Here is a 70,225-nt window from a genome sequence, read left to right as displayed (position 1 = left end):
CCGGTGTTTGAGTCACCTGACCCTGGACTGTGTCGTTCTCCCGTTGAACCCGCAGCAGAAGGCACCCACAATCTCATTAGGAGCAGTCCCCAAACTTTTTCTGTTGGCAAGGTCACTGCAGATAATCCTTCTCTAGGGCTGTGCCTGGGACCCCCCGCCATCAAGGAGGAGCCCAATGATCAGACAATGGGGGGCTCATGTCTTCAAATGGGGCTGGAGCCAAAGGCCTCTCCATTGGAGCCCCTAAAGTCTGTCACCGTTCACTACCCTAAGGCTGAATCTCCCATTCCGCCCTGGACAGGAGCAGGTCCAAAACTTGAGAGTGGCGCAACCGATGCCATTGAAAAGAGGAGTCCTCCGCGGTACTCAGAGGATGCCTTCCTCAAGGGTCCTGTAGACCCTGAGCCAGCTGAGGACCTCCCAGATGCCCCACCGGAACTGAAAAGCAGTCCTCCAATATCTATGGCGGCTTTGAAGGAGGAACCGTGTTGGAGCCCGAAAAGTTTGTCCAGCGAGGACGAAGACGGCATCAGCTCCCCTTCTTCAAACTCGTCAAGGCCACTCAAAGTCCGCATCAAGACTGTGAAGACGCAGTCGGGGAGCATCACGCGAACGGTCACCAGGGTCTCCTCGGATTCAGATACCGCTGCGTCAATGCAGGTAACCGAGGCATCGTCTCAGGAGCCGGCATCTGAATCCCCCCAGGAGAAAGTCACAGACACAAAGGCAGACGTCGCGCAGGCACCTTCACAGGACAAATATGACGTTTCCAGCCCAACCAGGGCGGAAGCATCTCAAGTGGTGAAAGTGCAGCTCGGTAACGGGGTGAAACTGAAGGGCTCCGTTCTGCCCATCTCCACCATTCAGAACGCCAGCAGTGTAATGCTGATGGCGGCCAGCGTGGCCCAGCAGAAAGCGGTCGTCGTGCCTTCCAAGGCCAGCAAGGTTGTGACCAAGAACATTATTCACTTGGTGCAGCAGCCGCTGGCCAACGCTTCCCCTCTGAGTAATTTCAGTGCGGGCAACCAGGTGTCGCCCTGCTCTTCCATCACCACCACAGCCAGCCCGCAGCGCAATGCCACCGTCGTGATGGTGCAGTCCCAGAAGGCATCTCCTGCGGTCGCCGGCACGGTCATCTCCAGGACGCAATCCAGTCTCGTGGAAACCTTTAACAAAATCCTGAACAGCAAGAATCTGCTGCCGACGTACAAGCCCAACCTCAGCCCCCCGGCAGAGTCCAGTCTCAGCCTCCCGGTGTTTGGCTTCCGCTGCCTGGAGTGTGGCGACTCTTTTGCTCTGGAGAAGAGCTTGGCCAGACACTATGACCGGAGGAGCATGAGGATAGAGGTGACCTGTAACCACTGCACCAAGCGCCTGGTGTTTTTCAACAAATGCAGCTTGCTTCTTCATGCGCGGAAGCACAAGGATAACGGCCTGGTAATGCAATGCTCGCATCTGGTCATGAGGCCCATCGCCCTGGAGCAGATGATCGGACAGCCTGATGTTACACCTTTGGTTTCGGTCACCGTCGTGACCCCAGGGAAAGCTGCCACCCCAAGCCCCTCGCGAGATGCAGCAAGCGGGGACGTCCTGCCGGGCGGCTCTGACCAGTCCATCTACTCCACGTTTAGGTGTTTGGAGTGCAAGGAGCAGTGTAAGAACAAGGCAGGGCTGGCCGTGCACTTCCAGCAGCCGGGGTCGGGCGCCGCATCAGGCAGCACGGTGAGTGGAGTCTTCTGCCAACGTGTTCTGTCCGTGTTCTTTCCGTGTGCGTGTGTGCTAACTGCTCTTGTACCGGCAGAGCATGCTACGGAAATCTAGATGTTGCGCCACAAAACCTTGGCGTGATTGTTGCCGTGTTTTGCAGGTTTGCTCTCTCTGCCCCATGATCATGCCCAACCGCTGCAGCTTTGAAGCTCACCAGCGAATGCACAAGCAGAGCCCGCCTCACGTGTGCCCCGAGTGCGGCGGCAACTTCCGCATCGAAAACTTCCAGACTCACCTGAAAGACACCTGTCTGCACTTCTCCCGCAGGATCGGATACAAGTATGGCCTGTGCATGTTTCTATTGGATACGCTGGCGTTTTGGGTTTGCTTTCGCTTCTTCTTCTTCTTATTATTATTCTTTTGGGGAGGTCTGAGATGACTTGCTTGGAAGTCGAGTCTGTTATACGAGCTCTCGGCACACAAGCAATATTGCTGTAGCGAAGGATAAGCGGCGGCGTGCAGCTGCAGGGTTATGCTGCGGCCTAAACATGCGACTCTCCTTCCAGGTGCCAGAGCTGCGCGGTGGTTTTTGGTGGGGTGAATTCCATCAAGTCTCACATCCAGACATCCCACTGCGAGGTCTTTCACAAGTGCCCCATCTGTCCCATGGCATTTAAATCGGCGCCCAGCGCGCATGCCCACATATATACCCAGCACCCAGGATTCAGCAGCCAGCAGGCCAAGTAAGTGTCACGCTTTGAGTGTAAGCGGAGTGACCCCGACCTGAGCGTTTCCGTGATGCGAAGACGTCTTTCCCCTGTTATTTCCCGATGTATCTTTTCATCAGGATGATTTATAAATGTGCGATGTGCGACACAGTCTTCACCCACAAGCCTCTTCTCTGCTCCCACCTGGACCACTCGCATTTCGACCAGCAGTTGGGCAATCAGAGGGTCAGCGTGTTTAAGTGCCCAGAGTGTCCGCTTTTGTTCGCCCAGAAACGGACCATGTTGGAACATCTGAAGGTAACGTTTTTGGATGTAGTGCCTGATGTGGCTCTGCACGTATTCCCTGCTGGGGTCTCGCGCTGTTTTTTGGCCTTGTGTGGAGCTCACTTTCTCTATTGCAGACCACCCATAACAGTCATGTGAAGGAGGACCCTCCTCAGACCCCGGAGCCCCTCACACCTAAACCAGAACCTATGGAGATCCCTGTGACCAAGCAGCCAGAGCCTGAGTTTGAACCGGAGCAGGAGGTTGAGGAGTCGTCGTCGTCTGACCCACCAAGCTCTCCTGAGGTGCGTAAGAAAGGAAAGCCCAAAGAGGCCCGAAAGCCCGAGGGGCCGCGGCAAAGGAGCAACTGCTGGACCTGTGGGATTTGCCACTCGTGGTTCCCTGAGAGGGATGAGTACGTTGTTCATATGAAAAAGGAGCATGGGAAGGTGAGTGAGGCAAAGGGACACAGTGTGTGTGATGGGGGTTCTGGGGTTAATACCGTATATGCTGAAGGGCACAACGAATATAACAGTGTGTAAGCATAGGCTGCGTGCGCTCCTTGGTTGATGCTTGGATGGAGCGGGGCAGTAGGGGTGTGTGTTCCCCCCGGGTTATGTCTGTGAGGAGCGGGGCAGTAGGGTGCGTGCGCTCCCCGGGTTATGTCTATGAGGAGCGGGGCAGTAGGGTGCGGGCCACCCCCCGGGTTATGTCTGTGAGGAGCGGGGCAGTAGGGTGCGGGCCCCCCCCCCCGGGTTATGTCTGTGAGGAGCGGGGCAGTAGGGTGTGGATCCACCTACCCCCCCCCCGTTATGTCTGTGAGGAGCGGGGCAGTAGGGTGCGTGGGGAGAGCGCGTTCCCTGCTGTTTTGTGTCTCTGACCGTCTCTCTCTCTTCAGTCGGTGAAGAAGTTTCCGTGCCGTCTCTGTGAACGCTCCTTTTGCTCGGCTCCCAGTCTGCGGAGGCACGTTCGTGTGAATCATGAGGGCATTAAGCGGGTTTATCCGTGCCGGTTAGTAACTCGCGGCCAGAATGTCTGCATGCTCTGCCTTAATCGGTTCCCGGTAGCTGTGAATCTATAATGCCTCTTACCCCATAGTTACGGACTAACCTGCGCTCTGGCACCATGCCTCATCTCATGCCTTTCTGTCTGAGTCTTAGGGGCAGGCGGGCCACGCTGTACCCAGGGCGGGCGGGCCACGCTGTACCCAGGGCGGGCGGGCCACGCTGTACCCAGGGCGGGCGGGCCACGCTGTACCCAGGGCGGGCGGGCCACGCTGTACCCAGGGCGGGCGGGCCACGCTGTACCCAGGGCGGGCGGGCCACGCATTCCTGGCTATGGCCTGGCCTGGCCTGGCTATCGTGCTTTCGAAAAAACTCGTAGCTGAGTTGAGGTGACATTGATGTCCTCGGTGGAAGCGCAGCCGTTCTCTGATAATCTGACCCACCCCCTCTGGTTGGCAGGTACTGTACGGAGGGGAAGCGGACTTTTAGTAGTCGCCTCATCTTGGAGAAGCACATCCAGGTCAGACATGGGATCAAGGTCACGGACCAGCCTCGGAGTCAGGAGGTTTTAGTGTCTCGGAACGGAACAAAGTCTCAGGTACGAGCTGATAATGAGTGCATTGAGTGTACACTGAGTGGGGTCTGTGCGCTGGCCGTATCCGGATGAACCGTGTTGGTGTCAGCGCTGAGCGGCCATTGTGTGAGTGAATGAATGAATGACTGAATGAAGAAGCGCAAATAACACAACTTCCAGCTGTGGTCCCATTTAAAGTGTGACGGTTGGGTCGCTCAGATTGGCGCGCTCAGATTGGCGCGCTCTGGGGCAGCTGGTTACTCACAGGGCTCTTAAGACAGACGAGGGATTTCACTTCCGTACCTGCTGTTGGGGGGCCCTCCAGTTCAAAAAGTGTTTATGCTTTTCTTGTGTCTCTTCCCAAGGCTTCATCTAAGAAACGGAAACTGTCTTCAGATGATTCCGGCAGCGATGAGCCCAAAAAGCCCAAGCCGGCTCCGCAGAAACACAAGCGATCTTTCCAGTGCCGCGCCTGCGGGTACAAGACTGGCAGCCTGGCAGACTTCCGGCAGCACATCCCGCAGCACTGCACCGACGAGAGCTCCCATCAGTGCAAAGAGTGCGGCGTCTGCTTCACCTCCCAGGGCTCTCTGAACCGCCACCGCTTCATGACCCACAAAATGAAAGGCGTCGCGGAGGAGGAGAACCCGGGACCCCCGTCCAAGGCTGACGAGTCCTCGGAGGGCAAGCTCACTTGTCGGGTGTGCAACAAGAGCTTCGACAGCCAGCTCAACCTGAACACTCATTTCCGCACGCACGGCATGGCCTTCATCAAGCAGCGGCAGACTGTCGGCACCGACAGCTGAGGGGCTCCCCGCGATACCCATCTGTGCCCCGTGTACAGGCGTGTGGAAGTTCACGGCTCCTCCGGCTGGGGGTTGGAAGGTGAAGGCCAGGTGACTCTGGCTGAGGGTCCATCACGCCAGGGTCACGTCGGCCACGTGGATTTGGACGTATCGTCTTACTGCTCCGCCGGGATACGGCCCTCCGAGATCGTTACTGCAGAGTAGAGGCGCTGCCTTTTCCACCACAGTAGCCAAAGCCCCGAGGTGCCTTACCACCGGTATCACCGCTACCACCGGTATCACCGCTACCACCGTTCTACAAACTCTCCTGCCGCCGGCTCGCCCTTTCCAGCGTTTTCTGGTTCCTGTCGCCAAGAGCCAGCCTCTCAATTTGTGGATTTCCTTAAGACGTGAGGACGCGGCGATGGCCCCCGGCTGCGTGTTACGACGCGGCGATGGCCCCGGCTGCGTGTTACGACGCGGCGATGGCCCCGGCTGCGTGTTACGTGAGGACGCGGCGATGGCCCCGGCTGCGTGTTACGTGAGGACGCGGCGATGCCCCCGGCTGCGTGTTACGTGAGGACTCGGCGATGGCCCCGGCTGCATGTTACGTGAGGACGCGGCGATGGCCCCGGCTGCGTGTTACACGAGGAGCTCCCGTTACTGGAAGTCAAACTGCCTGCCTGCCGGCCGGTGCACGGGGCCCGGCGGCCTTGGGCAGATATTGTGACTCCAGCCCGAGGTCACTCTATGAATTTCACTGGAGGGGACGGGGATTGTTGCTGTTACCACTAAACCCATCCTTTGGGCGAATCTTATAAATATATGTAAAGTACGTTTATTATAAATATATATTTTTCTGCACAAGATTTTTAGCGAGACAGACCGGGGTCGCTCGTTTTAATTATTAGTTTTTGTTCTCTTTTCTATCGCAAACAAAGCAGAAAAAGCTATGAAATTGTTGGTTACAAAAGGGGCCGCCTGTCGCGTGCCGGATTTACTAAATACAAATCCTCTCTCCTAAAACACTCTGCGGCATGAAAGGCTGACCTTGCATTCTTTCACCCTGCAGACAGGCTGGAGCCGACCCTGTAACATGTGTAGTTAAATGAGTGAGCCGGACACTGTAACATGTATAGTTAAATCAGTGAGCTGACCCCTGTATAATGTAGAGTCAGAGAGCCGGCCCCTGTATAATGTTTAGTTAAATTGGCAAGCTGAGCCCCTGTATCATGTATAGTTAAATCGGGGGCCTTTGGCGAACTCTTGCCGTTTTATCCATGCATGATACAGGACCGGCTCAGGGAAATAACCCCGTATTGGCCCTTGGTCCTGCGCGGTTTCTTAAACCTAAATCTATCCGTGATAAAGGTGCAGTTCCACTTTCTCCAGCGTGTACAGCTCATATACCTTGGCAAGTCTGTTTCCATAGCAACGGCCCATAACTATAATTCTGCCCGAAATTTGTAAATGAGACAAAGGGTAACACGAAGCATGGTTTCTGCGATAACAGGTCGGACCCCCGGGGCTGGGGGGCACGATGTATGATGCGCCGAGACGGCCAGTGTTTAATACAGTATATCAGTGTAAAGTAACACTGGGACGGCTCCTTTACGGCTGTTTGGCAAACATCACAGCCGAGGCAGGTGCATGCTGGGAAAAGGGAACCCAAGCACAAGCAGTGTTGTTTTATACAGAGGTAAGGAGTGCTGGGTATATGCAGTGCACAGCTAGTACGTGGTGACACATACAGGGCCCGGGGCTGGTGTACCCACTGCACTACTGCTCCTGGGCGGGCGGGGGCCGTTTTGCGGACAGCGTGCGCTCCTTTGTACATAGTCGCTTGGCGTTGTGTGCGGTTTGCAGTTTTTTTTGGTGTTTTTGTGATTTTATTTCTGGAGCTCCTCTCAGCCAATCGTGTAAAGAAAATAAAGTGCTCCGGCTCTTGCTTTGGCTTTCCTTGTGGAGATGCACGCTCGAGTCCCCTCTGGGTACATGCGCTACAGGGACTGCCCCCTCTGGGTGCACGCGCTACAGGGACTGCCCCCTCTGGGTACACACGCCGTACAGGGACTGCCCCCTCTGGGTACACACGCGACAGGGACTGCCCCCTCTGGGTGCACGCGCTACAGGGACTGCCCCGTCTGGGTGCACGCGCTACAGGGACTGCCCCCTCTGGGTGCACGCCGTACAGGGACTGCCCCCTCTGGGTGCACGCCGTACAGGGACTGCCCCCTCTGGGTACACGCGCTACAGGGCCTGCCCCCTCTGGGTGCACGCCGTACAGGGACTGCCCCCTCTGGGTACACGCGCTACAGGGCCTGCCCCCTCTGGGTGCACGCCGTACAGGGACTGCCCCCTCTGGGTGCACGCGCTACAGGGACTGCCCCCTCTGGGTGCACGCGCTACAGGGACTGCCCCTTCTGGGTGCACGCCGTACAGGGACTGCCCCCTCTGGGTACACGCCGTACAGGGACTGCCCCTCTGGGGGGGGGGATGAGTGCCCTCTGCTGTGGCTGCTCGGGGGTTACTGAGTGTCCTCTGCCCTGATGCGGCCATTATGTCATCACTTGCATTTTAACCCTTTGAGTGTGGGGGTGCTGATTCACGTTCCATCCGCCCCACACACACACACACACACACACACACACACACATCTCTTTATATATCTCTCTGTAGGATTCCCAGGAGCCCCGCAGTTAATCGCTCTCTCCAGGTGTGTGGTGTTGTACAGCAGGGGGTGTTGTGTTGTACAGCGCCGTGGAAGCTGTGGGTGCCACAAACGGTTACAGTGATTCCCGAGCGGTAGCGCTTTGTGGGGGGCCGTGAGACGCGTCCATGGAGTGGATCCTTTGCTGGTTCAGCCGCTGTGATATCTGCCTCCCGCAGCGCCCGGCCAACTCGGGGCCCAGGGCAGTAATTACTAATTGGTTTATGTAGCGCCATCATATTCTGCAGCGCTGTACGCTTCCCAGTCCTGAAAAGAACAGAGAGGGGGGTTCTTTTCCATTGCAGGTTTTACATTATACAGGGGCTGGCTTCCCACTTCAACTATACATCACACAGGGCAGGCTAACCACATCAACTATACATCACACAGGGCCAGCTTCCCACTTCAACTATACATCACACAGGGCCGGCTTCCCACTTCAACTATACATCACACAGGGCCGGCTTCCCACTTTAACTATACATTATACAGGGCCGGCTTCCCACTTCAACTATACATTATACAGGGCCGGCTTCCCACTTCAACTATACATTATACAGGGCCGGCTTCCCACTTCAACTATACATTATACAGGGCCGGCTTCCCACTTCAACTATACATTATACAGGGCCGGCTTCCCACTTCAACTATACATTATACAGGGCCGGCTTCCCACTTCAACTATACATTATACAGGGCCGGCTTCCCACTTCAACTATACATCACACAGGGCCGGCTTCCCACTTTAACTATACATCATACAGGGCCGGCTTCCCACTTCAACTATACATTATACAGGGCCGGCTTCCCACTTCAACTATACATCAGGACTTTTTTCCAATGCTGTCTCGTGTCCCAAGCCCCAGCTTTCCTGGCTACCCAGTTCCATGTTCGCTGTGGGCCACCCAGGGTATTTCCGTGATTTGACATCCTTTGGCGTCATCGTGTGGAGTGAAGGGCAGTGAGTGTGGCACGCTTAAGAAGATGCTGAGTGCGTGTAATCAACAGGACAACATGAGGGAGGAGAGTTGTGTGAGTGACATCACAATGTTGCAGGTGAGTGTGAGTAAAATATTCTTAATATTTTATGTTGTTTCCTAGCGAATCGAAATGTTTTGGTGAATCAAATTCTTTTAGAGCGTTTTCCCAGTCAGCTGGACACCGGCAAGAACAGCTGCTAAATATCACACTATTTCCATTATCTGAATTTTGAGGGATTTCATCCCGTTTTGGGATATATAGCACGACGGCTTATGAGACGGTAGCTGATATTCTGAAACCACGGCAACGCCGAGCGCGGTATTTAGCGGGGAATTTAGTGCGTGCAGATTGCCAATATTTCTGTCTAGTAATAATATCCGTATAATCTGGAAATATCGTGTCTTTATTAATTGCCGTTACTAGTACATTAGAACGGACTAGTACATGCCATATTTGGCTTCATTATTGCTGAGTACACGTGGTGATGTCATTTTATTGAGTGTGACATGTTTCTGCGCTGTGATGTATTGCTTGTGCTGCATGTCGGTATGAGTTGGAGCCATAACCCAGCGAGTTCTAGCCGTTTCCCGATGAATAATAGCCAGATTATGGGATCTTTTTCATGTAGAGAAGGTAAATGCACGTTTTCACAATAAATTCTCTCTCCATTACCTTCTGCCATGATGTCATTTATCGGCTGGATTTTGGGGGGATTTGAAAGAATTCTGGATCAGAGATAAAGCATGGAATCACTCTTTGTGTTGTTGTGGCTGCGCTCCTATGAAGTGGAAATGCCCCACAATCTGCATATACAATACAATATTAATCCCCCATTCATATCCCTAACAGTGTGATTCCTCTTGGTTGAAGAGCCGGTGTGTGGAGTTACCGTTTTCCCATAAAAATGTGTTTAGTGTACGTTATCTCATAAATACATTAAACATACGCACAGCCGCCATAACACTCACTAGAGAGTCACCCAGGATCAAACCAGCATCGCTGCGCATGGCAAGTCAGACAACTACCCATTAGGCCAAGAGAGAGCTGGCTGCTGTGTCTCCCCGTAGATATATGATGCCGGTCAATGCGTATATGTGAGTCAGGAACAGGCATTAAATAACCGTGGGGAAGAATGCCAGCCATCTATCTCGTGGCATAGAGGTTAGGCGCCTATCCTATGATGCGGAGGGTTGATGGTTCGGTCCCTGTGTCAGTATGTAGCACTATAGGGGCTGTATGTGTGTTTTAGGTTTTAGCGCTGCGGATGTGAGGATATCTATCACGGACGAGCTCATTCGGGTCGCTGCTCTTGCGGGTCGGTGCTAGGTGCTATAACTTTTGCCTGTCTCGTGGTGTAGAGGTTAGGTGTCTCTCCCGTGATCTGAGAGGTTGCTGGTTCGGTTCCACCTGTCGGTATATAGTACTATAGGGGCTGTATGTGTGTTTTAGTTTTTAGAGCCGCGGATTTGAGGATATCTATCACGGACGAGCACATATTGCTCGCTGCTCTTGTGGCTCGGTGCTAGGTCCATTGCCTCCTATAAAGTCAGTCCTTGGTTCTACTCTCCATGAGGCCCGCTGAGTGCTTGTGGTGCACATATATGATTGGTGTTTGTTTATTTTAGGTAGCAGGTAAGGTGTTTTCTGCAGCACCGTAGGTATCGCACCTACCCGTTACACCACCAGGCAGCTTGACTGTGTTACTTCCCACGTACATATAATGCCTGACCCGCTAAAGCTATAAATATACAGACCGTCTTTATAACAGCCTCCAGCTCTCACCGGAAAATAGAGCCAACAACCCCCTGGATGTTAGTTAACACAATTACCCTCTACGCCACCAGATAGCCGGACTGTGTGCCTCCTCCTGACTCACCTACACTCAAAAGCACCCACTCTGGATCTGGAACAGACAGGCATAATAGAGGGAGACACCTAGAGGAGGCTGAGAGAGAGGCACACACAGCGGGACAGCTATAGGTGACACAGAAATAAAATGCGCGGTTACAGCGATTCACAGCCAACTATCTGCCCCCAATCCTTCCTCCTCCTCCAGTTGGGAAGCCCTTTGGTCTCACGCTTCGTGCTTCCCCCTCAGCCTCACTTAGGTTCCCCCACAATTGGCCGCTGACCGACCGCCACTTTCCGCGTTTCGTACATCGTGTCATTCAGAGCCCGCACTGTGTTTGGGGAGAGAGGCGACAAGTCCCGCTCGGGGTTCATGCTACCGCTCGAGCCGCCGCTTCTCCTCCGACTACACGTAGCAACCACTTCCGGAGACACCCACACGAGTGTGACGGACAGGGGGAGGAGCTATACCAACACGCAACACTACACCCTGATGGAGGGGCCAGTCTCAGGGCATTGCTGGGGGCGGGGACATACTGACACGCTACACCCTAATGGTTGATTTTACGGGGATTAGAGCACTGCCCCCTGAGTGTGAATGGTAGGGGGCGGAAACAAACAAACGCATGCACTACGAACTAGTGATGGGAAGTTCGGATCATTAAAGTGAATCGGATCATTTCGATTCGTTCACTGAAATGATCCGATTCATGATCCGGATCTTCGGATCACTCAGTGTGCCTGCACGGAGTTACTGTTTTCCAGTAACTCCGTGCAGGCACACTAACGATTGGCCCCGCCCCTTTCATTATGAATCCTCCCCCCTGCCGCCAGTGATGTTAATGAAGGCAGAGAGTCGTTCAAAGATCCGGATCTTACGAGGAAAGACCCCAGAAAAAGCCAATATCTGGATGGACAGCACCGCTGCGCTACAGGTGAGAGATCAGTGTCCCCGAAACGCGCGTACGTGAGAATTCCGAATATCTGCCCGTTTATACACGTTAAGGCACATGAAACCATGTATCACTACTATACTACAATACAGCTCGTGTACCACAAATTCCGGGCCACCACGATAATGGAATGATCTCAGCCTACTTTTTACCCCCCCTCAGGAAACCAGAAGCCAAATGGGGGCAATAAATGGAGTGCTCGCCCACCCATGGTCCAGAGAATGTCTTTCACATCACGACAGAGCAGCGTGGAGCAGCCCACGTTACCCAGACAGGGTGCCAGCCCCCGCGCCAAAGTGCCGCCAGCACATGTGGACATGGACTTCATGAACGTGCCAGATAAAGGAGTAGCCGGGTGAGAACGTGGAGATGGGGCGTCCGGTCACAGGGTCAGCTCTAGGCACTTCATACACTTGCTAATTGCTGAAGTGTCACCCATTACAAGTGGTGCACCATGCGCCGCATGCGCTAAATCATATCCTATGTTTGTGGCGTGGGGTTGGAGGGCGAGAACTTGAGGGCAGGATCGTGAAAAGATATGCTGGCTCTGCCTCAGCTCTCAGCTTCCATGAGCCAAATTTATCAAACTGATGTCCCTGGTGCTTCCCCCTATAGGTTTATGGTGAGCATGGATACCAGGGGCCAAGGGTCTCCATTTGGTGAGACATTCGCCCTTTTTTATGCTGCTAAAATGCAATTCCCCCCCCCCCCAGTGTCCTCAGACGCCTTTCCAAGGAGATGAAACCTGCACCAGGAGGAGGGCGACCCAAACCTGCTCCAAAACCCAAGCCACAGCCAGCGCTCCCTCGCTGCCGGGCGCTCTACGCATACGATGCGCAGGACACGGACGAGCTGAGCTTCAACGCCAGCGATGAGCTGGAGATTGTGAGAGAAGGTCAGTGGGTGAGATTGTGACGGGATGAGTTCCCTGAACACCTGCCGCGGTGGCCCCGGATCCGTTAGGGACATTGCCCCTGGTGTGACGGCACCAGCAAGTCCCAAGCTAGCTACGGTTTAATCAGGAGCCGAGCACTCGATTGCTTCTCCTGCCCCAGCTTTACTATAACCGAAGAACCGCCTGGCGTGTGCACAATGTGTGTCCTGCTGTATTTAATGCGGTTTGGCTCGCTTTATGGTTAATACCTGAACTCCTCTCTTCAGATTCTTCCGGCTGGTGGCAGGGCCGGATTCGAGGGAAGCAAGGTCTGTTCCCTGGGAACTACGTGGAGAAGGTCTGACTGCTGTGGACACCGCTGGGCGCAGCCCTGGGGAATGGGAGAATAATACCGCCACAGCCGGTGCCGCGGACAGAGGGCTGCACACAGGGCCTATATGTACATACACAAGCTGGTCCCCACTCCCCAGTTCTTACATCTGGATCTGTTTGATGGATCTGCTTCACTACCAACAGGAGAGCAAACGTGGACTCGGTAAAACTGAACCTCGAGACCTCGCAGAGGCCTTCAGCGTCACTCAGGACACCTTGTATGCGATGACAGAAGAGCTGCTCCAGCAACCTCCCTTAACATAACTACCGTGAGCCTGCGCGCTGTGTGCTCACCCCGTAATGCCGATGCTTTCGATGGGCTTTCATGCTCCAGGATCTGCAGAGAAGATGAGAAATAACTATGGCAACTGTTTTTTTTTTTTTTCTTTTCTTACGGGGCTGCATTAATTCACATGTAGCCGCACTTCATGAGTATTTGATTGTACGTGTTATCGTGGGTCGCCTGCGGGGTCTCCTGTGCTTTTCGAATCTGGGGTTTATTCACTAACTGACTGCAGAGTTGGACATTTCATGTTACTCACTTCACTACACCAAGGGTGTTTATATATTAGAGAGATATATATATATATATAACCTTTGAGCAGCAGGCAAGAATTGCACAGTTCAGGTGCTTTCATCAAATTTAATAGCCCCTGGAACCGACAAAAATATAGCAATAAAAAAACAAAAAACATGTGTGTGAACGAGTTGCCACCAAAATAATATAAATAAAAAGTGGGGGCTGCAGCTGCTAAATTCATCAACACAACAACTCATCATGTCTTTAATCATATTTGAGTGTAATTACAAACAAAAATATATATTGATAAAACTGTAAAAAAAAATATATGTAAAACAAAATAAAAAAAACCTCCGTTTAAAATTTAGACAGTAACATGGCTGTGGGGGCTGTAACCAGGACCCTGTCTTTTGTGCATGCGCTACACACAGGCTACAATACACAGCGACAATGTCTCCCACAAACGCGCACGGACGGACGCGTCTCACCGGTTTGTGAAGTTGTGTTATTTTACATAATATACAGCTATTTGCGGTTGTGTTTTTCTTTTTTTTCTGTTTTAAGATAAATAACTCGTTCACAGAGTTATTAGCAATAAACTGAAGCCATTTCTTAGCATGAGAATGAAAAACCATAATCATAAAGAACTATGAGAAGGACTGACAGCCGGGAGAGCAGGCAGAGGGAAGAAAGAGGGCAGTGGGGAGCTCAGAGACCGTTCAGGAGGGAAGAAAGATGGGGCAAGGAGGAGCTCAGACAGCGAATAGGAGGGGAGAACGGTGGGAGAGGAGGAGCTTTGAGAGCAAACAAGAGGGAAGCACGCTCAGGGAGAAGGAGCCCAGAGAGTGAACAGGAAGGAAGTACGCTGGGGGGGGAGGAGGAGCCCAGAGAGCAAACAGGAAGGAAATACGCTGGGGGAGGAGCTCAGAGAGAGAACAGGAGGGAAATACGCTGGGGGAGGAGGAGCCCAGAGAGCAAACAGGAAGGAAATACGCTGGGGGAGGAGCTCAGAGAGAGAACAGGAGGGAAATACGCTGGGGGAGGAGGAGCCCAGAGAGCGAACAGGAAGGAAATACGCTGGGGGAGGAGCTCAGAGAGAGAACAGGAGGGAAATACGCTGGGGGAGGAGCTCAGAGAGAGAACAGGAGGGAAATACGCTGGGGGAGGAGCTCAGAGAGAGAACAGGAAGGAAATACGCTGGGGGAGGAGCTCAGAGAGAGAAGAGGAGGGAAATACGCTGGGGGAGGAGCTCAGAGAGAGAACAGGAGGGAAATACGCTGGGGGAGGAGCTCAGAGAGAGAACAGGAGGGAAAACAGCCTTGAAGGAGGAACTCAGTGAATAGGAGAGAAGAACGGTGGGGGACAAAGAGTTCAGAGAGCGAATTGGAAGGAAGTGCATTGAGGGAGGAGCGGGGACGTCTTGTCTATTTTATTACAGACATCCCTAAGTCCCATCGAGAGCCGGACTGGGAAATAAAGCCAGCCCTGGAAATAATTGAGTACCGGCCCCGTATTACATGGTGCCATTTCGGGCGCACTGCACATGGCGCGTTCTGGCCCCAATATTTCGTGTTCAGAAAAGGGGCAAACCCTGCATTTGAAAAGTGTATTTAACAAACATATTAGTCATAAATTAGACACACATGAAAACACATGATCTCTAATATCACGCCGTGACATCATGTCTGAGAGAGTATATACCCGAGAGATAAACTTCATATAATGTGAAAAAGCATTTCAAGTATTAAAATAGCCAATTTCAAATGTAAATAAATTGCTTTCTCGGTGTTTGTTGTACGTATGTGTAAGTATATAAAGTTATAGTCACTGTGTATATATATATATATATATATATATATAATGTTACAGGGACTGTATGCGAGGGTTGCGTGTGGGTGAATATAAGTATATAGGAAATAGTCACAGGCAGGCTTCATACACGGAGCGGCACAGAGTCCGACGGCTTCGTGGCCCAAAGGTTAGTCGTACGTCCTACCTGAAATATAATCGTTCTATGTAGGTACCACTTAGGCCACTGCTTCAAATCATCGTATCTCCTGTATGGTGTTCTTATTCTTTGCTGTGTGTGTATATTTATCTAGTGTGTTTGAGTCTCTGTGTGTAATGTTTAGGTTGGCTGCATATAAATACATGTATGAGTCAGGAGCAGGCAGGCATCATAAAACCATTGTGGCAGCAGACGCACAGGTTTCCTGGTGGAGTAAAGGTTCTGTGTGCTGCATGTCCGCCGTGTCAGTTCCTGGTTCGATTACCAGTGGGTTCTTTATGGTGTAAGTGTATGTTCTTTCTGCTTGGTGTATGTATCTACTTATCTATGGTGTTTGAGCTTCTGTGTGAAATGTTTGAGAGTCGGTCTATAAAAGTACATGTCAGGGGACAGCAGGCATCATAATTACATGTTAAGGACCGAAGCCTGTCTGCAGGGTGGTGTGTTGGGAACGCAATCTATATGGCATGTGGAATATTGTTGGTTCAAATCCGACCGTTCATTTTTATGGTTAAAGGGTAAGTATATGACCCTTTACTTGCTGTATGTAAAATGATTTATGGCGTTAGAGTGGCTCAATCTGTGAGTCCAGAGAAAGCAGGCACAAAGTTGAAGTCTAGTTTGGCTGCGGAACGGTACGTTAACCTACCTAGTGTATAAGGGGTTCATGGTTCGGACCCCAATGGCTTCTTTATTGCGTGTAAGTATGTTGCAGTGTATATATTTATTTATATTTGGTATTTCAGTATCTAGTGTTTTTGAGGCTCCTTTATTGTGTTAGTGTGAGTATGTATTGTTACAGTTGCTGTGTGTATATATGTAGGGTGTATGTCAGTAAATGTAAGTGAGGAGAAAACAGGGTCATGGCGGCCCATCGCTTCCTATTCCCTGATAGAGTAATGGTAATATGCCTCGCTTGATGTGCAAAGGGTTGCCGGTTCATATCGCGTTACGTGTTTTAGTGTTGAAGTGTAAGTATGTATTGTTATAGTTACTTTGTGTGTATATATATATATATATATATATATATATATATATATATATATATATATATATATATATATATATATATATATATATATATATATATATATATGGTGTTAGCAATGCATAGTTTTAAAGGGCATGTATCGTGTTAGCGTAGGTGCATGTAAGTATTTGTGAGTCAGGAGATATTCCTTAGGCGAGGAAGCAGAGCTGATTGCAGACCTGGTGGCGTAAAGGTAAGGTAAGCCGCCTAACATGCAAAGGATCGCTGGTTTGAGTCCAGATGCCTACAAGGTGGTGTTAGTGAATAACTGAGTGTATATATTATTTTAGAGTAGGGGCGTATAAATTAGTATATGTGAGTCAGGAGAAAGCAGGGACATATTTCCACGCAGAGAAAGCAAAGCAATATACCTGGTGGTGTAAAGGTAAAGTAATCTGCCTACCATGCCAAGGATCGCTGGTTCGAATCCTGATGTATATATTGTTTTAGAGTAGGGGCGTATATATAAGTATATGTGAGTCGGGAGAAAGCAGGGTCATATATCCACAGCGCTAAAGCAAAGCCAACTGCCTGGTGGTGTAAAGGTAAAGTAACCTGCCTACCGTGCCAAGGATCGCTGGTTCGAATCCTGATGCATATATTGTTTTAGAGTAGGTGCGTATATATAAGTATATGTGAGTCGGGAGAAAACAGGGTCATATATCCACGGCGAGAAGGCAAAACCAGCTGCCTGGTGGTGTAAAGGTAAAGTAACCTGCCTACCGTGCCAAGGATCGCTGGTTCGAATCCTGATGCATATATTGTTTTAGAGTAGGGGCGTATATATAAGTATATGTGAGTCGGGAGAAAGCAGGGTCATATATCCACGGCGAGAAAGCACGATCGGCTGCTCGGTGGCGTGAAGGTATAGTTGCCTGCCTGACATACAATGGATCGCTGGTTCGAATCCTCATGATGACTTCGACACGTAAGTGCGCAGTGTGGCTCTGCTTGTGTGTGCCAGTGGATGGTGTTAAAGTGGCTCTGTAGCACTCTAACATCGGACGCTTACGTACACATCTACAGCCTCACCTGCATACACATAGCCGGTTGCGGACAAGGTTGCCGATAACACCTGAAGGTTGCGGTAAGTCGTGTGTCCTCGCACGCAGTGACCGAAAACACTGGTTGCGGAAAAGGTTTCGGAATGTGTGCGCATCCGCTTGACCCGTTCCTGTGCGTGCACAGTAGCCCACACAGCGACTTACATGGAGAATCATCATGGCGGATACAAAACCGCGGATACGATACCGGAGATCCGGAGTATGATGGGGCATCACTGAGCAGCCACCCCTTTCCTTCTCTCTGCTTCCTTCGGTACAGAAACAAACGCAATATACTCTTTGTATATTGGGAGACAAAGACCCCCTGAGGGGGTTTTACTCCACCATCCATAAAGTATAACATGTATAAAGTGTAACATGTATAAAGTATAACATGTATAAAGTATAACATGTATAAAGTATGACTAAAGTAACATGAATAGAGTATAAAGAAAAACACTAAACTAAACTAATTAAAACACTTAACTAATTAAAACACTATTAGTTAGTTTAGTGTTTTAATTAGTTAAGTGTTTTAATTAGTTAAGTGTTTTAATTAGTTTAGTGTTTTAATTAGTTTAGTGTTTTAATTAGTTTAGTGTTTTAATTAGTTAATTAAGTGTTTTTCTTTATACTCTATTCATGTTACTTTAGGCATACTTTATACATGTTATACTTTATACATGTTATACTTTATGGATGGTGGAGTAAAACCCCCTCAGGGGGGTCTTTGTCTCCCAATATACAAAGAGTATATTGCGTTTGTTTCTGTACCGAAGGAAGCAGAGAGAAGGAAAGGGGTGGCTGCTCAGTGATGCCCCATCATACTCCGGATCTCCGGTATCGTATCCGCGGTTTTGTATCCGCCATGATGATTCTCCATGTAAGTCGCTGTGTGGGCTACTGTGCACGCACAGGAACGGGTCAAGCGGATGCGCACACATTCCGAAACCTTTTCCGCAACTAGTGTTTTCGGTCACTGCGTGCGAGGACACACGACTTACCGCAACCTTCAGGTGTTATCGGCAACCTTGTCCGCAACCGGCTATGTGTATGCAGGCGAGGCTGTAGATGTGCACGTAAGCGTCCGATGTTAGAGTGCCACAGAGCCACTTTAACACCATCCACCGGCACACACAAGCAGAGCCACACTGCGCACTTACGTGTCGAAGTCATCATGAGGATTCGAACCAGCGATCCATTGTATGTCAGGCAGGCAACTATACCTTCACGCCACCGAGCAGCCGATCGTGCTTTCTCGCCGTGGATATATGACCCTGCTTTCTCCCGACTCACATATACTTATATTTACGCCCCTACTCTAAAACAATATATACATCAGGATTCGAACCAGCGAACCTTGGTATGGTATCCAGGTTACTTTACCTTTACACCACCAAGCAGTTGGCTTTGCTTTAGCGCCGTGGATATATGACCCTGCTTTCTCCCGACTCACATATACTTATATATACGCCCCTACTCTAAAACAATATATACATCAGGATTCGAACCAGCGAACCTTGGTATGGTATCCAGGTTACTTTACCTTTACACCACCAAGCAGTTGGCTTTGCTTTAGCGCCGTGGATATATGACCCTGCTTTCTCCTGACTCACATATACTTATATATACGCCCCTACGTAAAACAATATATACATCAGGATTCGAACCAGCGATCCTTGGCATGGTAGGCAGGTTACTTTACCTTTACACCACCAGGCACTTGGGGTTGTGCTCTCGGCGTGGATATATGTCCCTGCTTTCCCCTGACTCACATATACTTATATATACGCCCCTACTCTAAAATAATATATACACTTTATATGCTTTAACTCCACAGCGGAGACTTTGGGAATCGAGCCAGCAATCTATTAGTACATCAGGCAGGTTACTTTACCTTTACGCCACCGAGCAGCCGGTTGAGCTCTCGAGCCGTGGATATATGTCCCTGCTTTCTCCCGACTCACATATACTTATATGCATCCACTCTAAAACATTAGCTACAACCACTGTGACACCATAGATATATATATACCAACTATAAAAATATATACTTTCATTTCAACACCCTACAGGATCTAGCAGGATTTGAACCAACACAACCCATACGATATACAGGTAGGACAGCTAACCTTTACACCACAAGAGAGGTAGGCTCTGTTACTTGCCACAAATATATGATGCGTGCCTGCCTCCTCCTCACATATACACACGCGCTCTAAAACATTATAAACATATATACAGCAAACTACAACAAAATATACTTACTCTTGAACATTATACAGCCCTCACCGACATGTGAACCAGCCCCGCTTACAGCACACAGGTAGGACGTCTTAACTTTACACCACCAGGGAGATGCACCCGGTGTCTGCCCATGGATATATGATGCCTGCCTTCTCCTGACTCACGTATAGGCACCCACTCAATGCTGTATTTCCCCCAATGCCCCTTCCTGCTGCTTTTACCGAGGCTGGGATTACTGCCCCTGCTACGTGAGTGCAAGTCGCGGCACAGTGCCCATTATCCTGCATGCCGGCAACACCCAGACGCGTTGGGAATCTACGGAGGCGCCGTGTGCAGACTCCAGGGCACGGGTTCACTAAATGCCGCTAACGCTGCACTTTCTTATCGCTCTGTGCCCTCGAAGGAAAATAATAAATAGATTTCCTGCCCGCGCGGGGCTCCTCGCGGATATCCACACACAGCATGGGAGGAGGGCCGCAGATTACACGGCAGGATGTTTTGAAATGTGAGCTGCGCAGGCGATCAGACAGCGAGTCAGAGTTATTACAGTGTCCTTCAGTGTAGGCAAGGACCTGCCTGTCTGGGGAGGTGGTAGCAACAACCACCAAAAGTACTGTACTTAACATCACACAAACCTTTGCTGCGGCTGGCGGGGGCTGCAAACAGGACCCCCAAGCTGAGTCACAAATCCGCTCTCAATTCCTCCAGCTAACCACACACCTTAAAATACGACCTATTTGCCACTTACACTCAGCACTGAGGCTGCCCTTACTGTGTCTTTAGTGGCAAAGGAGTGAGGTTAGACTAATAACAAAACGTGGATTCCCGAGAGATTCAGCGCTGCAGCCCAATGCCAGTCTGCAGTAGGAAAGCAGTTCTTGGTATCAATGAGGAGGCAAACATATTTTCCATCGGCTCTTGTGTTATTGGCATCGTTTGGACTTTACCCAAGAGGGGTGATATAGCACCGTACCCCCATGCTAGGCAGACACAGATTAGCCGCATATTGCCTGAGCACGATAGAGGAAGTTGGCAGCAGGAAGGCACACTTCCTCTCTTTCACACCCCAGCCTCAGACTGTAACTGACAATGTTCAGAGCCACAAGAGACTACCCCTTCATCTTAAAGGTTCTGTTCCACTTAGACAAGACAATAAACTGAGAAGATCTGTAAGATCAGTGGCAGCTTTTGTGTCACATGACAAGTGTTTTACGTGATTTATAAAAATATTTCTGGGAAGGGTTTGTGCTTTCAGCCGGGATGCGAGTGATGTTTCTACTACATCATTTAGTTACAAACCCACACTACTGATTTTAACATAACGCACGCAGATCCGTGATTTTCACCTTTTCTCTGCTTTAGTATGAAAATGCAGTCTTACAACAAGAATACATTGCGTGCTGGTTTCGCTTCCACTCACCTTGTATATATGAACAGTGAGGGGTAGGAAGAGTTGTGGATCAGAGCGCAATATGAGTGTCTCAGAACCCGGCGATACGTGTCAGCCTGTAAAACGTGAACATTTGGGGGCAAATTACAACCTTCAGTGCTGCCTCTCCCTGATGGAAATGACACGTTACAGCTCTGCATGTATGTATCACGTGAGGACACAGTCTTTTGCTTTAAAGAGGACTGTCCTAGTAGTCGTAAAATCAAATGGCTGATAGGGAATTTAATCCTTTAAATGCCGGTACTCAAGGGGTTAATCAGCTCCCCCCCATTTAGGTGTAATGAAATTGAATCCGCTGACTCCCTTCTGAATACACAACACGACGTTGAGATTTACTAATCAAATACGAGCCGTGCAAATAGCGCGGGTGGTGAGGAGGTCGGCGTCCCGGGATTATCCCCTAACAACCCGCAGCCTCAGCCTCAAAATCTACCTTTAACTTTCCTTGCAAAGGACCCCAAAGTGACCCCTCCCAGAGCCCAACTGGGAATGAAGTCCTGGAAGTAACGGAATAGCGGCCCCCTTTTTTCCTGGTGCCATTTTGGCCACACTGCACACGGCGGGTTCTGGCCACGATCATTTCTGTATTTAAAAAACATATCCGTTATAAATGAAATACATATGAAAATACATGGTTCATAATATTGTAGGCCATGACATCATGTAGTGGATTAGGAGCAGCTGAGAGACGTTTACTTTACATAACGTGGAAAAGCATTTTAAGTATGAAAGTAACTATTTTCCACATGAAATAAGTAACGTGATACGCTGTGAAAGCTATTTCTTTGTTTAAAAAAACTTTGCTTTCCGTTGGAGTGGATGTATGTAAGTGTGAGTGCATAGTGTCATAGTTACTGTGTGTATACATCTATGGTGTTAGCATGGCTGTATGTATGTTTTAGAGTAGGTATGTATAAGTGTTTGTGAGTCAGGAGGAAGCAGGGTCTTATATCCACGTCAGAAGCCACGCCCTGTTCCCTGCTGGCATGGCGGTAAGGAAACCTGCCTGGTGTTTAAAGGATGGTTGGTTCAACTCCCGCTGGGTACATTATGGTGTTAAATTGTAAGTATATGTAGTTATAGTGTTTCTATGTGTATATGTCTTTGGTGTCAGAACGGCTATATATAGTTTTAGCGTAGGGAGAAAGCAGGCATCATATTTCCACGGCAAGGAGACAGCAGTGGTTGCCTGGCGGCGTAAGGGTAAAGTACTCCTACTATGCTCCGAAGAATGGCTGGTTCAACTCCAACCGGCTCTTTTATGGTGTTAAAGGGTAAGTATATACTGTTATAGTTGTTCTGTGTTTGTATATATCTCTTTAGTGTTAGAGTGGCTGTATGTAACGTTTTAGAGTGCGTAGAGAAAAAACAGGCATCATATTCCCATGACAAAGTGTCCAGCTGGCTGCCTGGTGGTGTAAAGGTAAATTAACCAACCTGCTGTACCAAGGATCGCTGGTTCAAATCCTATCATTTCCTCTATGGTTTTAATGCATATAGAGTGTAAATATTGTTTTAAGTATGTTTCTGTGTTTGTATATATAGTGTAGAGGCACCCAAACCAACTGCCTGGTGGTGTGAAGGTAACGTAACCTGCATACCATACCAAGGATCGCTGGTTCGCATCCTGATGTATATATTGTTTTAGAATAGGGGCGTATATATAAGTATATGTGAGTCGGGAGAAAGCAGGGTCATATATCCACAGCGCTAAAACAAAACCAACTGCTTGGTGGTGTAAAGGTAAAGTAACCTGCCTACCATACCAAGGATCGCTGGTTCGAATCCTGATGTATATATTGTTTTAGAATAGGGGCGTATATATAAGTATATGTGAGTCGGGAGAAAACAGGGTCATATATCCACGGCGAGAAAGCGTGATCGGCTGCTCGGTGGCGTGAAGGTATAGTTGCCTGCCTGACATACAATTGATCGCTGGTTTGAATCCTGATGTATATATTGTTTTAGAGTAGGGGCGTATATGTAAGTATATGTGAGTCAGGAGAAAGCAGGGTCATATATCCACGGCGAGAAAGCGTGGTCGGCTGCTCGGTGGCGTGAAGGTATAGTTGCCTGCCTGACATACAATGGATCGCTGGTTCGAATCCTGATGCATATATTGTTTTAGAGTAGGTGCGTATATATAAGTATATGTGAGTCGGGAGAAAACAGGGTCATATATCCACGGCGAGAAGGCAAAACCAGCTGCCTGGTGGTGTAAAGGTAAAGTAACCTGCCTACCGTGCCAAGGATCGCTGGTTCGAATCCTGATGCATATATTGTTTTAGAGTAGGGGCGTATATATAAGTATATGTGAGTCGGGAGAAAGCAGGGTCATATATCCACAGTGCTAAAGCAAAGCCAACTGCCTGGTGGTGTAAAGGTAAAGTAACCTGCCTACCGTGCCAAGGATCGCTGGTTCGAATCCTGATGTATATATTGTTTTAGAGTAGGGGCGTATATATAAGTATATGTGAGTCGGGAGAAAGCAGGGTCATATATCCACGGCGAGAAAGCACGATCGGCTGCTCGGTGGCGTGAAGGTATAGTTGCCTGCCTGACATACAATGGATCGCTGGTTCGAATCCTCATGATGACTTCGACACGTAAGTGCGCAGTGTGGCTCTGCTTGTGTGTGCCAGTGGATGGTGTTAAAGTGGCTCTGTAGCACTCTAACATCGGACGCTTACGTACACATCTACAGCCTCACCTGCATACACATAGCCGGTTGCGGACAAGGTTGCCGATAACACCTGAAGGTTGCGGTAAGTCGTGTGTCCTCGCACGCAGTGACCGAAAACACTGGTTGCGGAAAAGGTTTCGGAATGTGTGCGCATCCGCTTGACCCGTTCCTGTGCGTGCACAGTAGCCCACACAGCGACTTACATGGAGAATCATCATGGCGGATACAAAACCGCGGATACGAAACTGGAGATCCGGAGTATGATGGGGCATCACTGAGCAGCCACCCCTTTCCTTCTCTCTGCTTCCTTCGGTACAGAAACAAACGCAATATACTCTTTGTATATTGGGAGACAAAGACCCCCTGAGGGGGTTTTACTCCACCATCCATAAAGTATAACATGTATAAAGTATGACTACTAAAGTAACATGAATAGAGTATAAAGAAAAACACTTAACTAATTAAAACACTTAACTAATTAAAACACTTAACTAATTAAAACACTTAACTAATTAAAACACTTAACTAATTAAAACACTTAACTAATTAAAACACTTAACTAATTAAAACACTTAATTAAAACACTTAATTAAAACACTATTAGTTTAATTAAGTGTTTTAATTAGTTAAGTGTGTTTCTTTATATTCATGTTACTTTATATTCATGTTACTTTATATTCATGTTACTTTATATTCATGTTACTTTATTAGTTAATTAAGTGTTTTTCTTTATACTCTATTCATGTTACTTTAGGCATACTTTATACATGTTATACTTTATACATGTTATACTTTATACATGTTATACTTTATGGATGGTGGAGTAAAACCCCCTCAGGGGGTCTTTGTCTCCCAATATACAAAGAGTATATTGCGTTTGTTTCTGTACCGAAGGAAGCAGAGAGAAGGAAAGGGGTGGCTGCTCAGTGATGCCCCATCATACTCCGGATCTCCGGTATCGTATCCGCGGTTTTGTATCCGCCATGATGATTCTCCATGTAAGTCGCTGTGTGGGCTACTGTGCACGCACAGGAACGGGTCAAGCGGATGCGCACACATTCCGAAACCTTTTCCGCAACCAGTGTTTTCGGTCACTGCGTGTGAGGACACACGGCTTACCGCAACCTTCAGGTGTTATCGGCAACCTTGTCCGCAACCGGCTATGTGTATGCAGGTGAGGCTGTAGATGTGTACGTAAGCGTCCGATGTTAGAGTGCTACAGAGCCACTTTAACACCATCCACCGGCACACACAAGCAGAGCCACACTGCACACTTACGTGTCGAAGTCATCATGAGGATTCGAACCAGCGATCCATTGTATGTCAGGCAGGCAACTATACCTTCACGCCACCGAGCAGACGATCGTGCTTTCTCGCCGTGGATATATGACCCTGCTTTCTCCCGACTCACATATACTTATATATACGCCCCTACTCTAAAACAATACATACATCAGGATTCGAACCAGCGATCCTTGGTATGGTAGGCAGGTTACTTTACCTTTACACCACCAGGCAGTTGGCTTTGCTTTAGCACTGTGGATATATGACCCTGCTTTCTCCCGACTCACATATACTTATATATACGCCCCTACTCTAAAATAATATATGCATCAGGATTCGAACCAGCGAACCTTGGCACGGTAGGCAGGTTACTTTACCTTTACACCACCAGGCAGCTGGTTTTGCCTTCTCGCCGTGGATATATGACCCTGTTTTCTCCCGACTCACATATACTTATATATACGCCCCTACTCTAAAACAATATATGCATCAGGATTCGAACCAGCGATCCTTGGCATGGTAGGCAGCTTACTTTACCTTTACACCACCAGGTATATTGCTTTGCTTTCTCTGTGTGGAAATATGTCCCTGCTTTCTCCTGACTCACATATACTAATTTATACGCCCCTACTCTAAAATAATATATACACTCAGTTATTCACTAACACCACCTTGTAGGCATCTGGACTCAAACCAGCGATCCTTTGCATGTTAGGCGGCTTACCTTACCTTTACGCCACCAGGTCTGCAATCAGCTCTGCTTCCTCGCCTAAGGAATATCTCCTGACTCACAAATACTTACATGCACCTACGCTAACACGATACATGCCCTTTAAAACTATGCATTGCTAACACCATATATATATATATATATATATATATATATATATATATATATATATATACACACAAAGTAACTATAACAATACATACTTACACTTCAACACTAAAACATGTAACGCGATATGAACCGGCAACCCTTTGCACATCAAGCGAGGCATATTACCGTTACTCTATCAGGGAATAGGAAGCGATGGGCCGCCATGACCCTGTTTTCTCCTCACTTACATTTACTGACATACACCCTACATATATACACACAGCAACTGTAACAATACATACTCACACTAACACAATAAAGGAGCCTCAAAAACACTAGATACTGAAATACCAAATATAAATAAATATATACACTGCAACATACTTACACGCAATAAAGAAGCCATTGGGGTCCGAACCATGAACCCCTTATACACTAGGTAGGTTAACGTACCGTTCCGCAGCCAAACTAGACTTCAACTTTGTGCCTGCTTTCTCTGGACTCACAGATTGAGCCACTCTAACGCCATAAATCATTTTACATACAGCAAGTAAAGGGTCATATACTTACCCTTTAACCATAAAAATGAACGGTCGGATTTGAACCAACAATATTCCACATGCCATATAGATTGCGTTCCCAACACACCACCCTGCAGACAGGCTTCGGTCCTTAACATGTAATTATGATGCCTGCTGTCCCCTGACATGTACTTTTATAGACCGACTCTCAAACATTTCACACAGAAGCTCAAACACCATAGATAAGTAGATACATACACCAAGCAGAAAGAACATACACTTACACCATAAAGAACCCACTGGTAATCGAACCAGGAACTGACACGGCGGACATGCAGCACACAGAACCTTTACTCCACCAGGAAACCTGTGCGTCTGCTGCCACAATGGTTTTATGATGCCTGCCTGCTCCTGACTCATACATGTATTTATATGCAGCCAACCTAAACATTACACACAGAGACTCAAACACACTAGATAAATATACACACACAGCAAAGAATAAGAACACCATACAGGAGATACGATGATTTGAAGCAGTGGCCTAAGTGGTACCTACATAGAACGATTATATTTCAGGTAGGACGTACGACTAACCTTTGGGCCACGAAGCCGTCGGACTCTGTGCCGCTCCGTGTATGAAGCCTGCCTGTGACTATTTCCTATATACTTATATTCACCCACACGCAACCCTCGCATACAGTCCCTGTAACATTATATATATATATATATATATATATACACAGTGACTATAACTTTATATACTTACACATACGTACAACAAACACCGAGAAAGCAATTTATTTACATTTGAAATTGGCTATTTTAATACTTGAAATGCTTTTTCACATTATATGAAGTTTATCTCTCGGGTATATACTCTCTCAGACATGATGTCACGGCGTGATATTAGAGATCATGTGTTTTCATGTGTGTCTAATTTATGACTAATATGTTTGTTAAATACACTTTTCAAATGCAGGGTTTGCCCCTTTTCTGAACACGAAATATTGGGGCCAGAACGCGCCATGTGCAGTGCGCCCGAAATGGCACCATGTAATACGGGGCCGGTACTCAATTATTTCCAGGGCTGGCTTTATTTCCCAGTCCGGCTCTCGATGGGACTTAGGGATGTCTGTAATAAAATAGACAAGACGTCCCCGCTCCTCCCTCAATGCACTTCCTTCCAATTCGCTCTCTGAACTCTTTGTCCCCCACCGTTCTTCTCTCCTATTCACTGAGTTCCTCCTTCAAGGCTGTTTTCCCTCCTGTTCTCTCTCTGAGCTCCTCCCCCAGCGTATTTCCCTCCTCTTCTCTCTCTGAGCTCCTCCCCCAGCGTATTTCCTTCCTGTTCTCTCTCTGAGCTCCTCCCCCAGCGTATTTCCCTCCTCTTCTCTCTCTGAGCTCCTCCCCCAGCGTATTTCCTTCCTGTTCTCTCTCTGAGCTCCTCCCCCAGCGTATTTCCCTCCTGTTCTCTCTCTGAGCTCCTCCCCCAGCGTATTTCCCTCCTGTTCTCTCTCTGAGCTCCTCCCCCAGCGTATTTCCTTCCTGTTCGCTCTCTGGGCTCCTCCTCCCCCAGCGTATTTCCCTCCTGTTCTCTCTCTGAGCTCCTCCCCCAGCGTATTTCCTTCCTGTTTGCTCTCTGGGCTCCTCCTCCCCCAGCGTATTTCCCTCCTGTTCTCTCTCTGAGCTCCTCCCCCAGCGTATTTCCTTCCTGTTTGCTCTCTGGGCTCCTCCTCCCCCCCCAGCGTACTTCCTTCCTGTTCACTCTCTGGGCTCCTTCTCCCTGAGCGTGCTTCCCTCTTGTTTGCTCTCAAAGCTCCTCCTCTCCCACCGTTCTCCCCTCCTATTCGCTGTCTGAGCTCCTCCTTGCCCCATCTTTCTTCCCTCCTGTACGGTCTCTGAGCTCCCCACTGCCCTCTTTCTTCCCTCTGCCTGCTCTCCCGGCTGTCAGTCCTTCTCATAGTTCTTTATGATTATGGTTTTTCATTCTCATGCTAAGAAATGGCTTCAGTTTATTGCTAATAACTCTGTGAACGAGTTATTTATCTTAAAACAGAAAAAAAAGAAAAACACAACCGCAAATAGCTGTATATTATGTAAAATAACACAACTTCACAAACCGGTGAGACGCGTCCGTCCGTGCGCGTTTGTGGGAGACATTGTCGCTGTGTATTGTAGCCTGTGTGTAGCGCATGCACAAAAGACAGGGTCCTGGTTACAGCCCCCACAGCCATGTTACTGTCTAAATTTTAAACGGAGGTTTTTTTTATTTTGTTTTACATATATTTTTTTTTACAGTTTTATCAATATATATTTTTGTTTGTAATTACACTCAAATATGATTAAAGACATGATGAGTTGTTGTGTTGATGAATTTAGCAGCTGCAGCCCCCACTTTTTATTTATATTATTTTGGTGGCAACTCGTTCACACACATGTTTTTTGTTTTTTTATTGCTATATTTTTGTCGGTTCCAGGGGCTATTAAATTTGATGAAAGCACCTGAACTGTGCAATTCTTGCCTGCTGCTCAAAGGTTATATATATATATATATATCTCTCTCATATATAAACACCCTTGGTGTAGTGAAGTGAGTAACATGAAATGTCCAACTCTGCAGTCAGTTAGTGAATAAACCCCAGATTCGAAAAGCACAGGAGACCCCGCAGGCGACCCACGATAACACGTACAATCAAATACTCATGAAGTGCGGCTACATGTGAATTAATGCAGCCCCGTAAGAAAAGAAAAAAAAAAAAACAGTTGCCATAGTTATTTCTCATCTTCTCTGCAGATCCTGGAGCATGAAAGCCCATCGAAAGCATCGGCATTACGGGGTGAGCACACAGCGCGCAGGCTCACGGTAGTTATGTTAAGGGAGGTTGCTGGAGCAGCTCTTCTGTCATCGCATACAAGGTGTCCTGAGTGACGCTGAAGGCCTCTGCGAGGTCTCGAGGTTCAGTTTTACCGAGTCCACGTTTGCTCTCCTGTTGGTAGTGAAGCAGATCCATCAAACAGATCCAGATGTAAGAACTGGGGAGTGGGGACCAGCTTGTGTATGTACATATAGGCCCTGTGTGCAGCCCTCTGTCCGCGGCACCGGATGTGGCGGTATTATTCTCCCATTCCCCAGGGCTGCGCCCAGCGGTGTCCACAGCAGTCAGACCTTCTCCACGTAGTTCCCAGGGAACAGACCTTGCTTCCCTCGAATCCGGCCCTGCCACCAGCCGGAAGAATCTGAAGAGAGGAGTTCAGGTATTAACCATAAAGCGAGCCAAACCGCATTAAATACAGCAGGACACACATTGTGCACACGCCAGGCGGTTCTTCGGTTATAGTAAAGCTGGGGCAGGAGAAGCAATCGAGTGCTCGGCTCCTGATTAAACCGTAGCTAGCTTGGGACTTGCTGGTGCCGTCACACCAGGGGCAATGTCCCTAACGGATCCGGGGCCACCGCGGCAGGTGTTCAGGGAACTCATCCCGTCACAATCTCACCCACTGACCTTCTCTCACAATCTCCAGCTCATCGCTGGCGTTGAAGCTCAGCTCGTCCGTGTCCTGCGCATCGTATGCGTAGAGCGCCCGGCAGCGAGGGAGCGCTGGCTGTGGCTTGGGTTTTGGAGCAGGTTTGGGTCGCCCTCCTCCTGGTGCAGGTTTCATCTCCTTGGAAAGGCGTCTGAGGACACTGGGGGGGGGGGGAATTGCATTTTAGCAGCATAAAAAAGGGCGAATGTCTCACCAAATGGAGACCCTTGGCCCCTGGTATCCATGCTCACCATAAACCTATAGGGGGAAGCACCAGGGACATCAGTTTGATAAATTTGGCTCATGGAAGCTGAGAGCTGAGGCAGAGCCAGCATATCTTTTCACGATCCTGCCCTCAAGTTCTCGCCCTCCAACCCCACGCCACAAACATAGGATATGATTTAGCGCATGCGGCGCATGGTGCACCACTTGTAATGGGTGACACTTCAGCAATTAGCAAGTGTATGAAGTGCCTAGAGCTGACCCTGTGACCGGACGCCCCATCTCCACGTTCTCACCCGGCTACTCCTTTATCTGGCACGTTCATGAAGTCCATGTCCACATGTGCTGGCGGCACTTTGGCGCGGGGGCTGGCACCCTGTCTGGGTAACGTGGGCTGCTCCACGCTGCTCTGTCGTGATGTGAAAGACATTCTCTGGACCATGGGTGGGCGAGCACTCCGTTTATTGCCCCCATTTGGCTTCTGGTTTCCTGAGGGGGGGTAAAAAGTAGGCTGAGATCATTCCATTATCGTGGTGGCCCGGAATTTGTGGTACACGAGCTGTATTGTAGTATAGTAGTGATACATGGTTTGGTGACACACGGCTGCATGTGCCTTAACGTGTATAAAAGGGCAGATATTCGGAATTCTCACGTACGCGTGTTTCGGGGACACTGATCTCTCACCTGTAGCGCAGCGGTGCTGTCCATCCAGATATTGGCTTTTTCTGGGGTCTTTCCTCGTGGGTCCTGAAACACACGTGACAGGGATTGAGAAGCAGCTGTTTCACACGCACTAAACACACAGTCCTAGCATGAGATGCCATGTCTTATCACCCGGCCCTCGACTTACGTGAGTTTTTGGGTAGTCCTGGCCCAATAATGACCACAAGCAGTTTCCCGCTGATCTTTGTTTGGGCCACGTCCCCTGTTCCAGTCTGGAAGTTAATTTGCCGTGTTCCCGCTGATGCCCAAGGAGTCCATCCTTCCTTCTTAACCTTAAACTCCAGCCTGGCAGAGAAGGACAAATCAACGAAAGGAGCCAAAAACTAAAGGAGATGACATGCGACACCATAGAGAAGTCACTCCCATGCCCACAAATATTAAGTGTTCATCCCTCTGATGGAACTTCAGCCTGTTGAGCCTGTCAAAAAATAGCCTCTAGGGGAAAAAAAATCATTTAACAAACATCAAAAATACCACCACAGCATGGCCGCTCGACCTCGCCAGTAAAATGACACGCTAGAAACACGTACCGGTTGCTGAAGTTGATTGGCAGTCTTTTGCGGGTCCTCTCCTCGTAGCGCTTGTACAGAAGGCTCAGGAACTCTGTCTTAAAGACTAACTCCAAGACGCTGTCGTACTGCGCTTCATGTATAATGACAAAATCATCCTGCAGGCAGCTGTGGAGGAGAGGGCCGAGGGCGCGTCAGAGGGCCGAGGGCGCGTCAGAGGGCCGAGGGCGCGTCAGAGGGCCGCGGGCCGCACTCACCTTAAAGAGACAGACTGGATATTCTGCAGCTCAATCTTCCGCTTCATTACCTCTTTGATTTGACCCTTCTCAGGTCCCTGCTTCACCTTCTCCCGACCAATCAGATAAAGGAACTTGGGCGTCAGGATCAAATCACGCTTCAGGGTCTAATCAGAAAATGACAAGGTCTTATAAATCTACGTACATCACAGCGGTGGGACGAGCTAAAAAGGTGTAGCGTCAAGGAGCAGCCTCTGTATCATGCGGAGTCATTCCTGGTCTGTGATTGGACAAATTAAATATTAGGGCAGAGGGCAACACAGCAAGACAAGAGGGGGCAAGTGAGCACCAGAACCCAGTAAACAATTCGTAACGGAGAATGTATTTTCCTTGTCACTTACCGGTAGCACGGGAGACGGCTCTGCATATCCCCCTTACCCTCTGCGAATAATAAAAATACCTAGAAAACATCTTTATTAGGCGACAAGAAAATTCCCAGCCAAGAATGTAGCGTTTCCGAGTCACAGGAGATAACATCTTACAGGGAGGGTCAATTAACAACGGCCTCCAAAACTCTTCTTCAGAACATGGACTCGGCCAGAGACCTTGAGATTGGAAGGTGTGAACGCTCTTCCGTGCAGCCGCCCTACAATTACTTGGTCAAGGCGGAAAGGAGAAAATACCCTTGGCAGAAACTCGGTGTGCAGGAAGCCTAAGCCTTGTTTTAAGGGAATGTAATCCAGCCAGAGGGACCGATGGAGCTCCAGGAGCAGAACTGCCACCAGGTCTTCTCATATCGTAGATTTAGTAACCTTCAGAGAGACCAGAATGGACTAATCTCTCCCTTTCAGAAGCCATGCTATCGTCTTTAGGTATGAAGGATCTGGCTGGAGAACAGGCCTCTGTCCTAGTAGCTCTGGCTTGATCTAGTCTTCTGGGACTCTCCACTGACAGGCGGACGAGCTCCGGGTACCAGATCCTCTCGGTAGAAGCAAGACGTCTCGATCTTTCGTAGAACCCTGGAAATGAGGCAGAAGAGGAGAAATGTAGCCCAAGTTAAAGTCCCATCTCTGGGAGCGGTGCTGTCCAGGGTAGAGGATTGCCTGCTGCTGACGGAGTAGAAGCAACACAACTTCTTGTTAACTGCTGTGGCCATAAGGTTGATGTCCGGAAACCCCCATTCATCTGTAATCCGAAGGAAGGTAGAGAGGTCCAGACTCCATTCTCCTTGAATAACTTCTCCCCCGCTGAGGAGGTCTGCAGTAACATTTTCTTTCCCTCGAATGAACACGGTGGCCAAGTGGGACAGATTCTCCTTGTCCCATCTCCCTACTCTCTGTAGAAGCTCCCCCTCTAATTGGTCACCCTTCGTGCCTCCCTGCTTGTTTAAAGCCGTCACGTCTCGTATTCTTCTCTGCCAAGACTGAAGGGTTTTCCAGACAGCTAGGCGTTCCAACATACTTAGGTGTAAGCACTTCTCTTGCATCAACCATAGCGCGTCTTGGGCGTCTGTCGAAACAATCCAAGCAGGACCAAGCCAGGCAGGGGCGGATAGAAGCTCCCCCACTTCCCACAGCCGAGCAGTAAACGGAGCATTCCCACAAACTCCGAAAAAATAACTGCACACCCACCCAGAATGGGGCAGGAAAAAAAGGGTTCGGGGGGGCTTATTTTTTCCTTCCCTATCCGGTTAGCAGAGCCATCTTCTGTGCTACTGGGATTGACCAGAGACATTAAAGAAAAGCATCGCAAAAAAAATAAAAAAATGGGTGAAAAGGTATACCTCCCGCCTTTTGGTGACCCCAGCCACGTATTGGTGGAGTCACTCGGCTCTCACCTTGAACCTGCGGTCATATTTCACCACAGTCTCTGTGAAATCGATCCTCTCTCTGCGCCCCACAAACTGCTGAAGCTCGGGGTGTCCGTCCATCCCGATATAATCACCCACAAAGTTGCGGTTGATGCTGTTGCGGCGTCGCTCCTTCTTGTTGAGGACGATGTTGGAGGCTGAGGGAGGGGAGAGAAGGAAGATTATTTTTTTGATCCCATCTTACGGCCCCCACGCCCAGCCTCCAGCTCACCCATTTTCCCCCTCACCTTCCTCCCGCATTCGGATGTACTTGCGAACCGCGGTGTGTTTGCGCCAGGCCTTCTGAATCACACGCGCAAAGCCGTCATACTTCCTTTCCCGCATCTCCTCCAACAGAAAGAGCTGCAGGAAACAGCATTGAGAAATACGCCAAGGAGCCCCCAAACCCACTGGCACCTCCGCCACGGACCCCCCAAACCCCATCCAATCTGCCCCTTATGCATTAAGATACTCACAGACTCCGGGGCTTTTATAAACACTTTGCTCTTTCCCAGCTGGTATTGATCAGAGTCCATGTTTACTGATCTCAGGAGATGCAGAACTCCGGCCTTCTCATCCCCCCTCCACTCCGGCCAGGACTCCCGCGTCAGTATGGCATACCTAGCAAGGCGGCAGAGAACGAAAAACTGCTGCTACACAAGTACACACTCTCGCGGCCCCCCTACACACTCTCGCGGCCCCCCTACACACTCCCGCGGCCCCCTACCCGCCACATATTGAACGCACCTGTTCAGGAATTTTCGGAAGATTCTCCGATAGGCATACCCTGCCCGCCGCACACGGATATTCTCTCGCAGTCCAAGATACTCAACCTGGTGCTTTACCCTGAACCGAATAGAAGGCAGAGGGCACAGCGTTATAGCAGCTCCCAACCCCATTACATACCTGGGACCCCCCACACACACTATACCTGCTCTCCTCCCAGTCGCGTGGCTTCTTGGACTCGTTGGGCTTGATGCAGCGGATGTAGTGGGGGGTGCACTTCATCAGGGTCTGCACAAGATCATTGGCTTGTTTCTAGAAAAGAAAGGCTTACATTTAAAATCAGTGGCTACCAAGTTGAGAGCAGGTTCCCATAATCGGCTCACATTTCCTCCTCAAACTCTCACCTTTATCTTGGAGCTGGCGGTGCTCGGGCGGCCTTTTTTATCCGCGCTGAGGTTTTCGGGGAAGCGCTCTCGGATGAAAGGTCTATAAGAAGCAGAAACCCGTAAGTCTGGGTGCTTGGGGTGACCGGTGTCTCATGTTAGGGGCACAGGCAGGGAGAGCACGCCGAGCGGGTCGGGAGGTGGGTTTCGGGGGAAAGAAGAGAACCTCACATTTCACTGCTCTGCATCAGCTCGATCAGGTCAGGAAAGAGAACATCTCGGTTCCTCTCGCAGAATCCATTAGCGTCGTACGACACCTAAACGGGGAGGCGGAGACGAGAGAAGCTGCAGCGACAGGGTGCAAACAAAACCAAGCCTGCAGGTCATACGTTATACCCTCCGCACCGAGAACCGAGAGTGGACTGCTCGCAGCACCCACCCCATACCTTTCCCGCGTAATGGTGGATAATAAACCCTTTGTTCCAGCTGTTGAAATGTTCGTGGCCACCGATGGCCGACTGGAGCTTCTGGAGCAGGGTCTGGTGGGCACCCTCACCTTTCGCATGCATCGTAGCACACACGTCATCCAAGATACTCATTATCCCTGGGGGGTTCTACACGAAGGGGGAGGAATTGCCTTTATAAAGAAGTAATGAAGACACGTCGTCCCCAGGATTTTATAAGCCTGTTACTTAAACTCACCACTTTATTCTCTATCAGATCGCACACAATTTTATTATTAAAATAATCTATCGGAGTCCAGCAAATTCCTTCCTGTACATACTCCTCCTGCAAGAGATCAAAGGGTCAGAGACATCTCACCCCAAAGAGACCCCTTAACCTGCCCAGAGACTTACCACACCAAAGAGACCCCCTTAACCTGCCCCAGAGACTTACCACACCAAAGAGACCCCTTATCCTGCCCCAGACAGAGGCCACATTGCACAAAACAGGCCCCTTTATCATGTCCGACTGAAATCCACCCCGCCAAAGAGACCCCTTATCCTGCCCCGGACAAAGGCTACAGAGACCCCTCATGCTGCGCCGCACAAGCCCGTTGCCCCTCTCACCTGCTCAGCTTTCAGAGTCAGCTCTATGAAGATCTGCTGTAGTTTTTCATTAACAAAGTTTATACAGAATTGTTCAAATCCATTTTTCTGAAAAGGAAAAGAAAGTAAAGTTTCGGTGAAACTTTCCAGCTGTCCCTCAGCCACCCAAATACTCCAACAGACCACGCAGCGGGGTTATCCCCATGTACTGCCTCCACGTTCTATGCGTACAATGCCTACAGAAATAAGTTACCCCCCCCACACCCGCAGTTCGGAGTTACCCCCAAACATGGGAAGATACCTGGAATATTTCAAAGCCGTATATATCCAGCACTCCGATGTTATACTCCTCCTTGTCTTTCCTCATCGCTTTATTAATGGCCTGAAGAAGAGACCGTGGTCAGACAGGCAGTGAGCAGCACAACGAACAGAGAGAAAGACGCGGTATGCCACGGACAGACGGGCCGGTGTATGCCACGGACAGACGGGCCGGTGTATGCCACGGACAGACGGGCCGGTGTATGCCACGGACAGACGGGCCGGTGTATGCCACGGACAGACGGGCCGGTGTATGCCACGGACAGACGGGCCGGTGTATGCCACGGACAGACGGGCCGGTGTATGCCACGGACAGACGGGCCGGTGTATGCCACGGACAGACGGGCCGGTGTATGCCACGGACAGACGGGCCGGTGTATGCCACGGACAGACGGGCCGCGGTATGCCACGGACAGACGGGCCGCGGTATGCCACGGACAGACAGGTGGGTCTTGAAAACATACAGAGATGCAACAGAAAACACAAGAGGTGGATGGATGGGTAGGCAGGTCGGGGACACAAACGGCTCTCACCTCTACCAAGTAGTCAAAGAGGCGAGTGTACAGCGCTTTGGTGAGAGCGTCACGGGTAAAACACGCCTGCTCCACGTTCAATGTAACGTCAATCACTTCCGACTTCCCACCCCATTTACTGTCCATCTTACGGCTCGTTAACTTCTCCTGCAGCCGGTCCTGGTCAATGCCAAGCAGGTATGCGGGAAACGCCAGGACTAGCAGAAGGAACAGGCAGGTCGGGGTCACATGTGAAGTCACCCAGAGGGTCCCGCTCCCCCCCCCCCACCCCTTCACTCACAGTCTCCGCTCTCCACCACGGCGTAATTGCCGCTCTCTCTGAAGGCAATGTTTCCCAGGTGGAGGATTCCAGCCACGATCTGCAGCACGTAGGCCTGAGCATCGAAGGGAAGTCCCACCACTTCCATGGCGGCCTGGAGGGACAGAGAGCACTGGGGTGAGCACACAAGGCAGCCACCACAGGGCAGGAGGGGCAGAGAAGCCATAGTGGGGCAGAAGCAGACGGCGGGGTCAGTTCTCACCATAGTTTCTGCGAATTCCTCCTTATCGCTCACGTCGTCCACGTGGTAAACGGCAGATTGGTTGAGATAGAAGTAATAATCTGGGGTTGTGATTCCAAGATTCTCCCGATCCTCGTCAGTAGCTCCTTCCAGCAGCTGCAAGATCACATACAGCGTTTAACACGGGCCTGTAGATCGCAAGCTCTGTGGCACAGTCGTATATAAATGACTGTCTGGACTTTATCCCCATATGGTGCTACCCTCCCACACACAAATGAAAACCATATATTGTGAGCCTCTGATGGTCACCACACCGGTCAGGGAGAAGGACCAGACCCCGGCGGCAGCCCGCCCCGCTAGGTGGTTCCAGAGTCTCACCTGGTAGAATATGTGGAAATTTCGCTCCCCTGTGTTCTGGTTCACAACTCGTGACTTCTCCAGGAGGAAGTTGGAAATCTTCCCTCCATCCGGCTCTCCGCCCCGGCTGAACTGAATCTCAAAGTACTTTCCCTGCGGTGACACGGAACAAAGCGGCACTTACTGTACATCCCGCCGTGGGCCTCACTCGCTACAAACTCAAACCAAAAATCGAGCTGGGGCACCAACTGTAGGATACGGTTGGCGATAGCGCTGCCCAAAAAGTCAACTCACAAATCTGCTGGAATTGTTGTTCCTGACGGTCTTGGCATTCCCAAAAGCCTCCAGGAGCGGATTGGACTTCAGGATAATGTCTTTCACATGCTGAGAAAGTGGGGGAAAACAATTTAAGTTCCTGATGAGACGCACATTCACCATTAATTTACAATCGTGGTGCTTTCAAACCAACGCGTCTCCCCCACAGCCTGCGACACGCGTGTCATACAGATTTATTGCCCTGTACCTGAACCTTGGCGCCCCCTCCGGACACCTTCGAGATGTACCCCATGATATATTTGGCAGCCACCGTCTTTCCTGCTCCACTCTCGCCGCTGTAGGGAACACAACATCTGAGTAAGTGATCCCCAGCTCCCCGCTCACACTACCCCAACAACGCCAGAAGCAGCGCCTCACCTGATTATCACGCACTGGTTCTCGCTGTCTATTAGCATGTTGCGGTACACGTTGTCGGCCAAAGCATATATGTGCGGCGGGTTCTCATACTGAGCCTGCGGAGGGCAACCAAGAGAGGTTATCGAGAAATCCCCGATGGAGGGTAACATCTACACATTTACTAAACTTCTCTGTGAGTGAAAAGATAATCAGCTAACAAGCTGCAGTACTGCAAAGGTCCACCGAGCGACAGCACTGAGCTGGCAGAATCGTGCACCAGGTGAGACTCCTGACTCACTTCCAGCCCCCTCCTGACTCTCCTCCCATGACCCTCTCTGTCTAGTGACTTCAGAATTATGATCGCCCTGAATCATCTACACATGACCCAGCGTGTACTGCACACACGTGTTTTGTTGCAAAACATGCAGGAAGCAATATCGTTTTTGCCGACATTCTCTCAAAAACGTTCCCTTAAAGATACCGTCTTTACGACACTGGGTATGATCTCACCGGTGTGACACCATTATCGCCCCACCAAGTCTGAAAGGGCAAGAGGGACTCACCGCTCCCTGGTAAAGCTCGATCTCCCGCTCTGTAAAGTATGGCAGCTGTTTGAAAGGGTTAACAGATATCAGCACCGGGCCGATGTATGTCTGAGAGGCATTGAGGATCAAACAGGCTTGAAGACTGGTCAGGTGTCCAACCGGCGGCCCGTGGGCCACGTGACCCCTAAAACTATATGGCATGTCTGAAGCCACGTGTTCTGCTGTATGACATCACCAATGAATGCCCCCCCATAGCCCCTTATATACCCCTTATATACCCCTCAGGTTGTTTGTAGGCCGCCACGCAAGGATACAAAAATATAATCGTCCATGTAACGCTTCTTCAGGTTATCCACGATGGCTTCTTCCGTGATCTTGGAGAGAAGCACCATGTCGTCCACGCCGCTCTGCCGCACATTCTGCGTCTGCCAATGGTAACGCTCCTTACTGCCCTGTGGAGAGAGAGAGAGAAGGGAATCGTACGACATTCCTTTACAGTGCCCCCAACCATCATCCTAATCAAAGCCATCGGAACAAACGGCGTCAACATCATCGCAACCAGATCAACTCATCCCCATCCAAGCCGTCCTCTCCCATCGCCTCACTCCCCTCAACCGCTGACTAGATTGTAAGCTCCCGGGAGCAGGGCCCTCTTCTCCTTTGCACCAGTTTGTTATTGTACGTGTTAATAAATCGTTCTAATGAATGTAACAGCGCTGCGGAATCGGCCGGCGCTTTATAAATAAAATGTAATGAGCTTGTGGGGGGATACCGGGGCCACAGTTAACTCTTGATGAGGGCCCAGCAACAGGGTAAGAACTTATAAACATTTACATCGGGAAATTCTTTCCTTTTGGTCACCGCGGGGGGCTTATTACATCACATATCACCCCACCACCGGACCCGCGCAGGGTTTACACCTCGGCCCCAAGTCCAGGTGTCGTGGACAGACTAATCCATAGAGCTTACAATTAGGGCAACAGGAGGTCATAAGACGTTGTCATGTTGGAATCCACCCCAACCTGAGGGCAATTACTTCCGTCATGCTAAAACAAAAACAATACAAAAGCGCTTCTGCCCCAGACCGGTATCTCCAGAGGGCCAGCCGGGGCATTAGCACACCCTTATTTTGCTGGAATGGAGACGGCACACCGGCCCATGAAGTAGCACCGTGCATCAGACAAAGGGTTAAATGTGCCAGGAATGTTACCTGAGTCAGTCCCGAGCCGCACCCAGTCTCCTCCCCCCTCCCGTCACATGGTACGTCTCAGCCCCCCATGCAGGCCACAACACAGCCCGACACCTATGGGGGCACCTGGGGCAGGGCTGGACGCACAGATGGGGGGGGGGGGGCAACACAGACAAACAGGAGCACACAACAGATCCTCCAATGTATATATTTATTGCTTTATATAACGCCATCATATTCTGCAGCGCTGTACAATTAATTACCCCCATAATGTAAACATTTTCAACCCCCATAATGTGTACATCAGCCCCCCATAATTTAATGTGTACATTAACCCCCTGGCTGCGTCAGGACACAGACTCATTTACATACCAACACACAGGGGCACTTTCTCCCAGACCACTGTTGCCTCTTGCTGGTTCCAGTCTAACCAGTTGAGGGACTTTCTGCATGTTTATGGCACGGACCGTGCAACACAGGCGTGAGGGGAGAGCTACCCAATTATCACTCACTCCCTTGGTGTAGTAGTATTACCACTCCTGCTGGGAAGCAGCTTCATAAACAGAACACTTGGAAGAGTTTCACTCAGCTCTCTGGAGCTCAAAGGGTTAGAGTAATAATCAGATAGTCAAAGCCCCCTCATGATTACACGATTTACATGCCAGCCCCACCTGCCCGGGGCAGCTCCCCAACCCCAGCCAATGCTAATGGGGGTAATTTGGGGCCCTCAAACATTTCACAGACAGCACCCCATACAGGATAACCAGTGCCTCCTAGTGTCCCCCCAGCCCCCAGTGCAAAGCCTACACCAAACCAGTGCCCCCCCAGTGCAAAGCTTACACCAAACCAGTACCTCCTAGTGTCCCCACAGCCCCCAGTGCAAAGCCTACACCAAACCAGTGCCCCCCCAGTGCAAAGCCTACACCAAACCAGTGGCTCCAAGTCAAATATGCCTCCATTGAAGGCGTCTCACCATTCTACTTCCGCCGCTGCTCTCCTCGGGTGGCTCGGGCTCTCCTCCGTTGGGCCCCACTGCCGGCTCCCGCTCACTCCCAGGGAACTTCGGACACGCCCCTCGCCGCAGCACCTGGGCGGATCCCACAGGTGAGCGTCACAGCGGCTCCTGGCGGCCGCACCGGGTACTGCACCCGGTTTATACTGCTACAGCCCCGAGCCCTGGGGTAATTAGCTGCTCCGGGCACAGGAACACGAGGGGGCGATTTACCCCTTAACTACCTGCTGCCTCAGAGGTGGCAAAGTGTCACTGGGCACGGCCACTGTGCATGGCCAACTACACAAGCTGTGAATATATAGGCAGAAGAAACAAACCAAATGCTGCAGCCTGACCCGTCAGAGGCTCCAGCCCCCCACAGTGCCATCCGCAATGCCCCTGTACATACGGGTATGACCCAGGCAACCGATTTCACTTATACCAACCGCAGAGCGTCCTATTAACCCCCCCTTCCCATACTATTAATACTTTCATCCCTGACACCTGGGGCAGATGTTCGCCCGATGCCGCTCCGTACACATCACAAGAGACAGAAGCCGAGCTGGATTATTTCAATTTTAATAGAAAGACATAAAAGCATTTTTTCTTTTTTAAAAGTCCCCCCCCCCCCCACCACCATAAACAGGAGCGGCACATCTGTCGTGTTAATGCCCCCAATACAGCAGGCATACAACCTGTCCGACCCGCAGGGACCGCTGATTCTGCCCCAAATAAAAGCATTTCAATTAAAAGATAAAAAAGTGCCTATAATAGAGGGGTTTTAGCCAATCACATCAAAGTGGTTTAACCCCTGTTGTGCCAAGATGCCGCCCCCCCCCCCATTGGGCAAGGGCTCTGGACGAAGAAAAAAAAAAATAAAAATGGTAAACCGCAAGAGAGATGAACAAGTGATGCACGGACTAGCAGGGAAAGTAATGGAGGGGGCAATAAAGTAGGGGTATTAATGGACAGTTTAATGGCCGCAGAACCCCTTGGCTCGTTCTCCAGGTGGCCACCCATGTAGCAGACAGTCGCGCAGCCCCTCCATCTCCTGAACCCTAAATTCAACTTGCAATCTCTTAACGCAAACGGAGAGATCCACGAGCGGGAATAATTGTGCCTCTCCGACCAACGGCCGAGGATAAAAAAACAAAAACATGTTCGGTGGGGAGAGTTTTTTTGGACGCACTGAACACTGATTTTAGCGGAAATACTGAGTGAGGGGCTTTGACCCCATGAGGTCAGCCCCGCGAAGCCCCAAATGGTTAGAAATGTCTCCACGGGGCCACACATTGTCCCTTCTCTGCCATCTGTCATGAAAATAAAGTTTGGTGAGAGCGTGTCCTTCTGAGTCTGTGCCGGAGCAGGGGTATAAGCCGTCCCGGTCAGGCGGCGGCCCCCCGCTCACATGATGCCGTTGGTCAGGTACTGGAAGCCGTCGTAGAGCTTGGTGGTAATGGATCTCATGCTGCCGTCCACCATCTGATCCACCAGGACCTGGAGCTGTTCCTCCGTCATGTTCATGTGGAACCGTTCCTTGAGGTTGCGTATGGTGCTGGAGCCGTGGAAGCATGGCAGCTGCGAGCCTGCGGGAGGAGGGAGAGGAGCCGGTGACTACCGAGAACAGTTCCTAGCGGCCCCTACGAGCCACCCCTGGGGTAGTTAAATCAAGCAAACAGCTTGCTCAGAGTCTAGAGCAGCACCACGATCCTGAAATGTTTGGGCCATGGCGAAACATCACAAGAGCTTAAAGGCGAACCGCGATAAAATGGCGTACCGGCCGACAGCTCCGGGGGGAAGAACCCACCCAAACTCACGTACCTTGCTGCATGATCTCCACGACCTGGACCACCCTGTCCATGTGTTTGCGAGCAGCGATCAGTCCCTGCAGCATCAGCATCTTGTAGTAGTTAAACATGTCGCCGTTCAGACCTCCCATCACCTGGGGAGAAATAACACGTCACGGCCCGGACCTTCTAGCGCGATCGCCCTCGGCCCCCCGATAGACACCCGGACGTTCCGTCACCCCAGTAAACCTGCTCAGCACTTACATCCACAAACTCAGACGTCAACTTGAAGGCAGATGTCTCGAAGCCAAGGTTCCGGGGGGAGCTGGACAGGATGAAGCCGAAGTCTATGTGTATGATGTGCCCCTCGGAATCCAGCAGGATGTTCCCGTTGTGCCTGGGGAGGAAGAGCAGCTGTGAGGTCCGTCTCACAAGTTAAAGCTGCCGGCCCACCCGTTATGCTGAATTTAACGTGGATTAACATTTAGAGGGAATAAAATGGCAAATCTGCTAAAGGTAACTTTCCAAACGCTGGAGAGGGCAAGCAAGTTAGTCCAAGTGGAACTGCACCTTTAAGCCAGTCTTCTCCTCCCGCCCGTCGGCCCACGTACCTGTCCTTCACCTGCAGCAGGTAGCAGACCAGGCAGTACCCGGCACAGCTCTGCACGAAGTTGCGCTGCGCCGTGAGGAACGCCTCGGTGGTGTAGCTGCCGTGCTCCTGGATGAAGTAATCCAGCAGGGAGAGCTGCGACTGCTTCTTCACCTGGTGTATGGACACCGTATTTACCACCGGCTCGATCATCCCACTGTCCGCCGAAATCACCAGGATCTTGTAGGGCCGGATCCACAGCGGGACGCGCTCGCTTTCCCAGACCGACTGAGTAAAAGGGGCAGCGGGAATACAGTCAATGCACTGGACAGCTACAGTTCACAGCAGATAGAATTTGGCCATCTCTTGGCAATAGGTAGCCAGCAGAGGGAGCCCCCCGGCCAGGCAGTGCCGCAGGTAGCCAGCAGAGGGAGCCCCCCGCCCGGCCAGTCATGCTCACCTGCAGCTGTTTGAGGACCTGGTATGCCAGCAGCTCCTGGCGCAGATCGTCCCCACATTTGACGATCACCGACAGGAGCCTCCAGTTTGGAAAGTGACCGTACGGGGAGCCTTCTCTGATTCTCCTGTAAAGAGTAAGGTGCATAGACATGGTACCAGCCCGGCACAACATCATGCCACGACGACCCGAATCCCAGATTTATCACCCGCACATTACTGAAGGACAGACACGAGATCCGAAAAAACTTCCTAGCTTGCATGTCAGTGAAGAGACATCCCACCCCGAATCCGGCGCACTCCACTGGCACAGAAAATCATGACCCACGGGGCAGGTGTGAAGCTTCCATTTCTTATGCCAGACCCACCTGACTGCAGTACCAGAGGGGCAAAGCTATTCTTCACGTCACGGGGCGCACAATACATTTAAAGCTCAGTGGTGAAAAGGGGCAAACTTGTGTTGTCCAACTTACTACCAGCAGGCTCAGAGCGGACAGCGATGACCCCGCACCTCACCTGACTTTCTCTTGCCATGGCTCCTTTAGGGCTACAGCAGAGGGGTCTTCCGGATCCCGTCGGAAGGTGGTGGGTGTATGCGCCAGCTGCTCCGACAGACGCCTCCTACAGGAAGACATTCATCAGCCCCTTCTCACCAACCCGCGGACGTCTCCTCTATATACCCCTCCACGTTAATTCAGAGTAGTTTCGATATCCGCAACCCTTCACTAACAGAGGTCGGACGGGTTTTTACCGTTAGACAGCATTTTTCTTAGACAGCCTGCACTCTAGCAGTTGAAAGCTTTTTCTGATTGAGGGTCCCACAACCTCACCCAAAACCTGCGAGCCCACGAAGCCGACTCGGACCTCTCACCTTTTAACGCTCATGGCTGGTTAGGAAATAATTTGAGTTTCTGCCTAAATCTTACGAGTCAATTTGCTTCAGTATTTGGAGACATAGCCCTCCCCAGCTGGATGGTGGCGGCAAGCCCTCACCGGATGTCGCCGGCTGCTATGAACACCGGCTCCTTGCTCTCCTGGCTGGTTATGCTGTCCACAGAGAATTGGGAGATGTTGTCACAGCTGTTGGTGTGGAGTTCCGGCAGCTGGAAGGACAGACAGATGTCAGGACGCACACAGAAGACAAACGCACGCACAGTCCAACCCCAGGTACCCACCGCGTCAGATCAGAGACCGCCTTACGCGACTCGCTCCCCTGAGCTCACCTCCACCTGTAGCTCTCCGATGTCGTCCACAGACCAGGCCTCGTCATCGTTATCGTAGTTTGGGACTGTAGTAAAGCTGCTGGCTCTCTGCTCGTGGGTCATGCCACAGTCCGGCAGGTTCTCCACGGAGCGCGTGCTGCGAATCCTGTTCTCCGGGATCCGGACGGGTACTACAGAGGTCTCAAAGTTCTCACACTCCAGGACTTCCACGTAGATCAAATAAGGTGCCTAGAGCAGGGGTGGATAGTGAGAGGTGCCAGAAAGAAGGACTGAAGACACAGCGGACACAGGACTCCAACACATGCCCAGCCTATCCCCATCACGCAGACTACACCTCATCGAGACCCTCGACGTCACCAGAAGGAGTACCTTGTCCTTGGAATTCAACACGACGGCCTGAGTGTGAGGGACGCGAACCACATGGTGGTCGAAGCTGGCGGTGGGTAGCCATACGCGTGCCGGCAGCTTGTGGTTGAGCAAGGACAGTTCAGAGATGAGCCTCTGGGTCTTCTGCTCCTTGGTGGGGAGAGTCGCCAGACGCTTCCCAATGGCCATCAGGGACTTTATGAACTCTCGCTCTGGAGCTAGCCGGACCGGCTGCCGAGAATCAAGAAGAGGGGTTAAAGAAGATAAAGATGCCCTGAAACTCGTATGCCTCCCCTGAACATCCAGCATCACATACGGCTGTCCATAAGCTGAATCGGAACAGAAGCCGGAGCGGGGGCCGCGCGTCGGCACTCGCGTGTCTAGATACCCACTAGCGTCGGTCTGCACCAACAAGGATATAGCATGGGCCTGCAGACCAAAGCCCCTCTATGGCAGCTTATATGCCCCCTGTATGTAACAGCGCCACCTAGCTGTGCTGGTATTCCTGACACTACTAGCGCCTGCTCCTGCGAAAGAAAAAAGCATTCAAATTCAGCCACCGGCTCGGGGTAAAACCAGCACAAACCGCAACCTCCAGCAATGAGATGAGCTGCCACCCCTGTACCAGCCTAACCCTACCGAGCAGGTTATTCTAATGCCCACAGAACCCCGGCCACCTTCACATGCCCGGGCCAGTAACAGAGGACTATCATAACTCTCAGCTGATCCAGAAGGCTTTCCTCGACATCAGGTCAAAGACTTTAGAAGAGGGTCTCAGAGAGATTGTTTGGAAGCAGCAATAGTTTCCTGGCCCACGGGAGAGACCGCCCCCGAGGAGCCGAGTCTTACTATCGCACTGTACACTGCAATCGGGCCAACTGGGCCACCATAGCATTAATGTATGATTTCACGGTTTCTAGCTGTGACATCATTGAGTTACATCAGACTCCTTAAAGACAAACAAGTTAATTTACTACAAACATGAATAAAAACAAAGGGGAAAACAAAGAAGTGATTCAGATTGTAGATAAATCAAGAATACCCATAGGAGGAAAAAACAAAACAAAATGTAAAATTATAATTCTAGGATTTGATTAAATAAAATTTCCAACAAGAAACAGCATTTCCTCTGCCCGGTCACGTGACCTGTTCCGATGCGGATCGTTGCGCGTGATTTCCGAGCTACAAGAATTTGAAGGTTATTTGTATGGATTGGTAAAACCATTCAGCTTCCACGTTTACCGACTGACCGTGAAAAGGTTGGTACTGAACGTGAATCAGACACGTTAATAGCGGAAGAGGAGAGAACCAAGAGGTCCTGCCGGCCCCTAAATATATCTAAGGGCTTAAAAACACAAATATTTGTGGGCTCCAGAGACTAGAAGGGGGCGGCTGAGGGAGGCAGGTTGGGGAGAGTTACCCACAGGCTCGCTCTTTTCCTCATTACTTCTATACGCGTCTGGGCACAGTCCCTGGGCCTCGCCGGGTACACTGGGGGCAGGATGCCCAACCGGGCAATCGGTTGCCGATCATGTTGAAGGTTTTCCTTTAATACGAGGATGCCCCCCTCCCCACAAGCTTGCATGCAGGTGATAGCATAGGGTGGGGGCAGCTTCACAGAACATGCAGGGGGCGGCAGAATGCGGGGTGCAGGTGGTGGGACATAATCGCTTCATAGCTTCCCAGCACAGTGTATAGCCACGAGGCAGCCATATTGGACTATCAGCTTCAACGTAGCCAAAAGCAAACAAAACGGAACCCCATGCAGCGGGGCGCCTGCTTGAAATACTCTGCCCCGAGAGCAGCCAGAATATGGCGTGATGGGCATCTCCACCTTTGAACATGCAGGGGCCGAGTGATGGAGGGGGGGGTAACATCTGAAATCCCCGCAGAGGAAATGCTGCTGCCGTATAGAGAAGAAGCCAGTAAGACCCCAGCCAACTACACCAAAACTGGCCACTTACGGAGGAGAAGGACCTATCGAGACTTTCCGAACTGGACGAGAGCTCCTGGGAAAGAGGGAATGACAGGAGGTAAAGGCATAGGGGCAGAGGAGGGAAAAAAGGCAGAGGTTTAGCCACCAATATCACAACGATACCCTTTACCCACCCAACCCCAGGACGGAGGCAGCGGGGCAAAGTCTCACCTGCTGAGCTTTTATCTACGGGCGTCAGCTCTGATAAGACATTGATCCAAACGCCCCGGCGGCAACTCAGTCTGCATTCCGATTTACAAAGAGCCTGGCTACACAGAGCTGTCCACTCCAAAGCGTTAAGGGCCGGCTGGGCAGCCCCCCAAACCTCCAATTCACATGGAATCTTGAAGGCTGCTCCTATTGGGCTCGGGGTACCCAGACTGTCACTCAAACGCTGGGGCAGGTGGGCAGAGGCTGCCCTGGCCACTTGACATCTCTTGCTCTGGGACCGCTACCCTTCCATGAACACCTAGATACGGCCGTATGGGATATAGGGTTACACGGCTTGGTACGTATGGCCCCATCTCACAGGTCAGATCTATCGAAGCTTTCAGCCATTTAACTACCGATGAGAACGTACCCCGGCGGGGTCCGACGCCTGCCGTGCACAGGAAGTGCTCCCTACAACGCGTGCGCGCCATTAATACCGTCGGCTAACTAACAATATGTAACGGAGTTCCACGCAAGCTGCCAGCTAGGCACAGAAGCAGCGAGAGAGGCAGCTTCCCTCTAACACGGGGCATCCCCAAAGATTTGCAATGGAGAGCGCTGCAGCTTTCGCTTAGCTTGCAGGAGGTGGTGAGCTGCCATCTGTGGATCTAACGCGCTAAGAAATAAAACCACTTTACATACAAAGGGGTCACAGGGTTTGCCCCGAGTAGGGTGCATCAGCCATGGAGTGTCATGTGACGCCGCGGTCAGCTGACACATGGTCCATCTGTGGCTGCGAGTATAACGGTTACTCAGCTGATACTCGGCACAGGCAGGACTTAAAGCTCCTCTATGCTCCTTATGACAAACGCATGATGCCCCTGAAACCCATCACTGCCGGCACGGCTGGACAGACGTACATTTGTAGCACATGCAAGCTTTTTGCTCGCCAGCAACATTACAAGCTACCCCAACCCAATACAGAAGCGTCCTGCCATTAAGAGCGTGGGGGTGTAAACAGCTGGGGCACCCGCTTCTGACCCCAATACCCCCCCGCCCGACGTGTAACATTGCAGGGTTACGTTACTGAGAGCGAGTCCTGCCCAGCGCCAAACCCTGCCATCCACACGTTGCCCGTGGCACAGAGCCGGCAGCATAGTCAGGTGCATGCTTTTCAACCTGTGACCAGATGTGTGGCCTATACCATGTATTACCACCGGCACATGATGGGTTAAGTTGAGGCTGGCACTAATTGGACAGTCCAAGGAAATACAGAGACCGCAGGAAATCTCTCTCCACTTGCCCCAACCCAACACTGTCACCATTCATACGACTGCACGAGGGCACCGGGGAAAAAGCCATCAGAAAGAAACCTCAATCACTCATTTGTCCCAACAGACAATGAACAAGCTGAGTGTCCGTTATCTGCCGGGGTCCCCGACGTCCACGCAAACAAGTAGGGGTAACCGGGCAGGAAGCCCTTGAGGAAACCGCCGGTCATACACAACGCACCGCCTCCACACGCAGGACGGACACACAGCCACATGGATTACTACAGCAAAGACCTATATAAACCAAACAGGTAGACAACACCGGCATCCAGCAAGGACTAGCGACCTCCAACCATAACCTTTCGCATGTTTAGGGGCCATAAGACCTGTAACTGTGGCCCCCGGGCACCGTTACACTTTATATGTAACAGGCAAGCTTTAGGAAGAACTCGTGTCAAAGCCCTTGCTGTTAGGGTAACACACGAGTCCCCATCACACTCGCCACTCTCACCTCTTCATCGTTCTCCACCTTCGGATTGCTGGCCGTCCGCTTCAAGTTGCTGCTGAGGCTGATGCTGACCGTCGCGTCCGACTTGGACCTCTGATGAGTCCTCTTGGAGGGAGATAAGCCAGTGTCCGGGGCCAAGCTAAGCGGTGCCAGTTCCCGTTTTTTGTGCGCCGGCTTAAGCTCATCGGAGAGGATAAGCTTGCGCAGTTTAGTGCCCCGTGAGTGCCGCTGAGTGGAGATGTGCATGTCGGAGGAGTAGGCCCCCAGGAGCCAAGCGCATTGCAGCGAGAAGTTGATGCTCTGCCGACAGCGGTGGACCACGTACGGCTTGATGGCGTCTCCCACGTCCTCGTCCATGTGAATGTACATGTTGAGTAGCTGCGGCAGGTAGAAGTCCACGTCGTCGTTTCTGAAATAGAACAGGCGGTTGCCGATGTAGGCCTGGACGCCCGGCTCCTTGGAGTTGTAAAGGTACGAAATGGCCATGGAAATGTCAAACAACTTGCACTCAAACAGCCGCAACAGCCAAGATTGTTTGGCAGAATTGTTCTTCTGCTTTCGCCGGGCGTTTTTCACACTATTAACGTCCATCAATGACTCATCTTCCTCGGTGATCTTTGAGCCGGTGACGGCAGGAGCCAGTGGCCCTGGTGGGACAGGGGCGCAACCGTCTGCAACTTCCCCGCCGTCTACCTCATCACTGCCACCCACCTTGTCCAGGCTCTCCAAAGAAGAGCCATGCATGAGCTTGACCTTCTCCAACACTTCCTGACAGGCTTTCTGGGCCACGTCAGGGTCTATGACGAGAGACACCTCCGCCACCCCCTCTGTGATCACACAGAGTGGGCCGCTGTTACCGTGCAGGGCCACAGCTTGGTCGTTTTTCACTGGTGCTGGCTCCACCATGGTCTCCGCCATCCCAACGGTCAGTCCTCAACGCTAGGCTGGAAAACATACAAGATAAGTCCAGGCGGTCCTTCAGTACATTACGGGAACAGAAGGGGGGGAAAAAAAAAAAAAAAAAAGGAAAGAAAAGGAGATAGAGGAAAAATAAAATCCAAGAGCTAAGAGACTACACCGAATCAAAGGGTCTGGAACACGGAGTTATAGACTTACGTTTAGTGTGGCAATACGCGTCTAGTTTGGAAACCACACGTACACAGCTCACAAACATCTGCAGGATCTGCCTCCCATGTTGCGTCTGTACAGGAGACTGGACGGTAAGGTGGGGGGCAACGGCATCTCAAGGCTCTCGCGGTCCAGAGTCACCCCTAAACCTAGTGTGAAAGAACAGGAGACGCTACAGGAAAAATCACTTACAGAAGCATTACATTAAAGGGCCAATATACCAGGACGCCGTCATTGTTACAGGAGCCGGCAGGGAGGCTAGCGTGGGCTGTGTTCTCCGTGGCAGGTAGCACACTAGGGGTTAATGCACAGTATTTGCATGGCTTTGTACAACAATCCATGCGCAAATGGCAAAGTAGAAAGCTGGGGAGGGTTTGCAGTGGTGAAAACCCCTCCGTACAATGCCCCGGGTCGAAGGAATTCAGAGGCACGGAGAACTGTTTGACTTGCTGCTGACACCTGAGCCAGGCGTGGATATCAAGCTACAGGTTTCCAGGTGAACAGAAAGGAGACAAACATCACCTGCTGAAAGCGGGACACCGCAACCCTTATACAAGCATGCTATTCCTAAAGCCCCCCGTTATACCGCTAGACTAAGCTCCGTGGGACAGGGTCTGCCATTATACCGTTAGACTGTAAGCTCCGTGGGACAGGGTCTGCCATTATACCGCTAGACTGTAAGCACCTGGGACAGGGTCTGCCATTATACCGCTAGACTGTAAGCACCTGGGACAGGGTCTCCCATTATACCGCTAGACTGTAAGCTCCTTGGGACAGGGTCTGCCATTATACCGTTAGACTGTAAGCTCCTTGGGACAGGGTCTGCCATTATACCGCTAGACTGTAAGCTCCTTGGGACAGGGTCTGCCATTATACCGCTAGACTGTAAGCTCCTTGGGACAGGGTCTGCCATTATACCGCTAGACTGTAAGCTCCTTGGGACAGGGTCTGCCATTATACTACTAGACTGTAAGCTCCTTGGGACAGGGTCTGCCATTATTCCGCTAGACTGTAAGCTCCTTGGGACAGGGTCTGCCATTATACCGCTAGACCCTAAGCTCCTTGGGACAGTGTCTGCCATTATACCGCTAGACTGTAAGCTCCTTGGGACAGGGTCTGCCATTATACCGCTAGACTGTAAGCTCCTTGGGACAGGGTCTGCCATTATACCGCTAGACCCTAAGCTCCTTGGGACAGTGTCTGCCATTATACCGCTAGACTGTAAGCTCCTTGGGACAGGGTCTGCCATTATACCGCTAGACTGTAAGCTCCTTGGGACAGGGTCTGCCATTATACCGCTAGACTGTAAGCACCTCGGACAGGGTCTGCCATTATACCGCTAGACTGTAAGCACCTGGGACAGGGTCTCCCATTATACCGCTAGACTGTAAGCTCCTTGGGACAGGGTCTGCCATTATACCGTTAGACTGTAAGCTCCTTGGGACAGGGTCTGCCATTATACCGCTAGACTGTAAGCTCCTTGGGACAGGGTCTGCCATTATACCGCTAGACCGTAAGCTCCTTGGGACAGTGTCTGCCATTATACCGCTAGACTGTAAGCTCCTTGGGACAGTGTCTGCCATTATACCGCTAGACTGTAAGCTCCTTGGGACAGGGTCTGCCATTATACCGCTAGACTGTAAGCACCTCGGACAGGGTCTGCCATTATACCGCTAGACTGTAAGCACCTGGGACAGGGTCTCCCATTATACCGCTAGACTGTAAGCTCCTTGGGACAGGGTCTGCCATTATACCGTTAGACTGTAAGCTCCTTGGGACAGGGTCTGCCATTATACCGCTAGACTGTAAGCTCCTTGGGACAGGGTCTGCCATTATACCGCTAGACTGTAAGCTCCTTGGGACAGGGTCTGCCATTATACCGTTAGACTGTAAGCTCCTTGGGACAGGGTCTGCCATTATACCGTTAGACTGTAAGCTCCTTGGGACAGGGTCTGCCATTATACCGTTAGACTGTAAGCTCCTTGGGACAGGGTCTGCCATTATACCGCTAGACTGTAAGCTCCTTGGGACAGGGTCTGCCATTATACCGCTAGACTGTTCACATGAAACTGGATGCCACAGCTTTGTAGGGAGATCTGAATAAAATCTTGTGTGAGCGCATGTAGCACTGACTGAGTGTCATGACTCTCCCCGGGTGTATTTCTGCCTCCCGTCAGCTACTGTCTGACTGAAGAGAATGGATAGGGAGGGAAGGTACAGGCGGCTCAGGTTTTCGCAATCCTTCCTGTCCCAGCTGACGCAGACGCTTGACAAGTGAAACTTCCAGATTCCTGCCGAGTGGGTCCTCACATGACAAGAGCCCACGAGTGACGGCCGAGTCAGATCCCAGAGAGGGGCAATGTCCACGTACCCTGCCAGCCCCAAATAATGTGTGATATTATACAGCCCACAATTCACAGGTCACTGTGCCTGAACGCTGTATGGGGTGTATAGAGCCCGCATACATGGGGCACAAGAGACATAGAAAAGCAGTATAGAGTCACCACATGCAGGATACAGCCTATATAGAATGAAAGTAGAGCACCCTTACACAGGCCACACGAGCTGTATAGGAGGGGGGTATAGAGGCCCCATATACGGGACACAAGATCTGTATAGGAGGGGGGTACAGAGCACCAATACACGGGCCACAAGAGCTGTATAGGAGGGGGGTATAGAGGCCCCATATACGGGACACAAGAGCTGTATAGGAGGGGGGTATAGAGGCACCATATACGGGCCACAAGAGCTGTATAGGAGGGGGGTATAGAGGCACCATATACGGGCCACAAGAGCTGTATAGGAGGGGGGTATAGAGGCACCATATACGGGACACGAGCTGTATAGGAGGGGGGTATAGAGGCCCCATACACGGGACACAAAAGCTGTATAGGAGGGAAGTTTAGAGTCGCTTTACAGCGCACAAGAGGCGTATAGGAGGGCGGTATAGAGCACCATACAAAGGGCACAAGAGTTGTTTAGGAAAGAGGTATAGAGCCCCAATAAACGGGGCACAAGGGCTGTATGAAGTCACCAGTCTGCCCCTCTAAACCCACCATCCTCCAAGACCGACCACCCACACCTCCCGGTAACCCATGGCCAACCTGCTTCCTTACCTCCCTGAGGCTCACAACAACGCCTCCATCCCGGTAGCAGGTCCTCCAGGTGAAGCCTCCGCAGCCCAGGCCTCCACAACCCACCGAGGAGGACCCCGCACCATAGAGACCGAGAACGCCAAGCGGATACCACAGAGTTGCCACGGCCGCACTGACAGCGACAAGCGGAAAGTCTCCCCGACACCACAGAGTGCGCGTCCGCACAGAGCGCCGCTGGAAACTTACCATAGAGACGAAGGAGTGGGCGGAAAGGCCAAAGCGGGGAGGAGGGATCAGATTTATAGGGTGCGCCAGGTGGGGCGGATTAATAATCCCCCAGCCTCAACCACACCCACTACTGCGAGGAACTCAGGCTGGCTGAGCGTCTTGCGAGTTGTATTACACATCAGCTGGTACTGAGTGATGCTCAGAGGGCAACTGATATCATAACATACCGTGTAGAAATGAATGAGGGGAGGAGCCAGGACCGCAACGGGTTAATCAATCACAGCAGTCTATCCATGTGCGCAGAGCCCCCCTAACCTCACAGGTCTCTTCCTCGTGTGCACAGAGCCCCCCCAAACCTCAGAGGTCTCTTCCTCGTGTGGACAGAGCCCTCCCAAACCTCACAGGTCTCTTCCTCATGTGCACAGAGCCCCCCAAACCTCAGAGGTCTCTTCCTCGTGTGGACAGAGCCCTCCCAAACCTCACAGGTCTCTTCCTCATGTGCACAGAGCCCCCCAAACCTCAGAGGTCTCTTCCTCGTGTGGACAGAGCCCCCCAAACCTCACAGGTCTCTTCTTTATGTGCACAGAGCCCCCCAAATCACACAGGTCTCTTCTTCATATACACAGAGCCCCCAAACCTCACAGGTCTCTTCATGTGCGGTACGGGCACACACACACTGACACATACAGACACCGGCACACACACACAAACTGACGCGTACAGACACCGGCACACACACTGACGCATACAGACACCGGCACACACACACTGACACATACAGACACCGGCACACACACACACACTGACGCGTACAGACACCGGCACACACACACTGACGCATACAGACACCGGCACACACACACTGACACGTACAGACACCGGCACACACACACTGACACATACAGACACCGGCACACACACACTGACACATACAGACACCGGCACACACACACTGACACATACAGACACGGCACACACACACTGACACATACAGACACCGGCACACACACACTGACACATACAGACACCGGCACACACACACTGACACATACAGACACCGGCACACACACACTGACACATACAGACACGGCACACACACACTGACACATACAGACACCGGCACACACACACTGACACATACAGACACCGGCACACACACACTGACACATACAGACACCGGCACACACACACTGACACATACAGACACCGGCACACACACACTGACACATACAGACACCGGCACACACACACTGACACATACAGACACCGGCACACACATACAGACACCGGCACACACACACTGACACATACAGACACCGGCACACACACACTGACACATACAGACACGGCACACACACACTGACACATACAGACACCGGCACACACACACTGACACATACAGAAACAGCTCAGCACCCTCAGCCAGCACGTGATAGAAACGTACATCACGGTATTTGCAATAACTGTATATTATACAACGAAATGTAACATTTTACAAACATTATACAAACGTTTCTAACTCGGCCCAACGTGTTCTCGTGAAGCGTGACGCCAGGGGCTCTATGGCTTGCGTGCTGTCAGGAAGCGGACCCCCACGGACAAAAGGCAGGGACCCCCATGGGCAGGCAGGAACAGGCCGCCGGGAATGTTCTGGATCACAGGTGCAGTGTTTTGTCAGCTGCATCGCTCCCAATGAGGGTCCGCGCCCCGTGGGTGGCCGTTAAAGGGGGGACGTGTGGACTGTGTCGCGCTCCCCTTCTCCCGTGGCAGAGCCCGCCGTTTGCTCGGTTGCTCTCTGCATTCTCTCGACCATTCCTCTCCTCACCGTCCAGTGTACGGCGCTCTGCCTCCCGTCCTGGATGACGCTCACCTGAATGGGGGCCGTTGGCGCTGGGGGGTTCCTGGGCTCTGCCGGCGATGGCTTTTCTTGCTTCTCTGCCGGCTGAGGAGGGGCTGGTGGTCTCGGCGGGGTCTCGCCGGCTGACACTTCACGCCGCAGGGTTTCCTTTGCCTCGGAGTGCGACGCTGCAGCATGTTTTGGTTGCGAGAGAGTGGGCATTGCGGTGGTCTTCGGGGGGGTGCAGCCGAGGTCTTTTCTCTCGGCGCGGCTGGAGTCCTCCCCACATCTCCTCTCTATCACTGAGCCCCCTGGGGTGGAAGACTTGGCCAGGTGGGGTGCGTCTAACTTCCTGGGACGACCCCGCTTTCGCTTCGATGGGCAGTCCCCGCCAGCTGCGGAGGGGGACGCCGCGTGCCGCCTGGCCCCTCTGTTTTCACTGTTGCCCCCCGGTGCTCCAGGTGTTTCTCTGGGCGGCCCTTTCGGAGTGGTTTTGGGCATGGGGGGAGTTTCCAGGCTTACTACTTCGGGCAGAATCATGCTGATGACTTTAGGGGCTACGGGCTGAGAGACCAGCCCGGCCCCGTTCACCCCCGCAGTCACAGCGAGCGGCACGCCGGGAGGAACGGACGCAAAAGGCAGGGGGGAGACTTTCAGCGGCCCCGGGAGTATATTTGAGGCCAGCACTGGAGCGGCGAAGCGGATGGGAGAGCTGGAACTCACAAACTTATCCTCTGAAGAAAGCCGAGGCAACAGTACGGGCAGTCGGGCCACCAAAGCATCTACCTGGGGGCTGCTGACTGCCTTGGGGGCGTCCGAGGGGCGCTTCTTCAGGGGCTGGGGGCATTCCGGAGGCGGGTGTGCGACCTTTTTGATCTGGGGGGGTAAGAAGACACATAAGACTCACATGTAAGCTTCATACGATCCACAGAACACGGAGCAGGACACTATGGATCCCTATGGATTACAAGCGGTGTGTGGGGCGGGGGGGGACACAATTTTCCACGACACTCTAGGGGGGTCTCCCGCTGCCCTCTGTGGGGTCCTTGTGCTCCTGCCTATGTGGCCAGCAAGCAGCGAAGCCCACCTTTGCTGAGGGGTCGGAACTGCCGTCTGGGGTGGCCGGTCTTGCACTGCTCGTGGCGTCCGCTGTCGGTTTGGGTATTTTCTGGGCGCCACTCTGAGAATTTTCTGTTAAAAGAGCAATATTTTCATTATTTTTGTACTGGTAACACAGCGGTAACTGACCGAAAATGACTATAATAATAATAATAATAATAATAACTGTTGATTAGGTTGTCGGCGGTCACAATACAGGAAGAAAAGCCCCCAAAGCAGAGGTGATTTGGGTAATTCAGTAGGGGCAGAAAGGAAAGGGGGGTTGTTACTCTATAAATGACTGCCTGAGCAGGACTGACGCTCTCTGCTATACCCACCTGAGAGGACCATAGACAGGACGAGCTCGGCGTTGGCACTGCGGGGGTTAATGATGTGCTGCTGTATTAGGAACTGAGCTACCTCGACCACGTTGTTAAACGAACGCTTCAGGATCTTCTCTGCCCAGTTGCAGATCAAGGCGCAGGAGGCGTTGATCACGTCATTGTTGTAGGACTGAACCAGGTCGGTCAGCTCGGACTATGGGGTAAAAACACAGATCAATGGACGGTGTGGAGAGGCAGAGAGACGCAGTACGGAGGGGAGAGGGACAGGGGTCTTACACTCTCCGCCATTTTCAGGTCCAGGCTGGGTAGCGGAGGCATGCTCACCATGCTCTTCCTTCGTAAGCCGCTGTAGCAATACGTTCCAGGCAGTTAAAGAAAATATAATTTGCCGAGCGACGCGTGTCCAGGGGTAGCCTGCATACAGAGCATACTACATACTGATCTGTGGGCATGACGGGCACTCTAGTAAGTAGTACACATACCCAAACCTCCACCAAGGGGCAGCGCCTCAACCAACAGGACAAAGAGCCGTGACAGACTGGAGAAGCTTGGCACAACCAATGAGATTAATATAGACGTAATATAGAAAAGGATATTTGGACTGTCCTCTTCCTCCCAGCCTCCTGGCCTTTATATTAGGAAATATTTCTCGTATGATTTTGCCGAAATTGGCCACGCTGAGTGGGCGCCCGCAGAGGTTATCGCAGTATCGCCTGCAACAGAGAGAGCAAAGTCAGCGGCCGTCAAACTACTGCCCCTCGGCACGTGCTGGCGTCGCCGTCTACTCACTTGTAGGCATCGTACACGTCTTGTTTGGGCAGGCAGGTGTCTGTATGTTCCTCTAGATGGTTACGTATCCAAGTGCAAGCGTACATGTGCTCCGCCGTGTTCACACCGCTAATGTCCACGTTGCTGCATCAGAGCGAGATCCCGTTATAACACATATATTATATATATGTGGCCCTAACATTCACAAAGAATACCAATAGCGCCCCCTAGTGCCACGCTGAATTATTGACCGAAAAAAGCCAGATAATGCGGAGTTCCCCATTTCAGAGCAACGGGGGGCACCAGAACGCGAGAGATCCCCTCTCTCCTTGAGCACTGTTACCTTTTCTCCGGGGCGCTAGGTCCGGGTGGGAGTTGGAGATACAGGTAAAGCTTGTCATTGTCGCTCAGCTTCTGCACATCAAGCTACAAAATAAAAAGAGCAGAAAAGACGTGGAGACGCGCCATCAGAGAGCGAACAGAAAGCCGCGGCTTCCAGGAATGAAGTCATGAATAAACCCGCTGGGGTATTTGTTAAATGTAAAGGGGTGTTTACTACCCGCCATCGCAGCCCTCTGTGCGATCAGCCAAACATCCCATCACCCCATCCCAAAGAGCTGGGGCGCGCTGCGATCACTTACCAATATACTGTCCACCTTGGACTGCACCGATTTGCTGGAAGTGAAGAGAACGTGATGAGAGCACGGAAACACGCATGTTACAGGCATTCAGAAACTGCACATGCTAACTACAGCAATCCAAAGAGCATTTTTAGCTAAAAGCTAAAATCATTCCGAATACGTAAGAAACGCAGTATGTGCCGGGCGCGCAGCGAGGAGCTTTCCCGGGCCGCGTGATAAATAATATCGTCTCACGTGATCCTGGTGCGCAGTTTCTGCACAAGGCTGAAGGGCTCTGTCTCTCCCTGGCAGTCTCCAGCAGTCAGGCCTCCCTTCTCAGAAACCTTTTCATACAGCTCTCCTTCGGCCATCTCCACCGTGGGACGGAACTGAGGGGACACAAGTTATTTCTTTAAGAACAGTTTGCGGGGGCCAGTGCTTTCTGCCCCCCCACAGAGCTTCCTTCCTCCTTGCCCTGCAGAGCCCCGCACTTCCTTCCTCCTTCCCCTGCAGAGCCCCGCACTTCCTTCCTCCTTCCCCTGCGCTTCCTTCCTCCTTCCCCTGCAGAGCACTGCACTTCCATTAACCCGCCCTGCTCTTCCTTCTCCTTTCCCTGCCGCGACCGGTGGTTGGTACATGTCTGGCGTGGGTCTATTTGTGTTTTTTTTAATTATTTATAAAAAAATTGCGTTTAATCCCCAATATGTCTGTTTGCACGTTTTTGTTGTGTTTGCGACGTCTGCGCTCCTTCATCTATTATTATTCTCACTCCACGGGGTAATAAAGGGGCACTTTACACATTTTTAGGAGCTTACAGACACCCCATTCCACCTCTTATTGCCCCATCTCCATGAAGCAGAATGCGGGCACAGCGCCTCTGCAGCGAACAGGAGACTAAGGGGAGTGGCTTGGCTGTAACAACACCCCCTCTGTACCCCTCCATTTCTGCCCATTTGTTACCCACGTGCCCCCCTCTCGAGCTAAATAGCACCCCAGGGGCAGCTCCCTATGTGCCCCTGCCCCTACCATGACAGTCAGAGTGACTTATAGGTCCTAAAAGCCCCCTCCCAGATGCCATGATCAGTGTTCTCTACATCCCATGGTACGTTATGTGAAATGCCCCAATACCCCAGTCCTGCTTGACCTATTTGCTATGCTGTGGTGTATTATTGCCCCTTGGGTGCTTGTTGACCCGAATATCATACTGCCCTGATGCCCCATCCCTGGGAAGCTGCCCTGCCCCTACCACAGAGTGGCAGCGTGGCTGCCTTATTACCCCGGCAGGGGATTAACATGGGTTATCTATCCGGGGTATTACTTAACTCTCCCACCCCGTCGTGTCACACACTCATATCGTGACATATGACGCCCCTTGAGGCCAAACGCGGACACCTGCAGACAGGCCTGAGAAACACACTCCGCAGCCTCACGGACACGGGATAAATACCCGGGAATACACCTACCGCCACCTCGGAAACCTCCGCCGAGTTTTTTTTTATGATTGGTGGAAAAACTCGTGTCCCTTAACCTTTTCTCAAAATTCAATTGGCTGCGGTGGCGTAACTTGCCCGGACACAGAAAGATACTTCATATGATTGGTTACTTTTTCTCTTTCTGCATAGCAACAAGCGGCGATGGGCAGCAACACACAAGGGCGCGCAAACAAAAGATTGTATGCGCTGTGTCACAACATTCAAGCCTGGTTGCGCGGATTCTGGAGTAGTTAGACCACGCCCACTTCTTAAAGGGGAAGCGTTCGCTTTAGAGAGAAGCTTCACTCACAGCCTTTGATGTTTTAGACTTCCGTATCCATGGGAACCATATTCAATGGGCAGATACATTCGTTAATGTTTAGTGTCCTTGATGTAATATTCAGCCCCATATGCATATACTTTATTTCCAAATATCAGGCCATCACACCTACACTCTCTATATGGATTAGAACATTATTTATTCACTTCAGAGACTGGATCCACTATGGGCTCCTTGTGTAGAGATACAGTCAGATTCACGTTGTATTTCATGTTATTCACATCAATAAGAAATATAAAAGGGCCTGATTGGTCCTTAGTGCGGTCACATGACCGCTATGATGTTTTCAAATTTATGGTAAATCATGATTGGAGCATTCCACCCAGGAGCCCTAGCCCTAACACCGGTGTGATTGGCTGATACAGTCATGGTAACACATTACAGTGATTGGCGCATTGAAATGAGGTCTGGTGTGATTGGTTCTTTCAGAATCATGTGATTAGGATTCCCCCCCATATATAGCAATGCCAAGCTGTTGCTGGTTTGATGTCAGTTGGTTAGTTGCTCTGCTGAGAGGAGAGGCTTGTCATGGAGGATTGTGGGTAGGCCATGTCTGACTGGACCTGGTTGGGTGGTTTGGAGCTTCAGGCGATCATCCTGGGTTTGTTTTAGTTTTTGGTTTTCTGTTGCTTTCTTTCTGTTGGCTGTACAGTCCATCCAGTGGCACTGCAGCCATAGAGGCCGTTGAGAACCCTGCTGGGGCAACATGCTGGCTGTTACTTATTATAGAATGCTGCTAAACTTGTGAGTTTGGTTTATTAAACATATTTTTTTACTTTATCTTGTACTGTGTAATTTGTTGGGGGTACACATGGTTTGTGGGGATGCTGGGAACCATTGAGGCTGATAGTCTGCATTTTGGAGATAGAGGTATCCTAACTGCACAGTATGCCTGCAAGATGGTGCTGGTGGCTTCATAAATGTTAATGTTTGACAGTAAATATAATCTCAAGATGTGTCCACATAATGGTGCCATTGTCTAGCTGAGTACAGGTTAAAGGGTGTTTTAAATACAGCTAATTATACAATGCTGTTCAGTGGTTGAAAGTAAATGTAGATACACAATGTGTCCACAAGATGGCACTATCAATGCTGTTCAGTGGTTGAAAGTAAATGTAGGTACGCCATGTGTCCACAAGATGGCGCTATCAATGCTGTTCAGTGGTTGAAAGTAAATGTAAGTACGCCATGTGTCCACAAGATGGCGCTATCAATGCTGTTCACTGGTTGAAAGTAAATGTATACACAATGTGTCCACAAGACGGTGCTATCAATGCTGTTCAGTGGTTGAAAGTAAAGGTAGGTATGCCATGTGTCCACAAGACAGCGCTATCAATGCTGTTCAGTGGTTGAAGGTAAATGTAGATACACAATGTGTCCACAAGACGGCGCTATCAATGCTGTTCAGTGGTTAAAAGTAAATGTAGGTACACAATGTGTCCACAAGACAGCGCTATCAATGCTGTTCAGTGGTTGAAAGTAAATGTAGATGCACAATGTGTCCACAAGATGGCGCTATCAATGCTGTTCAGTGGTTGAAGGTAAATGTAGGTATACAATGTGTCCACAAGATGGCGCTATCAATGCTGTTCAGTGGTTAAAAGTAAATGTAGGTACACAATGTGTCCACAAGACAGCGCTATCAATGCTGTTCAGTGGTTGAAAGTAAATGTAGATGCACAATGTGTCCACAAGACGGCGCTATCAATGCTGTTCAGTGGTTGAAAGTAAATGTAGGTACACAATGTGTCCACAAGATGGCGCTATCAATGCTGTTCAGTGGTTGAAAGTAAATGTATACACAATGTGTCCACAAGACGGTGCTATCAATGCTGTTCAGTGGTTGAAAGTAAAGGTAGGTATGCCATGTGTCCACAAGATGGCGCTATCAATGCTGTTCAGTGGTTGAAGGTAAATGTAGGTACACAATGTGTCCACAAGACAGCGCTATCAATGCTGTTCAGTGGTTGAAAGTAAATGTATACACAATGTGTCCACAAGACAGCGCTATCAATGCTGTTCAGTGGTTGAAAGTAAATGTAGGTACACAATGTGTCCACAAGACAGCGCTATCAATGCTGTTCAGTGGTTGAAGGTAAATGTAGATACACAATGTGTCCACAAGACGGCGCTATCAATGCTGTTCAGTGGTTGAAAGTAAATGTAGGTACACAATGTGTCCACAAGACAGCGCTATCAATGCTGTTCAGTGGTTGAAGGTAAATGTAGATACACAATGTGTCCACAAGACGGCGCTATCAATGCTGTTCAGTGGTTGAAGGTAAATGTAGGTACACAGTGTCCACAAGATGGCGATATCAATGCTGTTCAGTGGTTGAAAGTAAATCTAGATGCACAATGTGTCCACAAGACGGCGCTATCAATGCTGTTCAGTGGTTGAAGGTAAATGTAGGTACACAATGTGTCCACAAGATGGCGCTATCAATGCTGTTCAGTGGTTGAAAGTAAATGTAGGTACACTGTGTCCACAAGACGGTGCTATCAATGCTGTTCAGTGGTTGAAAGTAAAGGTAGGTATGCCATGTGTCCACAAGACGGCGCTATCAATGCTGTTCAGTGGTTGAAGGTAAATGTAGGTACACAATGTGTCCACAAGACAGCGCTATCAATGCTGTTCAGTGGTTGAAGGTAAATGTAGGTACACAATGTGTCCACAAGATGGCGCTATCAATGCTGTTCAGTGGTTGAAAGTAAATGTAGATACACAATGTGTCCACAAGACGGCGCTATCAATGCTGTTCAGTGGTTGAAGGTAAATGTAGGTACACAATGTGTCCACAAGATGGCGCTATCAATGCTGTTCAGTGGTTGAAAGTAAATGTAGGTACACAATGTGTCCACAAGACGGTGCTATCAATGCTGTTCAGTGGTTGAAAGTAAAGGTAGGTATGCCATGTGTCCACAAGACGGCGCTATCAATGCTGTTCAGTGGTTGAAAGTAAATGTAGATACACAATGTGTCCACAAGACGGCGCTATCAATGCTGTTCAGTGGTTCAAAGTAAATGTAGATGCACAATGTGTCCACAAGACGGCGCTATCAATGCTGTTCAGTGGTTGAAGGTAAATGTAGGTACACAATGTGTCCACAAGATGGCGCTATCAATGCTGTTCAGTGGTTGAAAGTAAATGTAGGTACACAATGTGTCCACAAGACGGTGCTATCAATGCTGTTCAGTGGTTGAAAGTAAAGGTAGGTATGCCATGTGTCCACAAGACGGCGCTATCAATGCTGTTCAGTGGTTGAAAGTAAATGTAGATACACAATGTGTCCACAAGACGGCGCTATCAATGCTGTTCAGTGGTTGAAAGTAAATGTAGATACACAATGTGTCCACAAGACGGCGCTATCAATGCTGTTCAGTGGTTGAAGGTAAATGTAGGTACACAATGTGTCCACAAGATGGCGCTATCAATGCTGTTCAGTGGTTGAAAGTAAATGTAGGTACACAATGTGTCCACAAGACGGTGCTATCAATGCTGTTCAGTGGTTGAAAGTAAAGGTAGGTATGCCATGTGTCCACAAGACGGCGCTATCAATGCTGTTCAGTGGTTGAAGGTAAATGTAGGTACACAATGTGTCCACAAGACAGCGCTATCAATGCTGTTCAGTGGTTGAAAGTAAATGTAGGTACACAATGTGTCCACAAGACGGCGCTATCAATGCTGTTCAGTGGTTGAAGGTAAATGTAGGTACACCATGTGTCCACAAGACGGCGCTATCAATACTGTTCAGTGGTTGAAGGTAAATGTAGATACACAATGTGTCCACAAGACGGCGCTATCAATGCTGTTCAGTGGTTGAAAGTAAATGTAGGTACACAATGTGTCCACAAGACGGCGCTATCAATGCTGTTCAGTGGTTGAAGGTAAATGTAGGTACGCCATGTGTCCACAAGACAGCGCTATCAATGCTGTTCAGTGGTTGAAGGTAAATGTAGGTACACAATGTGTCCACAAGATGGCGCTATCAATGCTGTTCAGTGGTTGAAAGTAAATGTAGGTACACAATGTGTCCACAAGACGGTGCTATCAATGCTGTTCAGTGGTTGAAAGTAAAGGTAGGTATGCCATGTGTCCACAAGACGGCGCTATCAATGCTGTTCAGTGGTTGAAAGTAAATGTAGATACACAATGTGTCCACAAGACGGCGCTATCAATGCTGTTCAGTGGTTGAAAGTAAATGTAGATACACAATGTGTCCACAAGACGGCGCTATCAATGCTGTTCAGTGGTTGAAAGTAAATGTAGATACACAATGTGTCCACAAGACGGCGCTATCAATGCTGTTCAGTGGTTGAAGGTAAATGTAGGTACACAATGTGTCCACAAGATGGCGCTATCAATGCTGTTCAGTGGTTGAAAGTAAATGTAGGTACACAATGTGTCCACAAGACGGTGCTATCAATGCTGTTCAGTGGTTGAAAGTAAAGGTAGGTATGCCATGTGTCCACAAGACGGCGCTATCAATGCTGTTCAGTGGTTGAAGGTAAATGTAGGTACACAATGTGTCCACAAGACAGCGCTATCAATGCTGTTCAGTGGTTGAAAGTAAATGTAGGTACACAATGTGTCCACAAGACGGCGCTATCAATGCTGTTCAGTGGTTGAAGGTAAATGTAGGTACACCATGTGTCCACAAGACGGCGCTATCAATACTGTTCAGTGGTTGAAGGTAAATGTAGATACACAATGTGTCCACAAGACGGCGCTATCAATGCTGTTCAGTGGTTGAAAGTAAATGTAGGTACACAATGTGTCCACAAGACGGCGCTATCAATGCTGTTCAGTGGTTGAAGGTAAATGTAGGTACGCCATGTGTCCACAAGACAGCGCTATCAATGCTGTTCAGTGGTTGAAGGTAAATGTAGGTACGCCATGTGTCCACAAGACGGCGCTATCAATGCTGTTCAGTGTTTGAAAGTAAATGTAGGTACACAATGTGTCCACAAGACGGCGCTATCAATGCTGTTGAGTGGTTGAAGGTAAATGTAGGTACACCATGTGTCCACAAGACGGCGCTATCAATACTGTTCAGTGGTTGAAGGTAAATGTAGATACACAATGTGTCCACAAGACGGCGCTATCAATGCTGTTCAGTGGTTGAAAGTAAATGTAGGTACACAATGTGTCCACAAGACGGCGCTATCAATGCTGTTCAGTGGTTGAAGGTAAGTGTAGGTACGCCATGTGTCCACAAGACAGCGCTATCAATGCTGTTCAGTGGTTGAAAGTAAATGTAGGTACGCCATATGTCCACAAGACGGCGCTATCAATGCTGTTCAGTGGTTGAAAGTAAATGTAGGTACACCATGTGTCCACAGGATGGTGCTATCTCAATGCTGTTCAGCAGTTGTAAGTAAATGCAAGTACACTGAGTCCACAGGACTGTGCTATCTGCTACCTAATTGTGTACTAACATTTACTTTCAGTCATTGAACAGCAATGTGTTGGCCAGCATTATCTAAATCCTGTTCAATGGCTTTAAGTACATAATGTGTTCACAGGATGGCGCTCAATACTGTTCAGTGGTTGTAAGTACACAATGTGTCCACAGGTCCATACTAAACATTAGTCAATGGTTGAAAACAAAGGGTGGCTGATTGTGCCATCCTCTGCACATATTGTGTTATTACAATCAGCCACCACAACTAAAATCTACACAATATGGCTGCAGCATGGCATGCTGTTACCTGTAAATATAAGGGGATTTTTGCATGTAGATGCAATTACACATAACTACAAGATAATGCCATCAGCTGATTCAATACCGTTCCATGATGGGAGGTGAATTTAATTACATAATATGCCTGCAGGATTGTGCACTGTTAACTACATGAATACAGATTGATTAAATGATTAAATGTAGATGTAATTACACAATGTGTCCACAAGACAGCGCTATCAGCTCAATCAATGCAGTTCAACAATTAAAGGTAAGTGTAGTTACACAATATCTCTGCAGGATGGTGCCGTCTGCTGTGAAAACACAATGTTGTATGGTATCATATTCCACATGGCTGTACAAAGGGTACACAAGACCTCACAATTAGTATATAACATAACAATATGACATTCAGAAGCAACAGGGGAGGAGAGCCCTGTTTAAATGAGCTTTTAATACTAAAGTACACATTGTGTCCGCGTGACGACACCAACAAAATACCAACCAATGATTCGAATCAAAACTAATTACACTAATCTAATTAACAATCATTTAATGAGTAGAAGTAAACATAATTCCACAATACAGCCACAGGAGGGCGCCATCAGTAGCCTAAATGTCATTTAATGATTAGAAGTAAATGTAATTCCACAATTTATCCACAGGAGGGCGCCATCAGTTGCCTAAATGTCATTGAATGATTAGAAGTAAATGTAATTCCAGAATTTATCCACAGGAGGGCGCCATCAGTAGCCTAAATGTCATTTAATGATTAGAAGTAAATGTAATTCCACAATTTATCCACAGGAGGGCGCCATCATTTGCCTAAATGCCATTTAATGATTAGAAGTAAATGTAATTCCACAATTTATCCACAGGAGTGCGCCATCAGTTGCCTAAATGTCATTGAATGATTAGAAGTAAATGTAATTCCAGAATTTATCCACAGGAGGGCGCCATCAGTTGCCTAAATGTCATTTAATGATTAGAAGTAAATGTAATTCCACAATTTATCCACAGGAGGGCGCCATTATTTGCCTAAATGCCATTTAATGATTAGAAGTAAATGTAATTCCACAATTTATCCACAGGAGTGCGACATCAATTGCCTAAATGCCATTTAATGATTAGAAGTAAATGTAATTCCACAATTTATCCACAGGAGGGCTCCATCAGTTGCCAAAATGTCATTTACTAATTAAATGATGGCGCCACCTTGTGGATGTATTGTGGAATTACATTTACCTCTAATCATTAAATGGCATTTAGGCAACTGATGGCGCCCTCCTGTGGATGCATTGTGGAATTACATTTACTTCTAATTAAATGGCATTTAGGCTACTGATGGCGCCCTCCTGTGGATAAATTGTGGAATTACATTTACTTCTGATCATTAAATGACATTTAGGCAACTGATGGCGCCCTCCTGTGGATAATTTGTGGAATTACATTTACTTCTGATCATTAAATGACATTTAGGCAACTGATGGCGCCCTCCTGTGGATAGATTGTGGAATTACATTTACTTCTAATCATTAAATGGCATTTAGGCAACTGATGGCGCCCTCCTGTGGATAAATTGTGGAATTACATTTACTTCTAATCATTAAATGGCATTTAGGCAACTGATGGCGCCCTCCTGTGGATAAATTGTGGAATTACATTTACTTCTAATCATTAAATGGCATTTAGGCAACTGATGGCGCCCTCATGTGGATGAATTGTGGAATTACATTTACTTCTAATCATTAAATGGCATTTAGGCAACTGATGGCGCCCTCCTGTGGATGTATTGTGGAATTACATTTACTTGGCATTTAGACAATACATCCATAGGATGGCACCATCAGTTGCCTATTGTCATTCTGCGGGTGTGGATTGTGGACAGTCACGTTGTGCAATCCCTTTTATTACGATGTGTAATTTGTCCTCCATACCCCCTTAGTCCCTGTATTTATTGCCCCCGCACCTACAACTGCTACTGCCAAACCCTGCACATTTACAGGTGAGAGTCAGTAAAAGCAACACCAATGAGCCGCCTCGGAGTGGGGGCCAAACGCCAGTAGGTAAAGGATCAGGTCCAGGCTCGAGCGTCTTCAAACATTTTCTCTCAGGATCCCAGACGCTGGGTAGCTTGTGTCTTTTTGGACTAAAGACTCTTCTCTTTCACAAACACAATATCTACTTTCCCTGTTTAGGTGGAGGGGTGCAGAGAGGGTAGTAGATACCTGAAACTGTCTTCCTGTTTAAGCAGTACATGCACACAGTAAAGGCATTCATGAACTCCTGAGATGTGTAACGGAGGTATAGGAGACGGGTAGTTGGGGCCAATCGGCTCTTTTGTGCCGTCACCGTGTGTACCTGAACCCTTTACCTTGAATAACTCATGCAGTGCCCACCCCCGAGGCCACGCGGCTTATCCTCCACAGACTGGTCTGACAGGCTCATGGGTGCGAGAGTTGTATCAGCGGAGTAACCCCGGGTGTGTGCTTTACCTTTATGTTTAATGATGTGCAGTCATGACAGATTTCATAAACTCAGCACGTTTATCGCACAGCCGCATCCTCCCCGCTTGTGTGCCCCAGGCCACGGTCGCGCAGGCACAGCAGGTTTCTGGACTTGATCCACGTACTGCAGCCGGGAAGGGTGCGAACCATAACCTTTTATAGCCACATGTCAGACTCGTTAACTGGTTTTATTCCCAGTAAAATAAGGTCTTTCACCTGGATACGTGTCCTGCAGGAGTTACTGGGCCCTACCTTTCTCTCCATACCAATTAACTCTTCACATAAAGCAGCGAGGCGCCGGCTTCAGCCTATAAACACCTGCACCTGGCAGAGATGGGGGGCTCTGGACCTCACCGGCAGAGGTTACAGGGCAGTTCTGGGGCGCTCGTCCTGTCTAGAGAGACAGCCGTGGCATGTTTAAACTGCTCCTCATTCACAACGTGGAGGGATACAGGCGAGAGAAGCTTTATCCCCAAACGGTCATACGAGAGACACGGAAATCAGATCTGCCCAGACGTTTATTCGCAGTAAAAATATAGAGATGCATTTATTTTATCCCCACATCGACGGATTATATGAAAAATAATTTGAGGTTCTTAGCATAAAGGAAGCAGACTAGAAAGAGCGGCTAGCGTGCAAGGAACACGCATGTGCTGCGCTGCCAGCACGTGTTATGATTGGCGGTGTCGGCATGGCGGGGTTCTGCGCCGTTGGAAAGGCTACGAGAGGCACAGTCGGTGAGAATCATCTTTCAGTTTCTGTTGCATGGTGAGCGATTATCGGACACGGGAGGCTGCACCGCTGCCGTTTCTGGGGCCTTTAGATCCAAATGTCAGAAGTGGTGTCACCTCCCGGGTATCTGATCTCGTGCGCCAGCACGGGGCCATCCGGCTCCTTCCCAAAATCCACCAGGAAATTTTTATTCAACTTCAGTCCTCCCTTCTCTGTGTCCACATCAATCTGCATCATCACAGAGCCCTCCCTGGAACAAGAGCAGAATGTGAGAGCGGCACCCCAGGGAGGGCACAGAGAGGGGGCACGGAGGGGACAGAGATGAGGCAGGGAGGGGGCACGGAGGGCAGGAAGGGGACACATCAATCTGCATCATCACAGAGCCCTCCCTGGAACAAATGCAGAACGCGAGAGCGGCATCGTCACCCAAAGCAGGGCACGGAAGGCATGAAGGGGGCCATCATACTCATATCAATAAGACCCCTTCCAACACGCAGTGGCACACATTTCCCCTCTGGCTCTTACTTGATCATGTCGGGGTAGAACTGCTTGTCCCAGATGCTGTATAGTGAGGTGGTCACATAAAGTCTCTTTCCATCCAGGCTGAGCTGGATCATCTGTGCCCCGCCAGGAATTTTCCTTCCCTGAAATGAACACACAAGGGGGAAGACATTACTGGGCGCACTAAGATGCAGCTTTAAAACATGAGATGCGGGGTGCCTAGAAGGAGGCTCATTTAATGAAGAGATGCGGCTGGGAGTGCAGAGGTCTCACCGAGGAGGAACGAGAGGCTCTCACCTTTACCACCACCTGTTCAGGCTGCTCACTCAGCTCCTCATCCTTTGTGACGGTCACTGTGCCCCCTTTCTGGATGCTGCCCCCCAGAAACACCTGGCAAGAGGGAGAGAGCCGACATCATCGACACTATCATGTGAAATAAGGCTATTTTCATTTGGTTTTTTTTCACCTGTTTGGGTTCTTTTAATATCTCAAACAGCATTCCCCCCCCCCACTCACCTGCCCCACCAGTTTGGGGCACCGGGGGTCTGTGATGTCATACTGCCTGATGTCACCGTGCAGCCAGTTACTGAAGTACAGGAAGCGGTCGTCCAGGGAGATCAGGATGTCAGTGATGAGACCTTTGAGAGGCAAAGAAAGTATCATCAAAGAACAGAAAGTGGGGCTTCTGTTACCCATCAGCCCTGGGGAGCTACCCCCCGACAAGATGTGAAACGCACGACGGTGTCACCCACCTGGCATATCGGGCAAGGCCCAGCCTTCCACCTTCT

The 70,225-nt window shown here is 50.1% G+C and overlaps 5 protein-coding genes across 6 annotated transcripts in view; 1 reads left to right on the top strand and 4 right to left on the bottom strand.

The window, feature by feature from the left end:
• LOC149272666 (zinc finger protein 687-like) overlaps positions 1 to 5,083 on the top strand; it is a 5,584-nt gene extending 501 nt beyond the window's left edge. Inside the window, exons 1-8 of the mRNA XM_089506867.1 lie at positions 1 to 1,722; positions 1,868 to 2,046; positions 2,274 to 2,450; positions 2,555 to 2,732; positions 2,837 to 3,148; positions 3,598 to 3,710; positions 4,163 to 4,301; positions 4,643 to 5,083. The exon at positions 1 to 1,722 is cut by the window's left edge and continues 501 nt beyond it. Of these exons, the coding sequence (XP_089362993.1) occupies positions 1 to 1,722; positions 1,868 to 2,046; positions 2,274 to 2,450; positions 2,555 to 2,732; positions 2,837 to 3,148; positions 3,598 to 3,710; positions 4,163 to 4,301; positions 4,643 to 5,083 (3,261 nt within the window). The remainder of the gene's footprint in view (positions 1,723 to 1,867; positions 2,047 to 2,273; positions 2,451 to 2,554; positions 2,733 to 2,836; positions 3,149 to 3,597; positions 3,711 to 4,162; positions 4,302 to 4,642) is intronic.
• A 24,507-nt stretch (positions 5,084 to 29,590) lies between these two features.
• LOC149272665 (unconventional myosin-Ie-like) lies at positions 29,591 to 39,622 on the bottom strand. The gene is made up of 28 exons (XM_089506866.1): positions 39,614 to 39,622; positions 38,892 to 39,029; positions 38,596 to 38,685; positions 38,054 to 38,148; positions 37,884 to 37,971; positions 37,655 to 37,744; positions 37,382 to 37,513; positions 37,025 to 37,159; positions 36,784 to 36,916; positions 36,504 to 36,700; positions 35,954 to 36,034; positions 35,674 to 35,760; positions 35,306 to 35,392; positions 35,050 to 35,217; positions 34,835 to 34,920; positions 34,625 to 34,706; positions 34,426 to 34,532; positions 34,242 to 34,340; positions 33,971 to 34,115; positions 33,743 to 33,857; positions 33,483 to 33,652; positions 31,667 to 31,812; positions 31,431 to 31,577; positions 31,028 to 31,185; positions 30,883 to 30,924; positions 30,474 to 30,678; positions 29,934 to 30,115; positions 29,591 to 29,667 (listed from the first exon to the last, which is right to left on the bottom strand). The coding sequence occupies exons 1-28, from the start codon at positions 39,620 to 39,622 to the stop codon at positions 29,591 to 29,593; spliced, it is 3,291 nt and encodes a 1,096-aa protein (XP_089362992.1).
• Positions 39,623 to 42,161: 2,539 nt separating this feature from the next.
• LOC149272664 (phosphatidylinositol 4-kinase beta) lies at positions 42,162 to 50,000 on the bottom strand. Of its 2 annotated transcripts, XM_089506851.1 has the most exons (11): positions 49,086 to 50,000; positions 47,143 to 47,187; positions 45,182 to 45,409; positions 44,813 to 45,040; positions 44,583 to 44,692; positions 44,106 to 44,210; positions 43,594 to 43,717; positions 43,156 to 43,421; positions 42,809 to 42,941; positions 42,579 to 42,699; positions 42,162 to 42,343 (listed from the first exon to the last, which is right to left on the bottom strand). In XM_089506851.1, exons 1-11 carry the CDS (start codon positions 49,998 to 50,000, stop codon positions 42,162 to 42,164), a joined length of 2,457 nt encoding a protein of 818 aa, XP_089362977.1. The 2 variants fall into 2 exon arrangements, with proteins under 2 accessions (XP_089362977.1, XP_089362978.1); XM_089506852.1 differs by lacking the exon at positions 47,143 to 47,187.
• Positions 50,001 to 55,253: 5,253 nt separating this feature from the next.
• LOC149272663 (DNA-binding protein RFX5-like) lies at positions 55,254 to 58,571 on the bottom strand. The gene is made up of 9 exons (XM_089506865.1): positions 58,456 to 58,571; positions 58,222 to 58,255; positions 57,924 to 58,006; positions 57,602 to 57,724; positions 57,409 to 57,525; positions 57,089 to 57,170; positions 56,807 to 57,005; positions 56,458 to 56,561; positions 55,254 to 56,246 (listed from the first exon to the last, which is right to left on the bottom strand). The coding sequence occupies exons 1-9, from the start codon at positions 58,569 to 58,571 to the stop codon at positions 55,254 to 55,256; spliced, it is 1,851 nt and encodes a 616-aa protein (XP_089362991.1).
• Positions 58,572 to 69,023: 10,452 nt separating this feature from the next.
• LOC149272662 (methanethiol oxidase-like) overlaps positions 69,024 to 70,225 on the bottom strand; it is a 2,903-nt gene continuing 1,701 nt past the window's right edge. The window contains exons 7-11 of the mRNA XM_089506838.1: positions 70,190 to 70,225; positions 69,954 to 70,075; positions 69,735 to 69,827; positions 69,462 to 69,580; positions 69,024 to 69,186 (exon numbers count right to left, since the gene is read on the bottom strand). The exon at positions 70,190 to 70,225 is cut by the window's right edge and continues 43 nt beyond it. Of these exons, the coding sequence (XP_089362964.1) occupies positions 69,024 to 69,186; positions 69,462 to 69,580; positions 69,735 to 69,827; positions 69,954 to 70,075; positions 70,190 to 70,225 (533 nt within the window). The remainder of the gene's footprint in view (positions 69,187 to 69,461; positions 69,581 to 69,734; positions 69,828 to 69,953; positions 70,076 to 70,189) is intronic.

Source organism: Sceloporus occidentalis, unplaced genomic scaffold (genome assembly GCF_023333645.1).
Source record: "Sceloporus occidentalis isolate IW3139 unplaced genomic scaffold, rSceOcc1.0.p SCAF_427, whole genome shotgun sequence".
Classification (NCBI taxonomy): domain Eukaryota; kingdom Metazoa; phylum Chordata; class Lepidosauria; order Squamata; family Phrynosomatidae; genus Sceloporus; species Sceloporus occidentalis.
Note: the sequence above shows the minus strand (reverse complement) of the source record. Positions and strands in the feature narration are given on the sequence as shown.

Coding starts and splice junctions, on each gene's coding strand:
- LOC149272665 (XM_089506866.1), bottom strand. Junction 36,035..36,503: donor TCTTTGACTACTTGGTAGAG/GTGAGAGCCGTT, acceptor TCTCTTCTTCAG/GCCATTAATAAAGCGATGAG. Junction 30,925..31,027: donor AGGACTACCCAAAAACTCAC/GTAAGTCGAGGG, acceptor CGTGTGTTTCAG/GACCCACGAGGAAAGACCCC.
- LOC149272664 (XM_089506851.1), bottom strand. CDS start 50,000: ATGGCGGAGACCATGGTGGAGCCAGCACCAGTGAAAAACGACCAAGCT. Junction 44,211..44,582: donor ATAGCAGCCGGCGACATCCG/GTGAGGGCTTGC, acceptor GTCTTCCTGTAG/GAGGCGTCTGTCGGAGCAGC. Junction 42,344..42,578: donor CGTGGAGATCATGCAGCAAG/GTACGTGAGTTT, acceptor CTCCTCCCGCAG/GCTCGCAGCTGCCATGCTTC.
- LOC149272663 (XM_089506865.1), bottom strand. CDS start 58,571: ATGGCCGAAGGAGAGCTGTATGAAAAGGTTTCTGAGAAGGGAGGCCTG. Junction 58,256..58,455: donor AAACTGCGCACCAGGATCAC/GTGAGACGATAT, acceptor CTTCACTTCCAG/CAAATCGGTGCAGTCCAAGG. Junction 56,247..56,457: donor GTTCCGACCCCTCAGCAAAG/GTGGGCTTCGCT, acceptor TTACCCCCCCAG/ATCAAAAAGGTCGCACACCC.